The 72089-nt window shown below is 42.1% G+C and overlaps 1 protein-coding gene across 1 annotated transcript; it reads left to right on the top strand.

Annotated features, from left to right (window-relative positions):
- Positions 1-35758: 35758 nt before the first annotated feature.
- Positions 35759-36766, top strand: LOC136758774 (trace amine-associated receptor 13c-like). The gene has a single exon (XM_066713416.1). It carries the CDS (start codon positions 35759-35761, stop codon positions 36764-36766), a length of 1008 nt encoding a protein of 335 aa, XP_066569513.1.
- The last annotated feature ends 35323 nt before the right edge of the window (positions 36767-72089 follow it).

Here is a 72089-nt window from a genome sequence, read left to right as displayed (position 1 = left end):
AACTTCACTTGGTTGCTAAAGAGGATACAACACTACAAGGAATATTGAAAAAACATGCTGATGTGTTCAATGGAAAACTTGGCAGCATGAAGGACATAACAGTTAAACTGATGGTAAAACCAGACAGCAAGCCGAAATGCTTAAAAGCCAGGGCTGTCCCATATGAAATAAAACCAAAAGTTGAAGCGGAGCTGGACCGACTAGTCAAGAGTGGGGTATTGGAACCAGTGAGTGTTAGCGAATGGGCAACCCCCATCGTTCCATTTATAAAAAAAGATGGATCCCTCAGACTCTGTGGCGACTTCAAGGTCACCATGAACCCTGTCCTCACTGCTGAACAATACCCATTACCACTCATTGATGACCTCTTTTCTAGTTTAGTGGGGGGACAGAAATTTAGTAAGATTGACTTATGTCAGGCCTATCTTCAAATGCATGTGGACCAAGAGTCACAAGGACTGCTCAACATAGTGACTCACAAAGGGATGTACAGGTACCAGAGACTCACATTTGGGATCACCTCAGCGCCATCACTGTTCCAAAGAGCAATGGACTAGATTTTGAGTGGGTTGTCAGGCGTACAGTGTTACCTTGATAATTTGCTCATTACTGGCAAAGATGAGCTGGAGCATCTGAGAAACCTTGACGCCACTCTACAGAGATTGGAAACATATGGACTGAGGGTCCGGAAGGACAAATGTGAGTTTTTCCAGCCTTCCGTGGAGTATCTGGGCCACGTGATCGACAGCGCGGGACTCCACAAGGTGACCCGTCACGCCTCCAGGTCACATCCTGTTTTTGGTAAACTGGGAGCGTCAGTTCTGAAGAGACGTAATAAAAAGCCTACACGTTTATCTACCCCGGTTTCATATTTGTGCTTATTTGTTGTATACGCAATAGTGCACTATACAACAGAATGAAATTAACGTTAGCTGAAAATTTGACAAAGTTCAGTCTTATTCTGTTCAATAAATCTTCAATAAATCTTTTGTATGAGATTTCAGCCTGTACCATTTTGCTTTCTATCTCGTTAGTTGTACTAGTTAGTACTAATTTAGTCATACCCTCAGAGGACTGACCCAGTTTTTTCCGATTTTACCACTTTTACATTTTAGCTGATAAACAATAGGTATTAGCTTATAAACCACACACAATTTATATCTATGTGTTCAGGACAACCTCAGCTACACTCCTATGTTTGTATAATGTACTTATAATGTAGTATTGAGTATTCAATGAAATATATACATAACACTGAAAATAATGCCCTTTTTTCCAAACTGACCCATGTGAAAAATCATTTATATTTTCCACTGATATGGGCTGATCTGTATCTGCCTCTCTTAGTGCTTTTCCACTGACAAAGAGCCAGTGCTGGAGCCAGACCCGGTGCTCGGCCTGGGAACCAGCTGATCTTCTTGCGAACCGGCCCGCTTTTCCACCGGTTTTGGAACCGAACGCTGACGTCATTGGATGTGGGCGTTCCCAAGCACGGAGTAGAAGTGGAGAAACAAACAGCAATAATAATCAGCACCGAGATGACTGCATCTTTAAACCCTATTTAACCATCACAATCACCGGTTAATGACCAGTTCATTAACAAATAATAATCGACAGACCACTGTTCGCTGCTGATTTCGCTCATTTTTAATCAAAACTCTCCTGACTGCTCGCGTCTCTGCTGGCATTTTAAACATGGCGGCTGCACTCCAGCAAATAACTTTTGGTGGAGACGACTTTACCCCGCCCCCTGGCCCATGACGTCACTGGTTCTTAGGTTCCAGACCAGCAAGTTTTTGGTGCCAGAAAAAGTGGCTCCGTGCGGCCGGGAGCCAGTTCTTTTGCGGTGGAAAAGCAAAAAATGGTTCCAAATTAGGCACTGGCTCCAAACTATCACCGGCTCCTTGTCGGTGGAAAAGCGCTATCTGTCTGCCTGCCTGTCTCCCCCTCCCTCTCCCCTCTCTGCCTGCTCGTCTGTAAACAGACCCCTGTCACCTGATCTGTTCCCTACCTGCATCAGGCTGCTTCTCTCTCTCGATTGGCTTAGGAGTCAGGTTGCCAAGGCACATGACATACCCAGCAACAGCTTCTCCATTGGGCAATGCCAGCTCATGTGCTCTTTTGCGTATGCGATTTTTCTAAAACCAGGAAGTGCGGAAGGTAAACAAGTTGCGTTTGGGCATTTTCAGCAGAATCTCAGATTTTAAGTTAAAAAAAACCCAATGTATTTGTTTTTAATTGTTTAAAAGTTATTAAATATTTTGTCAGAGGTGCCTGATTTTTAGGTGGTACCACCTAATCCGTCCTCTGAGGGTTTTTAATACTTAATTAATAGAAGCAACTTATTATCCAAACATGACCTCGATTTTTTTGAAGTCACGCTGAGGCAAATTCAACTAAACTATCACTTCTGTTATGATGTTTTATCGTTAACACTTTATAATACATTTGTATTCAGTGACATTAGTCAACCCTTTTACAACATTACAGCACTTATTGATCCTTATGTTACAACATGCACTAATATATATTTTTTTAAATGTGTATACACTAACATTGGTTATTTCATAACGAACATACAATGAACATTTGTACTACCATTAACCAATGTTGTTTAATGCTCTAAAACTGTTTATTGCTTTTTCAAAATATCTAATGCATTTAGTGATGCTAACAAAAATAACCTTATTGTCAAGTGTTAAGAATCTGTTATCATTATTGCCTGTTTGTTTCACTTCATTCAGCCATTTCATAGATTTAGTATTTCTGCTCTGTTAGGTCCATGTTGGAAAACAGAAATTTCTCTATTTGGGTAAACTAAATAGCTATAATGAAGTCAATATATTTTTACAATATCTGAAAAGTTCTGCATCCAAAGTATAACACTTAGAAACCTGAGCTATGCTAACTAACATATTTACATGTGTTCTAATCTAAGCTGCTAACATTGGGGACATTGTACCATCTTTCACGAGATGATATCCGAGATCTCTTTCATGGTCCTGAGCACTTCCTGCAGCGCAAAGCCATTTGGCTTATGACTCATAAGGAAGAAAAGGTAATTACTTAAAATACTTGTGTTTTGGATGTTTTTAACCTCTTAGTGGAAATTACATTTTCAGTACTTTAACCACACCATACGTATATAAGTTGGTGGGGTTAAAGATGAACACTTATGCATACAAGTGAGACGCTCTGGAAATAAAATGACTTTATCTGATTTGATTAATGTATACATTTGTATTTTAGGGGCACACCATTCCTGTTGAAGCCCAAGGTTCATCAGCAGATGATGAACATAATGAAAGTTCAAAACGAGATGACCCCAGTACTTCAATGTTTTTGAAGTTACCCAGCCCAGAATACGTTCTCTTCACTGATAGTGAACTACAACACGTGAGACGTGCATACTTTGAACAGCAGCATCTCCTTATCAAAAGAGCTCTTCTGCCGGCTCATCCGAAATACCATGACAAATATGATATCAATTGCAAGAGCCTCTTCAGATGACTACAAATACCCCACTAAACATGAAGTTATGGCCATGGCAAAGCGGTTAGTGGAATACTACCCTATGATAAAACATAAGTTAACTGGATCTAGTCATGAGTGGGTGAGTGACTTCATTTACTTGAATAGTTATCATCAAAACATGTTTTCCTGCTAACATTGTTTCAAAACTATTAATTGATGCTTTTGTTCTGTTGTACAGGACACTGTTGCTAAAAAGCTCATGAAGAGATTTTCAAATATCCGAAGTCCCGTGAAGGCCAAACACCCTCCTTCCAAGAGAGCACGTCTGGACGAAGAACCTTCTGCTGCAGTGGCAAGTGACTATTATGCCGATTCCAGTGCATCAACACTTCATCTATCACCACCTTCAAAATCAAGCACTCCACGGCAAGAAAATGACAGCATTGATGAAGCATGTATGTACATTAAAATTTAGTATAAAATGTATAGATTTTTTGCAATAAATAATACCATGATATTTGGTAATATATAGGGGTGTAACGATACCCTCATGTCACGATTCGATGTATATCAAGATACTGAACTCGCGATACAATATTATGGTAAAACGTTAACAAAAAATGTACTGTTGATTAAATTGCTAAATTTGGTATTACATTGTGGTTGGAAATTAAAAGGCTTGGACTTGGTACTGGAAACCCAATGCACAGGACAATGACACCAGAATAAAAATATCCATGATTCTAAAGCTGAAAATACAGAATTATTTTAGACGAATATGCTTGCACTCTGACTAGATATATTTAAAATAATGTAGGCCACTTTTTACTGGCAACATAAGACATTTGGCATTATCAGGACCAACAAATATCCCCCCATTGCATTATACATTATATTCAACATTATATATAGTAGTTTAATGTAGTACTGACACTAAAACTCTGTAAACTTTAATTTTTTTCTCACACATACATTTTCATTTTGGGTGAATTATCCACGGTACATATTGTCACTATCCATGATACATATTGTTGCATTTTTGCATTGCAATATATTGTGACACAATATATTGTTACACCCCTAGTAATATATGTAAGCCTAATTCTGCCTTATTTATTTTTATGTGGCGCACATTCTTGAATTGTTGATTTTGTGCATCTTGTTCAATGATATATTCTAATTATAGTGTATGTCTGAATTATATGGTCCAGACAACAGCCTTGACACAGGCACGACATTTCAGGACACTACAAGAAATGTACGAAGCAAAGAAGCCAAACAAAGCTGCTATAACTCATCTATTAGACCTGGAGTTCCAGTCCAGAAGAAATTTAATTGACTCAAATGCTTTGAAGGAGCAAGACAAACACACAAATCTTTTACAGGCTTACCCGTGCTTCAAAGAACTGGACCATGTGAGTACACTGAAGCATAATTTAGACTGATGTAAAACATAATGACAAATATCCCATATCATCTACCTAACTGCAGACATACAAGTTGATGATTTTTATAACCTTCAATAATTATTTCTCTCAGACAATGGATGAACTGCAGAGAACCATTGAGGCAAACAATTACCAATACATTTCTGAGGTGAAAGGCAGGTGGGAGACCTTTTACTCCAAGGTTTAGTTTTATGGTGTCATGAAGAAAGTCATGAAGCCTCCAAGGACATTAGATGGAGGTAAAGCTGTATTTCATTGATTGATTCTGTATAGATAATACCCACACACCTAATTTCGGTAACACTTTATAATAAATACTGTAATAAAGTACTTACAAATAATTTGCAAACTATTAGTTTATAGTTAATTTGTCGTTATTATATTGTAGTCTCTACATTAATATATTAATAGGCTATGTACAAATAGTGAGTTCATTGTCACTGTAATTTACACAATTATTATTGTATAATTCGTTCATTTGTAAAGAGTTAGATACTGTTTTTTTATGCTTTAATAATTTATTAACCGTAAGTAGTTCTCAGTTTAGATTAGGTCACAGAAAATGTAATTAATTAAGCACTTTAAACCAACTTTTATTAGGCCTTAATTGCATTAGTACTACGTGTTCCTTAAAAAATATATATATAGTTTTGTGTGATGGGTAGGTTTAGGGGTAGGGTTAGTGTAAGGGGATAGAATATACAGTTTGTACAGTATAATAACCATTACGTCTATGGAGAGTTCCTGTAAACAACGTGTACTTGTGTGTGTGTGTGTGGTGCGTGTGTGCGTGTGTGTACTTTAGACATTTTAAGGAACACTGGCTATGAATGCAATTAATGTCTAATAAAAGTTGGTTTAAAGCACTTAATTAATGACATTTTCCATTTTCCGTGACCTAATCTAAACTGAGAACTTTTTACTCCTAATAACCTATTAACAATTCCTTTACTACGAGCTAATTAAACAATAATAATTGTGTTAATTACAGTGACAATGAACTCACTATTTGTATATATGTAGATACTACAATATATTAACTATGAATTAACTATAAACTAATAGTTTGGTAATGATTTGCAAGTACTGTATTACTGTATACTTATTATAAAGTGTTACCCTAATTTCTTAGTGCATATCAATATAAATCTCCTCTCGTGTTTTTTTTTTTTTTTTTTTTTTCTCAACTAGTTGAACGTGCCATTGCTGTTTTTACCGCCCTGCCACTGCTGTTCCCATCTGGCTCTGCAGGACCCAAGAAACTGATCCCAATCAGTGAGGCTCATCATTATTATTATTATTATTATTATTATTATTATTATTATTATTATTATTATTTCTTGACAGACGCCCTTATCCAGGGCGACTTACAACATAAGTGTAAAACAAAGTGCAAAAATACAGTTAAGTAATAGGCATCAATCATTACAAATTCAACTTAGCTAAAACATAGCAATTCAAAATAATACATTTTACAAATGTGCTATCTAGCAGATCTTCCCATCTGGCTCTGCAGCACCCAAGAAACTGATCCCAATCAGTGAGGCTCTTTTCCACGTTCTTACGGTGAGTTTTACTTCAGTAATAATACCTTATTTGCAGGTGCCTAAGATGCCTACATTCTCAATAAAATACTTGGTTAAAAACATCCTAATTGGGCTACTCAAATATGTTTTGAAAAAACTGATAAAGTTACCTCATCCCAGCCTTTGGGTAGAAAAAATACCCATAATAACCCATAATTGTGAAGGGTGTAAATTATTATTATTATTAATAATAATAATAATAATAATAATAATAATAATAATAATTTTATTTCTTGGCAGACGCCCTTATCCAGGGCGACTTACAACATAAGTGTAAAACAAAGTGCAAAAATACAGATAAGTAAAAGGCATCAATCATTACAAATTCAACTTAGCTAAAACATAGCAATTCAAAATAATACATTTTACAAATGTGCTATCTAGCAGGGATAGAGGACTAATATTACAAGTGCTGTCGGAAGCGATGCGTCTTGAGTAAGCGCCGGAATGAGGTCAAGGACTCTGCTGTTTTGACTTCGGTGGGCAGGTCGTTCCACCACTTAGGGGCCAGGGATGAGAAGGAGCGGGCTCTGGAGGAAGGAGAGTGGAGAGGAGGCAGCGTTAGCCTTCTGGCACTGGAGGAGCGCAGTGGTCTGGAGGGGATGTATGGAGAGACAAGTGACTGAAGGTATCTTGGTGCAGTGTGGTCGAGACAGCGGTAGGTGAGGGTCAAAGTCTTGAACTGAATGCGTGTCGCTATCGGGAGCCAGTGGAGGGAGAAGATCAGTGGAGTAGCGTGTGTGAATCATGGCAGAGAGAATATCAGATGAGCCACAGAGTTCTGGATGAGCTGGAGTGGGCGGGTAGTGGATGCAGGCACGCCGGCCAGGAGGGAGTTGCAGTAATCCAGGCAGGAGAGGACCAGTGACTGGACGAGTAGCTGAGTTGAGTAGTCGGTGAGAAAGGGACGGATCCGGCGTATGTTGCTCAGGAAGAATCTGCAGGTGCGCGTCAGCGTGGTGATGTGCTGGGTGTAGGAGAGCGCAGGATCGAGGGTGACTCCTAGATTTTTAGCGGAAGAAGGAGAGAGTGTGGTGGATTCCAAGGGGATCGAGATGGGGAGGTCAGCAGAAGGTGAGGAAGAGTGGGGGAAAAATACCTCCTCGTACATACATACACACCTCGTAGGTGGCAGACTGGGATGGATGGGAACTAAAAACGCAGCACCATCCCACCTGCCCCTCAGGAGGAAGAAATTATTGTAACTGACAAACACGATTCTTTGGCTTCTTTTTGCTTCACTCTATTGTCAACAGGTGGGATATGTTTTATATTGATAATAATATGCAGACTGAGCAAAGTAGATTGATCAAGCTAGCAACAGGCAGTTGTTTAGGGCATATCCTCTGGACATTCTCCTTTCCACTTTGACTTCTGTTTTTGTATGTTAAGAGAAATGGCCCACGAATGTATCGCCCATGGGTTTGTCCGAATGTATCGCCCATGGGTTTGTCCGTTTGTGGATTTCCTGTTTCTCCTCTCAAAGCTAAAGATGTTACCTCATTGTTAAGAAAACCACAAGATCGTACCGTTTGTATGCTGTAACAGGACCAGACATCTGCCTCCATGGTGGCCTCCTACCTCGGGAAGGGCAGCATACAAACTTTGCAGAGCTTGCACCTTTTGAAGCTTTTGATTGGATGAACAGACATTCTACGTCATCTTCCTATAAAGCTGCACTCATGTTTGTAAACATTAAGAGTCTCTGTTGGAGAGCTTCCATGTTGGGCCTTCCAGGCCTGGCATGTAAAATAAATACATGTTATCCTCTGTGCATCAAGACTGGGTTCTTAAAACTGGCCCAGGTGATTTGTTTGTTTTTAATTCTGCTAGTCCCTTTAGTACCTCCTCCTCATTGTACCTCCTCCTTTAGTACCTCCTCCTCCTGTTGGCACTTTACATTTTTTGCAATACCCACGCTCACTCAGACTCACAACATGAGCTGGTTGGCTGATTCTTTCTTTAAAAACCTTACTTGTGTGGAGAGCTGGGGACCGGAGATGGGTGGAGAAAAGAGTTGGAGTCAGGGCCGGCCTGTGGCTTACCCTGGTATTTTATGTGTAGGTTGGTGCTGGAAAAGTTATAGTTTAGGTCTACAAAACAGAGAGTAATTGTTTATTATTTATATGATTGTGTGTGTGCAGCAAAAAGTAGACACGTTTGTTTATGTTTGGTATAAGTTATGGATGCTACACATTGAGAATAGCAATGCTAATCTGTTGGCCAGCTGAGTAAATATCTACTTTGTCACCATGCTGTCGTAATGCAAACTGTGCTGATTTATAATATATTATTTATTAACGTTATCTATTGTTTACATGTTTATTGAATTGAAGACTATAGTAAGATAGCATAGATCCATAGGTTTGCATTTATGCTGCATGTAAAGTCATTTGAGTATATTAGCTCTGCTGTCAGAACTGTGTATATTTGTATTATTATTCTTTGCATGAGTATTGGTTATATTGATTATTATACGACAAATTTATGTTATTGTTATTTCTTTTTAGAACCACACAAACATATTCATCAAACTTAATATTTACTGAAGACACCATTTTGGATACAGTGATAGTGATGCAATAAAGGGACACTGTTTGGAATGAATGAGAATTATGCTTTCTTATCGATGCCCCACAACAATCACACCTTTTGAATGATCAGCTATTTAACTCTTTCATCAACCTCCATTTCCTATGACATAATTTTGAAAAATACACTTTTTCTTTCAGGTGTGCTGCACGAACCATCCACTTATTTATGATTTGTTTTATGTCACTTGTTTGCTGCAAGAAAGGCAAGGCGAGTAAGGCAGTAGAACAATGCTACATTATGCATATTGCACTAGGGTTTCTGTAATTGAAGAATCCCCAAATTATTCATGTACCAGAGAGATGAGTGATGTGAGTGAACAAGAAGTCTTTATTCAGCAAGCAGCTTGGGAAGGAAGCAATCATTCAGACACGCTGGTCCTATGTTTCACTTCCTTAAAATCATAAGGTTTACATAGAGCTTTATACATACTGCTAGACCATGAACTGAGTAAGTTGAACCAATAAGGGAGAGACACCTTCCTCTCTCATGTCATCCTGTGTGAAATCTTGATCAAGCAAACACATCAGTTGTCTATTTCGTGCCCAATAATGGAAACATACGTTGTCATTTTGTGATCTCAATTCGGAACGTAGCTAACATATCTTTAGTTAGGCAAGGGGGGTTCTGTGCCCACTTCCCCATCCTCTTGTGGTTTTACATGAACAGACTGTACAAGTTTATTTTAATCTTGTGATTTTACTTGAACAGACTGTACAAGTTTATTTTCGTCTTGTGGTTTTACTTGAACAACCCATACTAAGTTTGTTCTGTAGGTGCAGGGAAATGCATCTGGTAGAACTCGGTAGGGGCTGGTCTCAATTTGTGATCTTTGGTACCCTAATAATTTAGATAGTGAATTTAGGGCCTCTTCAGTAATATAGTTTTTTCGTGCAATACTCTTATTTATATTGTATTTATAATTTGTTTTATGTCACTTGTTTCTTTAATACTGTTTTTATTTTGTGTTTTTTTGTTTGTTTCTAAAATAAAGAACATAAAGACATAAAGCTATGCAGTTTCTGTGTGAGTTTATGAACACAATGATCGGTGGTGGAATTGGCTGCGATGCAAGGGGCACCAGCTAAAATCTGGCCTAGGGCACCAAATTGGTCAGGGCTGGCCCTGGTTGGAGTGACCATAGCCTGGTATTGCACAAAGGATTTCTGCAAGCTGGTTGCAGACTGATGCCTTGATTATCGCCGTGGACATTATTAGAAAGACTACAAGGGGAAGTAACTTGTTTTTTATTGACAGTGCTGTTTTGGTTTTGGACTGAGCAATATGGAATGTTTTGTAACAAGAACATTTTCTCTTCCTTTTTATCTTTATTTATGAATACTGTAAACTGAAGGAGTGTATAGTGACTTCTAATCATATTTTGTTATTTTATGGATTTTGATTGGATTGTTTTCTTATGTAAATATTTTTTGAAGTGTGTGCTTTCTTCATTTGTTTGGATAACATCAGAGATCACTTTGTGCCATAAAGGCTCTCCGCTGACACTCAATGTGAAACGTCAGCTGCCAATTATGTACGAAACCTTTGATAGTAGTAAAGAAGGGGAGAGGGGGAGGCAGAAGGAGAGTTTGAATTGAACAGAGTGGGAAAGACTATGGGCATTTATTGAGGGAGTGTTTTTTTTTTAAGTTCGTTATTTATTAAAACATCAAGACTTTCTGAATGCGATATTCAAATACTTATTTCCAAGATCCTGTGTGGGGCTGAGTTACAGGATGCGGGGCTGTTTCATGGATTAAGCAATGGCTAGAGGCACCAGAGCGAGTCTACATTGAAAAGACAAAGAGACAGAGGAAGACTGCAATCGGGTTTGGGAGTTTATTTGTTTATTTTTGTTCCTTTTTGAATAACTTGGGACTGTTTTGTGCTTTGGCAATGGAGTTTCTTTTTGTTCTTCGATAACTAGTGGCTGGAAGCTTGCTTATATAGCTATTAGGACTTGCAGGGAGGAGATCGGGTTTATCCGTGGATTGTTTCTTTTTTTTAAATTTGAGACTATTTTCAACCTGAAAGATCTGCTGCGAGACTAATACGCTTTATAAGCATTTATTTTTCTACACTAATAAGAGCAACTGCTGCCTTTTCTACAGAAACTAAATGCACATTGGATGAAAACAAAGGGCTTCATGATTCGGCTGCTAATGAACTTTGTATTTTTAAGCAATAAGTCTTGTGTTTGGGAGTTTATGTCATTTAAGTAGATTGAAATGAAATTAATGTCCTGTTGTTCCTTCACTTGCTCCTGCTGCTACTAACCTTTTCTTCTCTTGCTCTTTGTGTGATTTTGTTTTGTTCCCCAGTTTTGTTTATTCTTTATGTATCACTGCCCTATTGCTGTGCCGGGTGAAGGACATATGCACTTTACATAATGCATTTGCACTTTTACCTGTTGGTACAACAGTCAATTTCTGAAAGGTGTTATATACTGAAAAGTTATTTATATGTATTTATGTAGCTGTGTATATTATATTCTCTTACCGTCTGTGTGATGATTAGTGATCCAGTGTAATGTTTATGGGTTTTAGATGGATGGAAATTTGTGATGATCAATGTAAACTGATGTGGGGAAGTGTGTATGCGAGTGGTAATTGTGAAATTGTGTTATATGTTTGAAGGAAATAACAACAACAAAAAACTTGTGGGGAATTAATTAAAATTGTAAATGTTTGTATTTCTACTATTGTTTTCCTCTCTATAATCCTATTTATTTCTCAGGTGTTGGGGTTCAGTGAGTAAAAACCTAGGTTTGCTGCTGAGTCCCTGTAATTATTTGTACTTTACGAGATAAATTAAAATTTATATTGGTAAGGTTTAATCCTTGCCTGGCACCCCAGCATTTACGTACAAATACTGTTACAACTTTAGATAAATTAATGGATTCTTAAGTATTTTTCTAAGGAACAAGAGTTAGCAGTCTCTATCCATCCATTTTCAAAACTGCATATCCTCATGATGGTTGTGGGGAAGCCAGAGCCAATCCTGGCAAGCATAGGGCACAAGGCAGGAATACACCCAGGATGCGACACCAGGCCATTGCTGGGCAACACACTCACCTACCTACAGGGCAGTTTAGCATGACCAATTAACCTAGCCTGCATGTCTTTGGACAGTGGGAGGAAACCAGAGTGCCCAGAGGAAATCCACGCAGACACGGGGAGAACATGCAAACTCCACATAGACAGGCACCCCGAGCCAGATCTCAAACCCAGGACACCTGGCGCTATGAGGCAGTAGTGCTAACCACTGCACCACCATACCACCCAAGTTAGCAGTCTTAATATTATGTATTTCTTACTTTTATTCTAAGAAAAAAACACTGACTTTATTTTATTTCTTTACACTACTTTATTGGTCAAAATCAACTTACTCTGCACAGTACATTCATGTAAACACCAAACCTTTCAATTTGGAACATATTCTATAAACCCATTGTCAATCCTGATTAAGAAAAGACAGATATACAACAGATATACGGCATTCAAATGGTTACATTTAAAAAAGGTTTTAAATTAATACAATCTGTTTCAGTATGTCACTTTGCAGCACTATATATAGTATATATGTATACATATGTTTTTTATTCTGTGTACAGTTTCTTTCTAGATGAATTAGGGTGATATATTTTTAAAGTAACAATCAGCTTCAGTGCTTTTTGAAACCACGGATAGAAAAAAGCATAAATCAGTGGATTAAATGTGGAATTAATGTAAGCCAAACATAAAACAGCATCAAACACTACTTGTGGAATTATTACATTGAAAAAGAATTCAAGCATGTTAACTATGTAGTAAGGGAGCCAGCAACCTATAAAGACACCCATTACTATTCCTAGTGTTTTAGCAGCTTTTTGCTCTCTGTTGCGCTGTGCTCTTCTTCTACTGTCTTCAAGTGTAAATGTTCTGTCTTCCATTATTTTTATTAGTCTTGCTTGGTTTCTGGCAACAGTGTAAATGCATGCATATATCCCAATCATGACAAAACAGGGAACAAAAAATGTTAATACATCCAGGTATTTCCAAATGTTATTAGAAGGAACTACACAGGCACCCTCACATGATAACACTGCAAGCAATTCCAGAAGACTTTGGTCATTGGATGTGGTGAAAAACACTCCAAAGGTACATAATGCTCCCAATACCCACGTAAGACTTATAAAAATCCAGGCTACTCTGATGTTGATTTTGTTTGCATAATGAAGAGGCTCACACACTGCATAGTAGCGATCAATAGCAATAAAAAACAAGTGAAAAACTGAAGTATTGCCAAACAAAATTGTAATACATGAATGAATGTGGCAATAGAATGATCCCATATACCAACAATTTTCAACCATAAAGATCACACTGAATGGAAGAACAAATATCCCGAGAAGAAAATCAACAAATGCTAGAGAAAGAACCAACAGATTATTTGGTGAATGAAGCTGCTTGAAATGAGAGATGGAAATAATCACAACCAGATTGCCACCAACTGTGATTAGCACTGTTAGAACACAAACAAAATACATAACTGCTCTTTCACCAACCAACCTGGACAGTTTAATGCAGGATTTGGTAACATTTTCATAGCAGTACTCTACTGATTCCATCTGAATGAAGGATGAATTCATCTTTCTGAGGCTGGAAGAGGGGTATTGAAACCACAAGATGCAAGTACAGTCAGAAGTAAATAAAAAATCTCCTGTTGAGAGATAGATGTTTAAATTTAATGCATTTACATTGATAACATCTCCTACATTTCTAATTATTTTTAATCTATTTAAATATTAAAATATAAATGCTTGTGATATTGAAAATATCACAAAGATGATTGCATTATAACTTAAGTATTGCCTGAGGTTATTCACTCTCAGGATATTGTAATTCAGTAAAAGACAAAGCAAGTCACTGCAATCTACACAATTAACATAATTAAATACAATCTCACATTTTTATGCTCCTATTAATAAAATACATTACCTTATCACATAACAACTTAATCATTGACGAAGACCCTGTGTGTACTTCTGGATTTCCTGAATGTGTCGAGTCCTGGTTGTAAAGCAGACTTATATACAGTGTGAGAGCTCCCTGGAGTTCAGTGACACTTGGATATCTTGGGAGATAATTAACCCTTGTGTAATCTTAACATTCAGTATACTTCCCTTGTCCTAAGGGTCAAAAACGACCAGCCTTCACTAAACCCCTAAAATAAAGCAGCTTAATTGAATTTTAAACCCCAAATCTATTTTGCATGAAGAAACAACCTGTCATTCATCACAAACTTTGTGAATATCTGTGTTTTCCCTCTTCACATTGCAAAAAGTGTGCATTATACAGTATAGCACTTGTATAGCCTAGGAAAGTAGCAGAAATGTGCAGTAAATAGTTTTGAATGCAATTTATTGAAGGGAAACAATAACAGTCTTTAACTTTTTTGGCAACATAGTGATATATTCTTATATACTACACAATGAGGACTTCAACTACAAAATACTAGTCTTCTCCCATTTTTGATCCATTGCCCCTACCCACAAGGTGTATAAACAACAGCAATAAAAACGAACAAAATAAGATAATAGATACAAGACAAAAAACATGAAGAACATAAATCAATCAACTCTAATTATCACATGTAGGACAGTATGCAAGTGTGTGTGCATGGACTTTGCAGATATTTCTCAGCACATAGTATTTGTTTTACAGTCCTTCTTTGGGGGGCAGAATTGCTATCTCCTCCTCTTGCCTGCCCCAGCTGCAGCCTCAGATGGCTCAGGCCACCCATATCTTGACGCCATACTTTGCTGGTTTGCTGGGCATATAGTGCCGGAAAGGACAGCAACCTTTTGACAAAAGAGATTATTATCAGTAATTAATATCAGTGTCACAGAAAACAATCACATTAACCAATGATATTACAGCAATACATAATAAAATTAACAGTGAAACTCACTTACATTACAGATATGAAAATAAAAATTGACCTCTGAATGGAACCAGTTGCTCATCCACTGTTACTTCAGGCACAGGGTTGTAGAGGTATGGCCGACACTCCACCCACTTCTCCAAGACCTCTCTTATGGCCGCCAGTCTCTCACATGTCTTTCACATGAAAGACTTTCAGTGTGTGTGTGTGTGTGTGTGTCTTTGTGGTTTTTGTGGTGTGTAAATGATTTTATAATTGTAGGGTCAAAAATGACCCTAAGACAATCTTTGTACCCTGGTGGTGTACAGCTTTCATGGAAATATGAACAAAGGCAATGTTTCACTTTTTCTAATGTTGGGGTCACTCTAGGAAAAGTAATGCAATTTCAAGTTGAAAAAATATCATTATGGGGATTTTCTCTGCTGTTAAACATAGTGGCAGGTCATTTTTGACACTTAAGACAACACAAGGGTTAAATGTGGTTATGAAGGCCAATTATACTCATCATTTCAGACCACAGTGAAGAAATGGGTTGTGATGGAGTGGTGTGTAATGTAACAAATGCACCACATTAGCAGAGGAGTTAATGTAACTTATTGGTTTAAAAATTACAAAAGAGAACAAATGTAAAATGCTTTATATAATTTTTATAATTCATAACTACAGGGTTGTTTTTGATCAATAATTTAGTTTTTAACTCTTAGTAGTGTGTAACAACATCATTAGAATGTGATGCTTCATTGCCATGTCCCTGTATATTGCTTACTTTTTTATTGATTGCATCTTCATATTAAATTAAGTCTTCTCTTATTTGGTAAAAGGTGTCTTTAGCGTACCACGGGGCACGGGAACAGGGGACCCAGTTGCGGTGTGTGGTAGTGGTGGTCAGACAGGCGTGGGTTGTATACCGGCAGAACAGGGCAATCAAGGGCAAGACAAAGACGTGGTCGTGGTCACAGGCCAGGGTCGGGCGATCAGGCAAACAGGCAATCGGGAGGATCAAGGTCATGGTCAGCAAGTCAAGTGGGAGGTCAAGGATACAAGGCAATAACTAGGCACAGGTAGACTGCTTGGAGATGTATTAAATACTGACAAAACTTTGCAGTGACTGGGAGTGAGTGAAGGGTTTAAATGTGAAGCAGAGAAACAAGATGAGAGGTGCAGGGCTCTTGGGAGCAGGAGGCGATCATAGAAGTGCACAAGGGTTCCAGGAATGTTAATTGAATGATAGGATGAAAGGAGCTGGAAGAAGTGACTGATAAGGAAAGGTGATGGTGACATCTACTGGGGAGTGTAAGTGCTAGATGGTAGCCGTGACAGTGTCTTTTGTAAATTAATTTTATACAGAAGAAAACCAAACACATTCACAACCTAGGTTATTTGTTAGCATTGGTTGGTTTTCTCTAAGGAAGTACATTCCACACCTGTTTGCTTGATATTTCATCTATGAAATAATAAGTGTAGGTCAGTCTGCATAGGATGTGTAGAGGAAACATTTAGAAATCCTTTTTTTTGGCCTCTGACCTTTGTGTGCTGTGACCCTGAAGTTCTCTCTTCAGTAACTATTAATTGCCTGCATTCTTGTAAGGAACATGTTTATTTAACTTTTCTATCACTCCCTTCTTGGTTATCAGCAACTTACATTCCTTTCTTGCAATATATTAAATGCAAATTACCTTCCAATGCAGCAGGCAATTTAGAGGTTAATAATTATTATTAATGAGTAATGATAATAATAATATTGATGAGATGGGAAGGCTTATTATAGAATGCCAATGAAATCACTGCTATAGTTATTAGAAATGACTAATCAGACACATTTTATAAAACATTAAGCCCCTTCAGAATGGAAATATAAACTTTGTATTTCCTTGAGATGTTTGAAAAACAGTATTATACTTGCTTAATATGTTTGGGTTTTGTGATTTGCTGTTTTTCCCGTGCACGTAATAAATTATTATCTGATTAAAACTGCAGACTCCAAATCTTTCTTCCAGCACAGATGTCTGAATTTTGTGACAGTACACAATCAGTATTAGTTTGCTGAGTAACAGAGCTATATTATGTTTCTCTTTTTTGTTGTTGTAATCCCTGCAGGACACTTTCTTGTAATGCCAGTTCACTTATGCCAGTACCAGATAAACTATTCATGTATTTGGAGCAGTATTTGGAGCGAATGGGAAGAGCCTTCTGACCTGAAAAATCAGTGAAAAAATGTACCAGAGCTGCCCAATAGTCGCCCTGCTGGCAGGAGGAAGACCCGCCCCCGGCGGGTGATAGTTTATTATTGTTTCATCTACAATTACATTTATTATCACATTAAACATCTATTTACTACTGCAAACAAAGCCATATCCTTTGCCTCTTATGCCCTGGACATTTTATAGCTTAACTACCTTTCGACTTTGACAGACTCTCTAAAACAGCTGCATTGACAAATGTTCCTGTTTCGGTTTGTGTAGTTTGTTTTCTAATTATCTGGACTAGAACAGTTTAAACCAGCATTTTCCATGCTAAGGGGTTTTGTCTGAAATCAAAGCTTTACTGTATACAATTTACAATCAGGCTCCCCTCCCCATTTCCCCTTGCATCTACCATTTGTCCATGCAGGGGGGTGCTCCCGGCATGCATCTGTCACCAATATGCTAATGCCAGGGTTTGGTTGAATTGCTTGACCAACACATCACTCCAGGGGAGCAAGGGCATGGTCCAAGTCTTCTACACCCCCCGATGCTGGCACTTGCTGAAGACTTGGCTGTGAGAAGGCAGTGACCCAAACCACTGCCCCTTCTGAGGCGGTGCAGGGGGCTGGCGATGCTGACAAAGTCCTGCACAAACCGCCAGTAATAAAAAGGGAGAACCAGGAAGCTTCTGGGCTCGGCCACACTCCTGGGGGTCGGCCGGTCCCGCAGTCACCTTGGCCGGGTCTGTAGCCACATAGTCAAGGCTGACAACATATCCCAGAAACAGATTACCCCATAATGACAATGTGAAAGAAGTTTGTTTGAAATCTTTGCAAATTTATTAAAAATAAAAAAACAAAAAAGCACATGTACATAAGTATTCACAGCCTTTCCCATGACACTCAAAATTGATCTCAGGTGCATCCTGTTTCCACTGATCATCCTTGAGATGTTTCTACAACTTGATTGGAGTCCACCTGTGGTAAATTCAGTTGATTGGACATGATTTGGAAAGGCACACACCTGTCTATATACACTCACCTAAAGGATTATTAGGAACACCATACTAATACTGTGTTTGACCCCCTTTCGCCTTCAGAACTGCCTTAATTCTACATGGCATTGATTCAACAAGGTGCTGAAAGCATTCTTTAGAAATGTTGGCCCATATTGATAGGATAGCATCTTGAAGTTGATGGAGATTTGTGGGATGCACATCCAGGGCACGAAGCTCCCGTTCCACCACATCCCAAAGATGCTCTATTGGGTTGAGATCTGGTGACTGTGGGGGCCAGTTTAGTACAGTGAACTCATTGTCATGTTCAAGAAACCAATTTGAAATGATTCGACCTTTGTGACATGGTGCATTATCCTGCTGGAAGTAGCCATCAGAGGATGGGTACATGGTGGTCATAAAGGGATGGACATGGTCAGAAACAATGCTCAGGTAGGCCGTGGCATTTAAACGATGCCCAATTGGCAATAAGGGGCCTAAAGTGTGCCAAGAAAACATCCCCCACCCCATTACACCACCACCACCAGCCTGCACAGTGGTAACAAGGCATGATGCATCCATGTTCTCATTCTGTTTACACCAAATTCTGACTCTACCATCTGAATGTCTCAACAGAAATCGAGACTCATCAGACCAGGCAACATTTTTCCAGTTTTCAACTGTCCAATTTTGGTGAGCTTGTGCAAATTCTAGCCTCTTTTTCCTATTTGTAGTGGAGATGAGTGGTACCCGGTGGGGTCTTCTGCTGTTGTAGCCCATCCGCCTCAAGGTTGTACGTGTTGTGGCTTCACAAATGCTTTGCTGCATACCTCGGTTGTAAAGAGTGGTTATTTCAGTCAAAGTTGGATGTTTTTCCCTTTTCACACCATTCTTTGTAAACCCTAGAAATGGTTGTGCGTGAAAATCCCAGTAACTGAGCAGATTGTGAAATACTCAGACCGGCCCGTCTGGCACCAACAACCATGCCACGCTCAAAATTGCTTAAATCACCTTTCTTTCCCATTCAGACATTCAGTTTGGAGTTCAGGAGATTGTCTTGACCAGCACCACACCCCTAAATGCATTGAAGCAACTGCCATGTGATTGGTTGGTTAGATAATTGCATTACTGAGAAATTGAACAGGTGTTCCTAATAATCCTTTAGGTGAGTGTAATTTGCTTTACTGTAACATTGTGTAGAAAATCAGATTACATTCATGATATGTCAACTCAATTGTAAAGCTGCTACATATGTCTGTGTCCAGATGCATCTACCATTATTGGACCCTGTGAAACTGTTGATTTGAATATCTTTGAGGAGTGGCTTGAAGCTTTTTTGTATTTTATTGTTACATTTAAGATTTGAAAGACACTCAATTCTGTTTCTATTTTTAAAGTAGTTAACGTTAAAAAAATACTATTTTGTTTCAGACCAACTTCTTTTACACTGTGGTTTAAATATATTGTCTCACCTAAATCTATTTGTGGTCAACACAATAATATAGATTGATATGTGTGTGTGTGTGTGTGTGTGTGTGTGTGTGTGTGTGTGTGTGTTTGTGTGTTTTAGAACTCATTATTAACTTTATTTTTTACTCAGAATCCTATAATCCTATCCTATATATTCAAAGTATAAGAAGCAACACAAGCTATTAGCAACATTTATGATGGGCAACTATATTCAAGAACCAGAAATGTTTTTCAGCCAGGCTGTAGTGATGCCCTGTTGGAACATGATGTACTTAAGGGCACTGGTGAAGACAAGAAAGTAGTCCACAGAGATTGGACAATATTGTAGGTGAAACATCGCAAGAGGTTCCTTTTGATCATGACTTTCATTTGAATAGTGATAATGAGGTCAGTGAGGGTGATGTAAGAGAATTTGGAATGCTTGTTTTTTCAGTCAATCTAAATAAATAGTCGAACTGAAAACTCATAGGTCAATTGGTTTCTCTTTTAAGATTCTTTTTAGAGGGAAGATGCGTCACAGAAGTCACAGATGTGCAATAATCATTTATTTTGACAAAAATAGCAAACTAATATCATTCAATTATATTACTGAAAATAAGTAATATTAAGCTTCTGCTGGATTACAGTAAGAAACAGATAATACCCATTTTCTTCTTTCTCCTCACAGTACAGCTTATAGGCCAGTCTGGTCAGGCAGGAAGCGGTGTGTCTCTCTCTGTCTCTCCTCTCCAGCTCTGTCTTGTGTCTCGTTGCAGGATGAAGAAGTTAAGAGAACTGAAATTCTCTTTGTTTTCCCTTTTATAAGGTTTCCTTCCAACCAATAGCATTTTGCCACCACCATGACCTGGGTGCCTTATGCTAAAGTAATTTAGAAGTGGGAGTCATTTTGAATTTGGCTAGGAGCCAATCAGAGGACAGGTCCCTTTTGGTCTCTGGTCATAAAGATAGGGTTACCAGGGCTACCAAGGGCTACCAGGGAACTTAGATAAAAGGGAGGAGGTCTGTTTCCTCTACCAAACCAGATGGTATAGAATTTCCCATAGAAAAATATATTCTAACAAATAATATCTTACAGTGATTTGACTTTTGATGGCATCAATAGTAGTGGTCTTTGGTGAAATCAGTAATGAAGATTGCAGTAGTGGTGTGGATGATGATGCCCCAATTTATCCTGTTCATTTAATGTCCGTAAGAGTTAGCATGCTGCTGATATTAATGTACACGATTTCTCATGCAGTAAGTGGATGTCAGTTAAGTGACCTTCTGACCTTGATTAGTTTCCACTGTTTACAGGTACACCCAGGCCTCAAAAGCTTATTCCACTTAAAGTTCCCTTTATTCAAACACCACTACTGCTCATTCTGTCTTACATCACATACTCAAATGTGTCCCAACCGTTCTTGTAGGGAAGACCTAAAGATCCCAAAGCCAAAATCTTATTTCCTAGGAATTTCCATAGAAAAGCAATTAGAACGTTGTACTGATTTAATCTCCCACAGATTTACATGTAAAAAAATTAAAATTCACAATATTGAAGATATATATACTCACCTAAAGGATTATTAAGAACACCTGTTCAATTTCTCATTAATGCAATTATCTAACCAACCAATCACATGGCAGTTGCTTCAATGCATTTAGGGGTGTGGTCCTGGTCAAGACAATCTCCTGAACTCCAAACTGAATGTCTGAATGGGAAAGAAAGGTGATTTAAGCAATTTTGAGCGTGGCATGGTTGTTGGTGCCAGACGGGCCGGTCTGAGTATTTCACAATCTGCTCAGTTACTGGGATTATCACGCACAACCATTTCTAGGGTTTACAAAGAATGGTGTGAAAAGGGAAAAACATCCAGTATGCGGCAGTCCTGTGGGCGAAAATGCCTTGTTGATGCTAGAGGTCAGAGGAGAATGGGCCGACTGATTCAAGCTGATAGAAGAGCAACTTTGACTGAAATAACCACTCGTTACAACCGAGGTATGCAGCAGAGCATTTGTGAAGCCACAACACGTACAACCTTGAGGCGGATGGGCTACAACAGCAGAAGACCCCACCGGGTACCACTCATCTCCACTACAAATAGGAAAAAGAGGCTACAATTTGCACAAGCTCACCAAAATTGGACAGTTGAAGACTGGAAAAATGTTGCCTGGTCTGATGAGTCTCGATTTCTGTTGAGACATTCAGATGGTAGAGTCAGAATTTGGCGTAAACAGAATGAGAACATGGATCCATCATGCCTTGTTACCACTGTGCAGGCTGGTGGTGGTGGTGTAATGGTGTGGGGGATGTTTTCTTGGCACACTTTAGGCCCCTTAGTGCCAATTGGGCATCGTTTAAATGCCACGGCCTACCTGAGCATTGTTTCTGACCATGTCCATCCCTTTATGACCACCATGTACCCATCCTCTGATGGCTACTTCCAGCAGGATAATGCACCATGTCACAAAGGTCGAATCATTTCTAATTGGTTTCTTGAACATGACAATGAGTTCACTGTACTAAACTGGCCCCCACAGTCACCAGATCTCAACCCAATAGAGCATCTTTGGGATGTGGTGGAACGGGAGCTTCGTGCCCTGGATGTGCATCCCACAAATCTCCATCAACTGCAAGATGCTATCCTATCAATATGGGCCAACATTTCTAAAGAATGCTTTCAGCACCTTGTTGAATCAATGCCACGTAGAATTAAGGCAGTTCTGAAGGCGAAAGGGGGTCAAACACAGTATTAGTATGATGTTCCTAATAATCCTTTAGGTGAGTGTATACCTTTGTGGATCACACTTTCCATAGCTGAATGCTCCCTCACAATTGATTGTAGACACTCCTTTCTTTCAACAGCATCGATTTATACTATATACAGTAATCAAATTGAAAAGTTCCCCAAAATATGAAGAAAATGGAAGAAAGTGCCCCCCTTTTTATCCATAAAAAGTTTTTTTATTTGCAATAATGCACTTTTTTTTAATTTGATTTCCATAGGTGTTTGCGTTAAGCCAAGACATGTCATTTCCACAAAATATTGCATTTCGTAATAAACCTTTAAACTTTACCTAATTGGGTAAACTGTATATAAATTTTAGTACATTAAAAACTTTAAATGGTCAAACACATAACACTATACAAATGTATTGCAATAGCATTTGTTTTATTTTAAGTCAAAATTTTAGCAAATGTACAAATCTTAAATAGCATTGTTAACATGCTGTCAAAATAAAATGGTGGTTAATATCCTGCATCTTTTGTGTACCTGGATGATTAATTTATGTGCTTTAGCATATGAAACACATCTACTTCTCCCAAGGCATAAGGCCCACAGTGGTGAAAGTTTGCATACATGACAATGGTGGTTATCTATCAAAGTTGTTAAAGATAAGTGGCTTCATAGAAAGTCAGAACTTAGGGAAATTTTAATATGATTTTGTTTCTGATGTCATGTAAAAGTTTTCCAAGTAGCCCATTTTGATGCTGTTTTCCTAGCCACTGTGTCCATTCAATGACATCCAAGTGCTCATTTAACAGACCTTCTGTCCTGTTTCCTCTAAGTCTCCAAACACTTTCCTTGTATGAAAGCCATGCCCTTTCAATATGTTGAGTGTGAACACCTCTGAAGGGATTCACAATGCATCTACGGTTGACTGTGAAGTGGTTATAGCCCAAATTTTGTAAGACTCCCTGGTAAGTGTGCCACTCATCACTAATAATGTTTGTTTGTGGTCTGACATAATGTACAATTGGGGGTATCAGGAATAGAACTTGAACTAAGGGACTTTGAATATGGGGAATATTCTGGACTGCTTCTGCAACTGGTTCTGCCATCAACACTCTGCAGATAACCTGAGAGCTCTATTACACCATGTGCTTGACAAAAAAGTACCCAACGCGAGCCTTTTCTCTACAGATTTATCCATCGATGAGGACCAACTTTCAAACCTGAAAAAGTGAATGGTTGCTGTAACAAAGACTGAGGGGTACGAACACTGGGATGAAGCACTCAAGGGGGCCAAGAATGATATTAGGCCATTTCATCAACATCTGTATGACCTTTTACTGAGCATGTTTAATACATGTTTAATATTGTTGTTTTATTTACTTATGTAACCGATGTTTGTGCCTACAAGATAAAGAAGCAGGTCTTTGTTGATATAGATCAATTAACCAATCATCTGATTTCTTTTTGTCTGGACCGTAGAAAAAATTGTTGTGTATGACATAATGTATGTTTGTGGTACGTGTTTCAAAGCTGCGGAGTCCTTTTGCCAAAGGTTATGAACAAACATTTTCTGACTAATATTTTACAGATACCGAGCAGTTGGCTAGAGACCCCCCTGCGTACCGGTTAAAAGACTGTGACGGTGAGGATATAGAAGGAACGTTTTACAAGGCCGAGTTACAAAAAATGATTGAGGGTAAAGACAGAATATACAGAGTTGAAAAGATATTAGCTGAAAAAACCCAGAACCGGAAAAAATATGTGTTGGTGAAATGGCGAGGATGGCCTGAAAAGTTCAATAGTTGTGTCCCGGAGCAACAGGTTTGCGATATTCAATCTTTATAACAACATGACCGTGGGTGTGGTGAGGCCATTACTTTTGATACTCAAGATGGAATCAGGCGGCTTCTACGTGACTCTACCCAGTAACGCCTCTCTCGATATATATCCTAAAAATGTAATATCCATTTACAGAGTGCAATTTGGAAAATCTATAGATCTAAGGGGCTCGTGGGAAGTGGAGTTGGCGGAAATACAGTATCCTTACACTTGGTCTATTTTACAAGATAAGGATGCCACCTTCTCCAAGGAGGTTATTATGACAACGTGGATAAAATATTAGATGAGATGAATAAACAGTTCTCAGAAGGCAACCCCGACCTCAATCTACATTACAACCCTATTAAAAACAGAGTGTACAAGGTGTCAAAACCGGGTGTTAGCATTCAAACCAGCGGCCACCTGGGCCGTATTTTAGGGTTCTATTCTGACACAGAGAGCATGTTCTTAGAAGTGGTGGCCCCCTTCCCGGCTGACATCAGGGGCGCCTTTTACACTCTTTATGTGTATACAGATATCATCGCCCACCAGAGGGTCGGGATAGTTATGTCCCCCTTTTGAGAAATGTACTTATTAAAGGTAAAAGCAATGACATGGTCACTGCTTATGACAAGCCACACTACGTACCGGTCTCAAAGACCAACATCACGATCGAAGTAAAATCGGATCAGAATATCAACGTGGGTTTTGTAGGAGCCCCCACAATGTATGGGGCCAGTCTAGGCTGGCTCTTTCATGGTCTCTTTAGAATGACCGTACCCCTGCTCAAGAGAGGCTTTGCTATAGCCAGACCCTACTTGAAATCAGCGGCTAAAAACATTGTTAGTGACGTGTTTACCAATGTTATGAACCGAGCAGCTAGCCATCAGCAGGGTTCGGGTCTCATGGTGATGGCGAGGAGCGGGTGTAAAAGAAGAAACAGCAGGCGTCTGCCAGGGCGACGAAGATCCCTGGCTAACAAAAAACGAAGAATCGCTCATTCTCCAACATATCGTGGAAACACTTGGAGAAGGAAGCAGCACAAGAAAAAACCTGCAAAAAGAAAGTCTCAAAGAAAGACTAATAGAGCCTCAAGATACATCTTTTAAACATGTCTTTTGTCCACAGTCTATCGGAAGAATGTGTCAAATCAGAACTGGATCTGTTTACAGTTCCATACACCCAAACGAGTATAGATGAAAGCATATATGTAGAGATTCCACCTCTTTCAGCAATTTCAGACACGCCCCCTCTGGAGTTTTTCAAAGCAGGCAATGGCGAGGTTTATATTGATTTGAATAACACCGTTATTTTAATGAACTGTAAAGTGGCTGATGAGGATGGTGATGCAATCGAGAAGGCGGCCAATGTTGGGGTCATCAATTACCCGGTGGCCACCATGTTTTCGCAGGTGGATGACCCTGGGAGATCGACTCATACTTACCCCTATAGAGCCATGATGGAGTGTATCCTTAATTATAGTGAAGAGACCCTAAGCAAGCAGTTCAGCCCCGGCCTTTTCTTCAAAGACACCCCGGAAGCTATGGATGACAAGGATCCAGAGGGACTCAATGAGGGTTTAAAAAAACAGCGGCCTTTTCAACAGACGGGCAGACCTTTGAGCTATTGGGGCATATTCATGCGGACAAACTTTTTCAAGGAAAACTCATGCTCAACGGGGTAGACATTAAAATTAAAATGATCCATAGTAAAAATGCTTTCTGTCTGATGACCCCCGATACTGAAAAATATAAATTGACCATATTATCGGCCTCGCTGTTTGTGAAAAAAGTGTCCGTCTCCCCGGCGGTTAAACTAGGACATGCGCAGGCGTTAATAACAGCAAACGCCAAGTACCCGATCGAAAGAGTCTATATGAAAGTCCACAGTGTCTCCGCAGGGACGTGGGTGATGAACCAGGAAAATCTGTTTCCAGGGCAGCTCCCAAAACAGGTTATTATTGGGCTAGTGGATAATGATGCACTTACCGGTGTTTACAACAAGAATCCCTTTAACTTTAAACATTATAACGCTGAATTTATAGCGTTGTACGTCGATGGGGTGCAGGTTCCATCCAGACCTTTTCAACCTGACTTTGAAAACGTCAATGCTGTTTGGGAATATTACAGTCTAGTATTGGCTACGGGTCACCATCTCAAGGATCAACCTCTGATGATCGATCGCCGGGAATACTGCAGCAGTTACACGCTGTATGACTTCAACCTGACCCCTGACGAAGAGTGTGGACAACATTTTTCGGTGGTGAAGACAGGCAATATGCGTCAGGAGATGCGTTTTAAGCAGCCTCTACCCCGCACAGTACCAAGTAGGGTTTTTTGGTCGCGTCCTCAAATGCCTCCAAAAAGAACTTTGTCTGGTTAGAGTACATTTGATGAGCCAAGATGGTGACCTGTAGTGTATCTCTGGGTTTTTTTTTAATAATTATATAATTGGCGTTTAAATTAATAGTGTGGCTTTTTTACCTTGAAATAAATAACTAAATAAATAATACTTAAATTCCTATGATGAGTGTACTTTGTGAAGGCTTTTTCCACTTTGCTATTGTCACCAGCCTGCTCCATCAGGTCATCAAGGATCACTAGATTAGTTTATGTGGGAGCAAGTCATCGTCACACAACGAGGCGGGGAAGCCCTGCACAAATTTCAGATTTTTTTTTTCGAAGCCAAATCATCGTAGAGGGGTTGCCAGCAAGAGTAACACCACACTATGTTGTTGAGAGCTTTGGACACGGTTGCTTCCACATCTTCTATGATGCTCTTTATAAGATAGCTCTTACTCGAATTGGAGGGACCCACTATAATACGGGAGAAAGGGTGTTATCAAAACAGCTGCTAATATCCATAAGGCAGAGTATTATAATCAGTCTTCAACACTCTTTTATTTTACACCACCCTGAACCATTTGTTTAGTGATCTATTTTCCAACGTGTACCCCTTTTTATTGTGATAGATCTGATTTCCGGCACTAATAATCTCACGAGGAGGTGCGTCTTTCTCGGTTACAAAACTGTGTACCAGGGTCGTCAGAGACTTAATGTTAATGAGCTTGTTGTTACAATGGTTCAGAGTGAAACCCTTAACTTTCATACATGTCTTACCCGCCGCCGTTCTGTATGCATAAGTCTTAGGACCCCCTGAAACAAACTCCACTATGTGGTCCTGAGGATCTAGTTCGCTCGTTAACTCCCCAAGGTAGTCTGAGAAAGATTACGGAGTCAGTATCATGATAGAGCGTGCATTCCTGCAGCTGATCCATTAAGTTGTACAGTTCAAGCCGGGCGTAAGCCGTGGTAAAAACCGCTATGAAAACATTAACGTTACCCTGTTTGGTGGGGAAATCTTTAGGGGCCCTCCACTGGACCTGTGCCACGCGGTCATTTAAGAATTGAAAGTGTGATACAGCATGTTCTTTGGAAAACATCAATTCTATAAACTGTTCAGGGGTTTTAATCAAGGTTGTGTTTAGACAGTTATTTCTTTCCCCAAACTTGCCCCACAGACTGTTTAAAATCAGTTTGGACATTTGTCTCTTAGCGGGGTTTACCGTTATGTTACCCGGATCTAGACAGATCCCTTCCTTTTCAAAATATTGCTGAACATAACGCTCTTTGTCCGCGTCGTCAACACACCAAGAGGGGTAGCCCGATACCTCCTGTTTCCATTTCAGGTGGGTCATAATGTAATCAGCAAAAAGAGTATCAGATTTTTCAGAAAAATGCCAAACCTCATACACCTTACCGATTCTGTAACCTTTCTCCACTGCCTTGTTAAGCTCAATGCTACACCAGACACCCATCAGCACTCTCTCTTCATTGCAGTGCAGACAAGAGGTAGTCTGATTTTCAGTTTCCACACACGTTCTATAAGGCAACATGGGTAAGAACAGCTCCTTTTTAACTGGCTGAATAAAGCACTGGTGCTCGGACCACGGGGTTTAATCAGCATTACAGATCCTGCATCTCGGCTCCAGACATTTGTGTGGTTTAACCTCATGAAAACAGTACTGGAGGCAACAATGCGGGCAATATTTAGTTTGATCGCAGTAACTCAGTTTTAAACCCCCTCAATGTCTGCCCTCAGTACCTTATGCTCAGAAAAACAGAACGCAGAGAGACAAATCCTTAGGCAATCTTTACAGCGGATGGTGGGTGCCAAACCCTTACGACATTACGGATTGAAACAGACGTTACAGTAACCATCACATCGGTGCTTAAGCTTAACATTGAACGCCTTATAACACCAAGGACAAACATACGAACAACCCAAAAAAGCCGTCACTCTTTATTCTCTTTATTCCAAAGTAATGACTATCACTTAGGAAGAGAAACAGGGTCTGTGTTTGGGTTTCAGGATGTGTCTGAAATTTCACAAATACTTCCTTTATCTCACAACAGTACCACACCACAATTTTTAAAGACAACAACTCCTCAAACTTGGTAATGTCTGAAAAGGCCAGCATCTGTTGAGAGTTTAAGCTGGCGCTCTGATGAAGCATTAAAGCCTCTTGCAGAGCTTGGGGTTCAGGCATGTCGGGATCGAGTATTTTTATTAAACTGTACGCGAAACAGAGCTTATTGTCCCCACTGGAACTCACCACTAATTGCCTGAGCTTGGTCCTAATTATGTCGTTCTTCAAACATTTCGACAGTCTTCTAAGTGCCCCGCCCTCGGGGTTACGAACCACATTCATTACCAGAGACAGACTTTCATCGGCTAAGATGGACGCTTTACTTTGCAACAACGCTTCGATTTTAGCCAGAAATTCATCAACATCTAAATTATCCCCACTCAGCATTACAGATAGGTTGCTAAACAAATCATCCCCTCTCAGTTCTAACTGTACAACATCTCGAGGTCTGACCCTTTCAGCAACCCGTTCAAGCATGTTTTGCAAGGCCCCGTGTATGGTGACAAATATTTCTGCATAATTGTCGCAATTTAAGTTCTGCAAAATTCAAACGCTGAATCATTTCAAAATTGTTATAGGGAGGTCTATCTATAATCACGGGCTCACTGTAACCCTTGGACACATCAACATTTTGAACAAAACCATCACCCCCCGAATTCTCACAGAGCATGTCCACCGCAGCATTATCAGTATCAGAACCCTCCACATCCCGAACACCACCACCACCACCGACATCCACAAAACCACCCTTTTGAGGAGTCTCATTTAAAGTCTGTAAAAGCCCTTCAAAGATATCCAATCGGTTAATGTCAAGATCCTCCTCTACAGAGACGGAATCTTCCGCCAATATCCTGTGTTCTAATTGACTCAAATAATTTATAACATGGAACAGAATTTGGTCGGGATAGCTCCTCCAAAGCCTCCACCATTTCAAGCAAATCAGGATGAACTGGGGGGAGAACCTCTAAAGGCGCTACAGGTGGGGGGTGGTTATTTAGATCATTGACCATACAACTCTAAACTTGTATTAGAACCTTTTTGGCTCTCAAAAAACATTTAAAATTAAATAAATCATCTAGACCTATAGTCACCTACCACTAAGAATATTTCAGGCCTTTATAAGAGCTAAAAAACAACCTGGACCAAGAAAATAACTATAAAGATCTAAAATAACCATTGCTCTAATAGTTTATACAGTGATTTTTTTTTTAAATAGCTATGCATTGTTTCATATTAAACAAGTCAGAAACTACTCAGAACACCGCAATAGATCTATTTGGGCTTATTTTACAAGGCTTATAAATTATATAGGTTAAAAGTATTCTGAATGTTTCGATATCACACGTCATACCTACTGCGGTCGGACCTGCAGTCTGTGTGAGCCATTTAGCATTGAGTGATGTGAGCCATTTAGCATTGAGTGATCAGCTGCTTTTATTTTTAAATGATGCCTTATCATTAGGTATTGAGACAGCTAAAATACATTAAAAACATATCATCATCTTAAGTCTAACTCTTACGAGCTGTAAGACTGTTAAAAACAGACACTAGAATGTGTTTAAGTAAAAATGAATGAACACATTATGTGAGAGAGCTAACAGAGACAGAGACAGTGTGGATAAGATAAGCACCCTATGCAAAACTGGTATTGTTAGGACTTGGGACCATTACAGACAACAGACCTTGTTGATCTTATAAAGGAAATCTGATTTCCTTAACCATTACATGTATATTTAAAAAAAAAAAAAGAAACAGAGACGGTTTGTCTGCAGAGTCACTAATTAAGAGATTGGGTGCCCCGCAGAAGCCTCCCACCACTACAGGAGGATCTGACCTATTCACACTCTACAGTTGACCAACAAGAACAACAAGGGGGGTTATGGGTGGCCTTGTTTCTCAGGGCGTAATGGGCATACACTTTCTGACAGATATGACATAGGAATAATTAAGGAAATTAATCCACCTAAAAACACACACCCCAATTATGACGTAGGAATATTAATAAGGTGATGTCATACGCCATAAAAATAGGCTGCGCCCACAGGACCCTACTATCTACTTACACACACCACACTCCCACTACAGAGCAATTTAGAGAAGCCAATCAACCTAAGCAGCATGGCCTTGGGAAGTGGAGAAAACCTACGTGGCCATGAGGAGAATATGCAAATTACAAACCTGGGTCCCAGGACTTGTAAGACAGCAGCACTAAGGGCTGCACCATCGTGTGGCCCACTACCAAAAAATATGTCATAGTTGACAAAGACAAAAAATATTTGTCAAGATTTTCATCTCCCAGTACCAATGCTGTCAGGTATTACATTTAGAGGGGAATAGGAACCAGATCAGACTGGATCTGAATCCATCTGAGAATGTCAAAACTACAGGTGTTTCTATTTCACACAAAAAATGTAACTGTACCAAGACTGTAAATGTGTGGTGTTTGAACAAAAGCATTGCTGGGTTTTATCTGTGAACCACTGAGTTGGGATGAGACTCCATTTGTGCACATCAATTATTTACTTGTATCTGCATCTCCTGGACTGATTGACCAAAACCCCATGAACTACATCTTTTGAACAATGGTTAATTGTTGAGGAGTGTAAAATTGGTGAGGTGAAAATTTAACCTAGAAATACCAAGAGGCAGGAGGACTTCATTTGAGCTGGTTTATTCCATACAGATCACTCTGGAGCCAGTAAAATGTAGACTGACTCTAGAGCAGAGGTCCCCAATTTTCATTATGCTTACACAATAGCAAAGGCCAACCTGGTAGTGAGGCCACAGATCTACTTGTATCATACACAGCGCGGGGCAAGTAGAGCAACTGTTGCGCCCTCCACGCTACATCGTGGCAGTTGTCCCCTACTCCTGCAGGAGTGGGGCCACAGACCCACTGCATGACTCATAGCAAATATACACAGCAGGCTACCCAGAACACTGGAGTAGCCACAGCTGAACACAAACAGTATGTGGGCAGCAGGAAAACATTAATGCCGCCTCCATTCAGCACAGTAGCAATCTCACTGAACAGTACAGAGTGGTGGGCTCCACTGTGCTTTCACAAACAAACTATATACACCGCGGGCTCCTGCACCCTCTGCGCAATACAGGAGCATTTTCTGCTTGATCTACTAGCACAGCTAGGAGCCAGACAACACCAAGCTCGACCAGGTCGTGACAAGACAGCCAGCTTGAGTGCCCTCCGCTGGGGACAGCGGCAGCAGTCCACTGCTCTCCTAGCCTAGGACGGGATCACAGACCTGCTGTCCAATGAACTATACACACAGCGAGGCAGTGAGAATCAGCTCGATCGCCATGCCCTAGGAATAGCAGCAGCGCACTCTTGCTCTACAAGTACAGGTAGGGTGGGGCCATAGACCAGCCGCCTGCACAAAGTATATACACACCTGCGACACGATGCAATAACATGCAACAATGAATGGACTATACACAGGGTGGCCTCAAAAGGCAAAGTACCTGAAGGCCGCATGACAGTCACTGGGAATGTATTCAACAAGGCAGTCACCAAATTCAAGAGTAGCTTTTTTGACTGGAAGGCATAGTCCAGTCGGAAGGGAAACGGTTCTGTTAAGCTCCATCCAAGGTAGGCACCAGGATGCGCTGACAGGGGCAGATGGGGAAAATAATGTCAGGAGCCCATGCCCTTAAGCAACTGGGGCTGAATTGAAGTCAACACCAGATTCCCAGTAGAGGGAGCCGTGCCTGTCATGTCAAACCTGTAGAACTGGACAAATGTCTGCTAAGGGGGCGCCTCTACTGTCATTTGCTGACTTGGAGAATCTTAGGATGCAGCGGCGATAGCAGCGGGGCAACAGGGGCAACTGCACATCCTCACCGAAAATGAAAAATTGCTGCCAGACAGACGTGCAGACAGCAGAGAACGGTGTTAGTTAATAACTAACTAAAAATACACAGACAGACAAATGTGGCAAATCGGTTGGTGAACAGCACTGTTTGTGTAGCCAGCAGTCCGAAAGCGATAGTTTGTGTTGCAAACAAACACACAGAGAGCTCTCACGACTTGATGTTCCAAAGGTGAAGAGGCAAAAGAGGAAGTTTCTGTGCAGATGTCACCTTTTATACAAACAGGAATTAGGAAGGGACCTGTCTGAGTGATGGGCACATGAGCCAACGGCAGCTTTGAAAGAGAGATGTGTTGATTGAGTTCCAAAGGTAGTGCACTGAAACCCCTACCCCTTGGGCAGTGCTTCTGACTTGAAAGATAACCCTTGTAGTCTTACTCCCAAACATTTTATATAGCATGTGATTTCATCTGATTTTACCCGATGAAATCCAATGCTTTCGGATTCCACAGTGTTTCGTGGATTTTAGATTTGGTAAATTGCTTATTACATTCTCAGATTTAATGTACAAAGGCAAATCAGAAGTGGGGATATAACGTGTCCCCACCGGGCATGAAATATAATGACCAGAGTGGGGGATAAAAAAAGCAGAAGGGGGTGGCAAATCGAACTAACTGGCTAGTGATGCAATCTACTTCTATTGGTAAAATTATATTGTAGCAATCCTGGTGGGTGGCTGCTGGGAGTATGTGTGTGCGTGTGTGTCTGTGTGTTGTTGTTTTGGGTTAGGGAGGGATATTGTTAGGTGGAAGGGTCATGTGGCTTCCCCCGTCTCCTGGATGGTATCGCTGGGGAGCGGCGATTGGCGGGTGGAAGTCATATTAGGCGATTGTGATGCGCCGCTCGGAGAGTTGGAAGAGAGGCGTAGACAAAAGCAGACCTGAGTGACGTTCTGAGGAGAGATAGATTGGAGGGAAAGTAGAGGTACCTCCCTGTATCTTCAATAAAGTCTAGGTTTTGTTTGAAATCTTTTGTTTTACGTTTCTTTATTTCATTATCGACCTCCAGACCCGAGGTCGCTCGCTATGTTTGGAATGATTAATTAACTAAACAAATGTGACCTATAATGTTAAACTGTATAGCATACACATGAATGTTGTACAAATTAAAAGATTTTCCCTCACAATGGTGTCCAACATGTCTCCATATGTCCATATGATCCCTCAAAGGTCACCCTGATATGGAGTATACTAGGCCTATATCCTAAATAATACAATTTATTAAGTGTGCACATATAAATACATGTAAGAGACAAATTCATACACTACCAATCATAAGTTTTAGAACACCTACATTTTTCTAGTTTTTATTGAAATTTTAAATGTCTCAATGTATTATTTCTACAATAGAAATCAAATATTGTTTGTAAAGTTCTTCCCAAAACTGTTGCAGAAGTTCCCACAAATGTGTTGCACTTGTAGATTGCTTTTTCTTTCACCCTTCTGTCCAGTTCATCCCATGTTTTGGGTCATTATCTTGCTATAGAATGAACCCCTGACCAACTAGGTGTATACCAGAGGGTATTGCATGGCGCTGCAAAATGCTGTTGTAGTGGTTTTGGTTCAGGGTGCCGCTCACTCTGTGCAAGTCGTCGACTCTGGATCCAGCAAAAGAGCCCCAGACTATCACCTCCTCCATGTTTGACAGTTGGTGTCACACAATGAGGAACCATCCTTTCACCTACTCGACAGCGTACAAAAACCCTGTGTGATGAACCGAAGATTTCAAATTTTGATCAATCGGTCCATAAGACCTTCTTCCAGTCAGCCGTCCACTGGTGGTCCTTCATGGCCCAGGCACGCCTCTTTTTCTTATTTTGCCATCATAGCAATGGCTTTCTTACTGCCACTCGACCTGTCAAATCTGCAGCTCAAAGTCTTCTCTTCACAGTTGACACTGAGACTTGCTCACTTCAACCAGTGTTAAACTGTGCTTGAAGCTGTTGTCCTGTGAGCCTCCTATCATGCAAGCTGTTGACTCTCAGAAACTTGTCTTCTGATTCTCTTGTGGCTTTGGGTCTGCCAGACCTCTTCCTGTCAGAGCTTCCTCCAGTTTCCAAGTGCCTTTTGATTGTGTAGGAAACTAATTAAAAACTGGGCTTAAATTTAAATAAAAACTGGAAAAATGGGGGTGTTATTAAACTTTTGACCGGTACTGTATGCATCAGCCTCTTTGTAATATGTATTAGCTCATAATAATGTAAAATACATACATTACTGTTACAAATATTTCAAATGTTCTGATTCAGTTCTGGTTCAGATTGCATCGTGTCTGTCTCCCAGTAAAGGATAAGTGAGTTCTGATAATGAATGAAATGGTGATTCACAGCCCCCTTCTGTTCCTGTTTGGTAGCATAACAAGAAAAATAATCCTTAGTACTGTACTAAAGCTGGTGATCAGCTAGTGTACAACTTTTTTCCAACTCTATTTCCATTGCAATGGATACTAACTTAGTACACAGCTGTGGATGATCCTGAGATAGTACTGTACTAGCTAGTATGCAACTTAGTAAACAGTTCTGTAATAACTATGCAATTGGGCCATATAGAAAACACATACGTAAATATTGCCTTTAGTTTCTGTTTTTTTTTTTACCGATTACATGTATTTTATTGTATTTTTTTTTTAATGTTGAACACCACCTTATATGAAATTGATACTTTAATTGATTAATACATTATATATGATACCTTTTTTATATTATAAAATAATTATAATTAAAGGGATGTTCACAAAATCTCAGTCATACTTCAAAAAAATATTTGTGACGGATACTATTTTATATGCGTTAACCAATTTAAATTCATGGACAAACTAAAACTGTTCTTTCATTTTGTTGCATATTTCTCAATTATCTTACAAATCTGTCAAACAGTGAATGGGACATACAATTCTTAGCCTGTAATTTCATCTTTAATGATTTCTGTCAGCTTTAATACAGTCCAGTTCAGTCTGGTGTGGGGGATGTTCTCTAGACTGCTCACACAATCCCCAGTACATGACTCATTAAGACGAATGAAAAACAGCACATGATAACATCTCAGCTCATAAGTATTAGACCAGCATCAGTGAACTTTTACAGAAAGTCAAGCGCTAATGAGAAATTCCCTTAGTTTGTGTTTTATTTTTCCAGGGTTTAAACACAGTATTACTTATTTTCTCTGTACTTCAGGAATCAGTTACTTTTGTTTTGCAGTGTGAATTACTCTGACTCCAAACACAGAAAGCTTTCAGATCGATGGAATTTTCTGAATTTGAAGCAGTGCAGTACTGTTTCCCATCTTCTAACTCCTCCTGCCCTAAGGAAGTGCGACCTACAGCAGTCTATGTGGTGATGTATATTTCTGCAGCAGCAGTGGTGATGCTGACAGTGTGTGGAAACCTGCTGGTGATCATTTCTATCTCTCACTTCAAGCAGCTCCACACACCAACCAACCTGCTCCTGCTCTCCCTGGCTGTGGCAGACCTTCTAGTAGGAGTAATTGTCATGCCATTTCAGTTAATTATTCTAATAGAAAGCTGCTGGTATTTTGGACACCTTTTTTGTACAATTTATAATTTAGTTAAGTCTGTCCCAACTTGTGTTTCAGTTAATAATGTTGCACTAATAGCTATTGACCGCTACATTGCTGTGTCTGACCCACTACTTTATTCAACCAAAATAACAGTTAAAAGAGCCTGCTCAATCATACTGTTTAATTGGGTGTTTTCACTGCTGTACATGTTGGCACTACTTTACTTCAGTGGAAATTTCACAAGTGCTGATGGACTTAACTCTTGCCTTGGAGACTGTATGTTTTTAATCAATGAGGTATGGGTAATAATTGATTTGCTTGCTGAATTTATTATTCCTTGTTCTGTAATGATTGTACTATATATCAACATTTTTGTTGTTGTTAAAAGACATGTTAAAATACTCAGTTGCCTTACAGATCAGAACAATAGTAAGATTTCTAGCACATCTGAAAGAAAAGCTGCCAAAACATTAGGAGTTTTAGTGTTTGTCTTTCTCCTGTGTTTGGTGCCATATTATATTTGCTCTCTTGTTGCTGCAAATGTCAGCACTTCTTCTTCTTCTGTATTGATTAATTTTCTGACTTTTTTCTTATATTTAAATTCTACTGTGAATCCCATGATTTATGCCTTGTTGTATCCCTGGTTTCAGAAGTCTTTAAAACTCATGATAACATTTGAGATATGTAGCCCAGGCTCCTCCTTGAGGATTGTACATATAGAGTGCAATTAAAAAAATATATGAATTATATTGCCTTACAGACTCGTCTTGAAACAAATTCAGACTTAAGACTTAAGACTTATTCCATGTATAGCTTTTTTTTTTTTTAGGATATGTGTTTTAGTTTAATTTATTTTATAAATTCTGTTCCATCTGAAATATGCCATGTGGGAGATGTTTGTGTTATTTTCTCAATTTGTTTAGAGTGTACTATATGTTCCAGAATATACTGAATATATAACGTATTGAAGAGTTGCAGAAAATATCACGAGACTCAGTGTGTGGTAGAAGGCTGATTCTTTATTCCGGCAGCTGCAGGGGAGCCTGACCTGAGAAGTTTCTTCAGACAGTCTCAACAATTCTAAGTTACATTTGGTATTTTATGGGTTGTGTTCAAGACAGAGAAGACTGTTCTTTCCTTCTTGATTGGTGCAAACAAGCTTACTAAGCAAATTGTAACTAATTAACAAGAGACATTTAAATTATACTACATAGACTATGAATGAATAACCTCTTGGTCAAGGATGCTAACACAGCAAGTTTTATTAAACAACAAGATGTAGTGAAACAACAGAATGCAGAGCCTTAGAGATAAGATAGCTATATTTGAAATGAGAGAAAGAATCTATTCTGTTGAGAGAGGCTGTGTCAACCCTTGCCTAATCCAAAGAGTAGAAGAGAAACAGAGTCAGCTTTCAAAACTCTAGGAATGGGAAATGAATCTAGAAATATTACATTTAGTTAATCAGTATACACACAAAAACTGGGCCCCATTCCTTGTACCTGGTTTAACTAATTCAGGCTAGCCAGACGATGGCCAGATTCAATTAATCATAAAATTTAAGTCAGGCTATCTCCATTCCTGAAGGCCGAATAAAGGCTAAACTTGTAACTGGATCCCAATTTAAGAAATCCAGGTGTGTGCGTGTGCATGTGCTGCCTCCCAAGGGAGGATTGCGGAGCACAGAGATACTGATCCACACCAGAGATGACATCAAAACAGACAGCAACTTTTGTCAGCCTGACTGAGCAATGGAAAGTTTTGAGGAATATAAAGACTATTTCGCAGCAGAATGCAACAGTGCTGCTGCCAAGTCCAGAGAGGAAGCATAGCAAAAATGTATCGTTTTAAATTTTATATTTTTTTCACTACACAGGCTGTATTTACCCCAATATAATAATTTCACACACATCCAATGTAAATCAGCAGGTTCAGATACACACAAACCTGGTTTTAGGCCACCTCTCCGCATTGGGTCTTCAGGTCAATCGAGAGAAGAGCTGCCTGATGCCAACTCAGCAGGCACAGTTCCTCGGACTGCGTCTCAATTCCGTTGCCATGCTCGCCACACTGGTGCCAGAGAGAGTTGCCTCCATACGCATGTGTCTCTCCCTCTTACAACTGAGAGCTCATGTCTGGGTGTCCCTTTGCCAGAGGCTGCTAGGCCTCCTAGCGGCTGAGGCCGCTGCAGTGGTGGCTCAGGTCTCTCAGAATGCATCCTCGCCATCGAGCATGCCAAGTCACAGTTACTTCGGCATGCTGGAAGGCGCTCCATTGGTGGCGGAGCCCTCACAATGTAACCCTCGGTGTTCCCCTGGGGCCAGTCTACCACTGAGCAGTTATGATGACAGGCGCCTCCAAGCAGGGTTGGGGAGCAGTCTGCGATGGATGTGGAGTCCAAGGCAGGTGGACAGAACCGGCATGGGCCCTCCTTATTAACATCCTGGAGTTACCAGCAAGACTCCTTGGACTGTCTCATTTCCTGCCGGTCCTGCGGGACAGACATGTGCTGGTTCGGACGGACAACACAGTGGTGGTCGCCTATATCAACAGCTGTCTGCTTCTGTGGGCGCAGTCACGGTTCCGCTCGATCAGAGCAGTTCACCTCCCCCCGGTCTCGGAATGGCTCCTCCACCCATTTGTGATACAAATGCCTCGGCAGAGTCCACACCCTGCCCACTATGGTTCTCCGTCCAAGACTGCTCAGTAACCCTAGGGATTGACGTGCTACCCTACACATGGCCGTGCTGTCTCCTTTATGCATTCCCACCATTCCTCCTTCTCCTGGTGGTCCTGGAGCAGGTTAGGATGGAACGAGCAACATTTCTGCTGATAGCCCCTCGGTTGCCTCGTGGATTCTGGTTCACAGACCTGATCGCCCTCTTCCACAGAGACCCTTGGCAGCTCCCAGTGAGAGTGGACTTGTTGTCCCAGGTACAGGGCACACGTTGGCACCCCAATCCAGGCATCCTGCAGTTCTGGGCCTGGCCTCTGAGCGGGAGCTACTGATTCCCTGGGGTCTGTCAGATTCGGTAGTAGTCACTATTCAGTCGGCAAAAGCTCCCTCTACGAGGTCGCAATATTCCAACCGCTGGCGGACATTTAACACCTAGTGTCAAGACGGCGGTCAAGACCCAATTCATTGCCCCATCGGTGTCATATTGCAATTTCTACAGGAGCTGTTGGACCAGGGCAAGTCCCCATCCACGGTCAATGTAAATCTGGCAGCCATCTCCACATGTCATGTCTGGATTGATGGCGAGCCCCCTGCGTCTCATGTCCTGGCTGTGTAGTTTTTAAAGGGAGCTCGACGGCTGTGGCCTCCTCACACCCCTTCACTGCCCACATGACGTCTTGATGTAGTGCTGAACGCACTTTCCCAAGCCCCATTTTAGCCACTGAACTCAGCTGAGCTGAAGCTGGTGTCACTTAAGACTGCGTTTTTGCTGTCAATCACCTCGCAAAACGCGTGAACAAGTTACACGCCCTGTCTGTACACCCATTGAGTTGATGCCCTTTCATCCTCCTCCCTTCGCTTCAGAGCAAGAGAGTTGGTTTCACCTGCTCTGCCCTGTGTGGGCCCTCAGGTGCTATTTGGACTAAGGACATTCGGTACTCAGACCAACTGTTTGTGTCTTATGGAGCGCGGACACAGGGCCAGGTGTTTCCCTTCCACCGGACTGTGCCTTCCAGTTGAGCACCCACGCGAGCTGCAACTGGATTTACTGACAGCCCTGTCGATGTGTTCCCAGGGTCTGTCATGCGGCCTACAGGCATGTTGACTTACGAGGCCGCCCTGTATATAATTAGTCCACTATGCATTGTGTTGCGTTGGTGCATGCGTCTGGCCTGTACCCAGATTTGTATATATAAATAATATGTGTTAGAAAGCAGGACTGTGGCTCCGTCTGACCTGTGCAGCATGGAGCTCACTGCCGCTGTTCCCATCGTATGGCACTCGAGTTTCACTGCCTTGCTGTGTATGGGGTGGTTGAGTTATCTGGGTGAGATCCATGTCTCTGTGAGAGCGAGGAAATCCAGAGACTGGTGGGAGGCGAAGACAGAGATGAAGTCGGTTCTAGTTCTCTACCGTCCACCTGGTCCACTCACCTCCTTTCTGGATGAATTTGACTTTCTTCTCTCCTCCCTTCCCTTCGCTGTCCTCACCTACCATCCTCTCTCTCCCCATCTCCCCCCACTCACAGTGCTGGCTGCCAGCTAGACCTCATCTTCTCTAGAGGCTGCTCCCCTTCAACACTCTCCGTGACACCCATGGACATCTCGGACCACCACTTAATTTCCTTCTCCCTTCCTCTCCCGTACCTCCCCACTCCACCCACTCCACCCACTCCCTCTGTCACCTTCCGCCGTAATCTCCGCTCTGTCTCCCCCTCCACCCTTGCTTCCACTGCCCTCACCCTCTTTCCTTCCATTGACTGTTTTTCCCATATATCTGTCAATTGTGCTACCTCCTCTTTGTTCTCCTCCCTCACCTCCTCCCTTGACTCTCTCTGTCCTCTCACGTCTCGTCCTGCCCGTCCCTCCCCTCCTCAGCCTTGGCTCTCTGCTGTTCTCCGCTCAACCCGAACTAGTCTGCATGGAAAAGGACCAAACTCCCGGCTGCCCTCGAAGTCTACCTCTCTCTACTGTCTACATTCTCCTCCTCTCTCACCTCAGCCAAGAAGTCTTACTTCCAATCTCTCTTCAAATCCACTGTCAACAACCCCCGCAAACTCCACCTTCTCCTCCCTCCTTGCCCCCCCTCCCCCTCCTCCTCCCCCATCTCTCACTGCTGATGATTTCGCCTCCTTCTTCTCCTCCAAGATTGCAGACATCCGCAGGCTCTTCAATACTCCACCCTCATCTCCCATCACACCAAAACCTCCCACCGATCAAGCTTCCTTTTCTCCATTCTCGCTTCTCTCAGATGCTGAAGTTTCTGCTCTTCTCCTATGTCACAAACCTACAATGTGTGCCCTGGACCCTCTCCCTTCTCGCCTCTTCCAAGCGACCACTCCTGATCTTCTCCCCTTCATCTCCTCCCTCCTCAACTCCTCACTCCTCTCTGGCTGTTTCCCCTCTGCATTTAAACAAGCTGCTGTCATCCTACTGCTCAAGAAACCAACCCTTAATGCCACCTGTCCTCAGAACTACCGCCCTGTCTCCCTACTCCCCTTCCTCTCAAAGACTCTCGAGCGGGCGGTCCACCGTCAGCTCTCTGACTTTCTGTCCAAACACTCACTTCTTGATCCTCTGCAATCCGGCTTCCGCATAGCTCACTCCACCGAGACGGCTCTCCTGGCAGTCACTGACTCCCTCAGCTGTGCTCGAGCGGCCTCCCTCTCCTCAGTCCTCATCCACCTTGACCTCTCTGCAGCATTTGACACCGTTGATCACTCCATCCTCCTCTCCTGCCTCGCTGACCTTGGAATCTCTGGGATTGCTCTCACCTGGTTCTCCTCCTACCTCAGCGACCGGTCCTACCAAGTGACATGGCGAGGCTCCTCATCCACCCCCCAACCTCTCCTCACAGGCGTTCCCCAAGGCTCCGTCCTGGGCCCACTCCTGTTCTCTCTCTACACTTGCTCCCTGGGCCCCCTCATCGCATACCATGGTTTCTCCTACCACTTCTACACTGATGATGCCCAGATCTTCCTGTCTTTTCCCTCTTCTGACCGTCTCATCCCCTCTTGCATCTCTTCCTGCTTGTCTGCCATTTCCGCCTGGATGCACTCACACCACCTCAAGCTCAACCTCTCCAAATCAGATCTCCTGTTTTTCCCCCACTCTTCCTCACCTTCTGCTGACCTCCCCATCTCGATCCCCTTGGAATCCACCACACTCTCTCCTTCTTGTTCCGCTAAAAATCTAGGAGTCACCCTCGATCCTGCGCTCTCCTACACCCAGCACATCACCACACAGACACGCACCTGCAGATTCTTCCTGAGCAACATACACCGGATCCGTCCCTTCCTCACCGACTACTTGACTCAGATGCTCATCCAGTCACTGGTCCTCTCCTGCCTGGACAATTGCAACTCCCTCCTGGCCGGCCTGCCTGCATCTACTACCCGCCTGCTCCAGCTTATCCAGAACTCTGCGGCTTGTCTGATATTCTCTCTGCCACGCTTAGCACACGCTACTCCACTGCTCCGCTCCCTCCACTGGCTCCCGATACCAGCACGCATTCAGATCAAGACATTGACCCTCACCTACTGCTGTCTCGAACAAACTGCACCAAGCTACCTTCAGACACTCATCTCTCCATACATCCCCTCCAGACCACTGCGCTCTTCCAGTGCCAGACGACTAACTCTACCTCCTCTCCACTCTCCGACCTCCAGAGCCGCTCCTTCTCATCCCTGGCCCCTACATGGTGTAACGACCTGCCCACCAAAGTCAAAACAGCAGAGTCCTTAACCTCATTCCGGCGCTTACTCAAGACACATCTTTTTTGACAGTACTTGTAATATTAGTCCTTTTATCCCTGCTAGATAGCACTTCACAGTTTTCTTATGCTTCTTGCGTTCTTGATTGTTTTCCTCCTTGCTCCCTTTCTTGTAGCCCTTGACTGTGACCCTACATCTTGACAGCACTTAGTTTTCACTGTCCAGGATGTAGGACCTCACTTGTGTAAATTGTAAATTGGAATTTGTAAAATGTATTTTGAATTGCTATGTTTTAGTGAAATTGAATTTGTAATGATTGATACCTTGTACTTAACTGTATTATTGCACTTATGTTGTAAGTTTCCCTGGATAAGGGCATCTGCCAATAAATAAAAATAATAATAATAATAAACAGGCTCCTGCACCCCATGGCATATATAGTTCCTTGTACGAAATCTAATTGTCAGCACAATAGAGTGCTTCCACTATGCTTGTACTATTCAGTTGAGTTAGATATTCCTGTGCTTCGCGCTGACAGCATGATGCTGTTGCACGGTATGTACATATTGTATATTGTTGTCCAGCTCGGCTACTCTGTTGACTAGCTGGCTATTTAGTCTGTTGTTTTTTATTTCGGTCTGTGGCCCCACTCCTGTTGGATCAGGGGTCCACTACCATGATAATGCGCGGAGGCTGCACAATTTGCTTGATTGCCCGCGCCAGATATTGTGCAAGTAGATTCGGCCTTGCTCCTAGCTGCACTAGTATAAGAGTTGTATATGCATTTAAGCCTTGTATATGCTGATTCTAGACAGTTCCTGGAATGAGCGTGACTATGGTTCTCGCTCCTGGGCGGCTCAGGTGCGGCCCTACGGGGCCCCTAAGGTTACTGTCTGGAGTTGTGTTGCCGAGACCGGAAGTCCCGCCCTTCCTCTATAACATAGACCGGAAGTCGGCCATCTTGGATGTTGGCCATTTATAAGGTCACACGGTCATTTGGTAAGATAGTAGCCATTTTGTTAGGATGACATCCATCATCGTGAGGTTTCATGGGTACCTCACCCTGCTGGTGTGGAGGTGTAATGTTTAATAGCATAAACTGTGTTTTTAAGGTTAAAATGTTTTATGATACTGTGTTGGTAAATTAAAAAATAAGAAAATAATAAGAAATTAAAGTTTTAAATACATATATACACTCACCTAAAGGATTATTAGGAACACCATACTAATACTGTGTTTGACCCCCTTTCGCCTTCAGAACTGCCTTAATTCTACGTGGCATTGATTCAACAAGGTGCTGAAAGCATTCTTTAGAAATGATGGCCCATATTGATAGGATAGCATCTTGCAGTTGATGGAGATTTGTGGGATGCACATCCAGGGCACGAAGCTCCCGTTCCACCACATCCCAAAGATGCTCTATTGGGTTGAGATCTGGTGACTGTGGGGGCCAGTTTAGTACAGTGAACTCATTGTCATGTTCAAGAAACCAATTTGAAATGATTCGACCTTTGTGACATGGTGCATTATCCTGCTGGAAGTAGCCATCAGAGGATGGGCACATGGTGGTCATAAAGGGATGGACATGGTCAGAAACAATGCTCAGGTAGGCCGTGGCATTTAAACGATGCCCAATTGGCACTAAGGGGCCTAAAGTGTGCCAAGAAAACATCCCCCACACCATTACACCACCACCACCAGCCTGCACAGTGGTAACAAGGCATGATGGATCCATGTTCTCATTCTGTTTACGCCAAATTCTGACTCTACCATCTGAATGTCTCAACAGAAATCGAGACTCATCAGACCAGGCAACATTTTTCCAGTCTTCAACTGTCCAATTTTGGTGAGCTTGTGCAAATTGTAGCCTCTTTTTCCTATTTGTAGTGGAGATGAGTGGTACCCGGTGGGGTCTTCTGCTGTTGTAGCCCATCCGCCTCAAGGTTGTACGTGTTGTGGCTTCACAAATGCTCTGCTGCATACCTCGGTTGTAACGAGTGGTTATTTCAGTCAAAGTTGCTCTTCTATCAGCTTGAATCAGTCGGCCCATTCTCCTCTGACCTCTAGCATCAACAAGGCATTTTCGCCCACAGGACTGCCGCATACTGGATGTTTTTCCTATATATATATATATATACACTCACCTAAAGGATTATTAGGAACACCTGTTCAATTTCTCATTAATGCAATTATCTAACCAACCAATCACATGGCAGTTGCTTCAATGCATTTAGGGGTGTGGTCCTTGTCAAGACAATCTTCAGAACTCCAAACTGAATTTCTGAATGGGAAAGAAAGGTGATTTAAGCAATTTTGAGCGTGGCATGGTTGTTGGTGCCAGACGTGCCGGTCTGAGTATTTCACAATCTGCTCAGTTACTGGGATTTTCATGCACAACCATTTCTAGGGTTTACAAAGAATGGTGTGAAAAGGGAAAAACATCCAGTATGCGGCAGTCCTGTGGGCGAAAATGCCTTGTTGATGCTAGAGGTCAGAGGAGAATGGGCCGACTGATTCAAGCTGATAGAAGAGCAACTTTGACTGAAATAACCACTCGTTACAACCGAGGTATGCAGCAAAGCATTAGTGAAGCCACAACACGTACAACCTTGAGGCGGATGGGCTACAACAGCAGAAGACCCCACCGGGTACCACTCATCTCCATTACAAATAGGAAAAAGAGGCTACAATTTGCACAAGCTCACCAAAATTGGACAGTTGAAGACTGGAAAAATGTTGCCAGGTCTGATGAGTCTCGATTTCTGTTGAGACATTCAGATGGTAGAGTCAGAATTTGGCATAAACAGAATGAGAACATGGATCCATCATGCCTTGTTACCACTGTGCAGGCTGGTGGTGGTGGTGTAATGGTGTGGGGGATGTTTTCTTGGCACACTTTAGGCCCCTTAGTGCCAATTGGGCATCGTTTAAATGCCACAGCCTACCTGAGCATTGTTTCTGACCATGTCCATCCCTTTATGACCACCATGTACCCATCCTCTGATGGCTACTTCCAGCAGGATAATGCACTATGTCACAAAGGTCGAATCATTTCAAATTGGTTTCTTGAACATGACAATGAGTTCACTGTACTAAACTGGCCCCCACAGTCACCAGATCTCAACCCAATAGAGCATCTTTGGGATGTGGTGGAACGGGAGCTTCGTGCCCTGGATGTGCATCCCACAAATCCCCGTCAACTGCAAGATGCTATCCTATCAATATGGGCCAACATTTCTAAAGAATGCTTTCAGCACCTTGTTGAATCAATGCCACGTAGAATTAAGGCAGTTCTGAAGGCGAAAGGGGGTCAAACACAGTATTAGTATGGTGTTCCTAATAATCCTTTAGGTGAGTGTATATATATTAGGTTATAATGTTTAATGATACTGTTTTAGTAAATTTAAAAATGAGACAAATTAGTTTTAAATACATATATATTAGGTTATAATGTTTTATGGTAGTGTTTTAGTAAATTAAAAAATAAGAAAATTCTAGTTTTTTATATTTTAGGTTATATTGTTTTATGGTACTGTTTTAATAAATAAAAAATTAAAAAAGAAAGGTAAAGACATTAAAAAATGAGACTCAGCAAAATATGCATTAATGTCAGTCTTTTATTGTGACTAATCTAAACATGACAACATGGTATCAGGTCAGAAGTAGACAGTGAGATTAGATACTGACACGGGTGACCAATGATCTCCCATGCCCAACTCCTACAGCAGACAGGACGAAACAGCTGAACTGTACTGCACTAGCAACTCCCTCAACTTGTTTATTGGCAAGGGATGCAACACAGATCATTCCTATTTTGTCTAGCACAGTGAAGAAAATGAAATTGGTCATAATAGGGATAGTATTTCCAAAAGAACTCTGGAGAACTTTTTGAACAGCTGTAAAAGCAGGTACACCAGGCTGTGGATCTTTATACAGCATTCTCTTGAGCATACTGGGGAGGGCCTCCACTGTTTTCTCAACATCCTCAACTAGTGATTTCACATTAGAATTACCAGTATCATACAAATCACCAAACTTGTGAGCTATTAGAGTGAGGATGACATCTTCAAGCAGAGACTCACCGCCTTCTAGCCTCGCCCATATCACCGGGCTTTACTTTGGACCCTCCATGGAGGAGATGCTGACACGCACTCCCCAGGAGAGGGAACAGTCCTTGGAGCAAGCCAGGGTCTACCCGGTTATACCCTCGGCCCAGCCTCGCAGGCAGCCTTCAGGAGCTCAATGTCTCTCAACCTTGGCTTCCAGGCAGCAGTCCAGGAAGCAATACCGCCCCCCCTGCTGATCTTTGAACCGGCAGCCAGGTGCCCCACACGGCAGCCGGCATGACATGCATCAGGAGGACAGCTGGCAGACCTCTGCCCCCTCCCCTTCCTGTATCTCAACCCTGTGATATTCCAGCGGTCTCTGGCCCACCCGTACACCTCCCAGCAACTCCAAACTATAACAGCGTTGTAGCATTATGTTGGGTGTATTTTGATAAGAGCATAAGAGCTGAAGCACTGATCTAAAGAAGACCTCTCCCCCCTAAAGTTATCAGATTTCCGTAACTCATCAGCGGGGTGACTGGTTTATATCAAAGTCACAGTCTTGGGAGGATGGCACAGAGAATGGGCCAAATAGCTAGGAATCCCTGTTGTGAGATGTCTGGGGAAGGGGGCCTGTAGGTAATAAAAACTCTTTGAAATGGAAGAGAGCCGAAATCCCGACATAGAGCTATGAACCCAGGCCAACTGGCATTTCCAAAAGATGGCATGGATTGACATCAGTCATAAATCAAGCCCCCCCTCCAATAGGACACTTGGGGCAGAAACCGAAATCCAATCTCACAAACTCAAGAACCAATCATTTATTGATCTGACAGGTGTATAAAGGGTAGCGCACGGCATCTCTCTCTCTCTCTCTCTCTCTCACCTGAACCAGTAACTCGCTGCCACAGCTCAACCTGTACCTCTGTTGCCCAAACCGGAACCAGAAATCAACTAAGTCTTTGCCGGCAACAGAAGAGTTAAACTGGGAGAAGGAGATTGAGCTGTACGAAGAATTATTTTAAAGGACTTTATTAAATAAAGAACTTTACAAACTGTGCATGCCCACCTGTACCCACCTGATCAGTGGAGTTTTACAGCTGGACAATTGACTAAGTCGACTGTATATGAAAGTGTCAGTCATTTAAATAGCTATTTGAGTCTTAAGAAACTCGACCCTTGGAACCAAACAGGGCCCTGCTTTCCTCAAAGACTTTGTTTTCAAATAAGTATAGTGAGAGACCCTGCTTGCCAAGAAGATTTTGTGCACAACCTTGGAGCCTTCAAACCAGTGGAAAATCTGTTTGGAAAAGACTCTGTTTCGCGAAACCCCAACTTCCAGGTGCATCGACTGAGTGGAAGTTCTTGGACAAAGCCGAACCGGACTGCCTTTGTTCCAAACCACACGGACCTCGTGCCGTGTGCTGTTATCTGAGCCCGAAGCCAGAGAGGCCTCTCTGCGACGAAGTTCAGGTAAGTATAACAGTTTGGAGTTTGTGATTCATGAAATTTGAGAAATCAATTAGAAATGTTAATCTGTGATTCATAACTCTAGAATGTGTAATATCATTTAGTTTTGCTTAAATATAAATGTGTGTTGCATTAAACTGACAATTTTAGAAATAAAACCTGTCAATGCCGAGAGATATCTTCTCATTCCTGTTTAGCTGTCTAGTCTGAAATTGACACACGTTAATAGACATTAGATTATTGGTGGCCCTGCCTATCCTTAATCATTGAATAATAATCAGTTAAGGGAAATTGTGGTAACAAGTAATGATAGGATCTTTCTTGGCACCTAAACTTAAATGAGACTGATATATATATATATAACGAGAAGTTACCTGACATAAATACTAACCTGCGTACTTATTTGATGTCTGACTAACAATACTAATGAAAGACTCACCTTCATCTTACTAACCGGTATTGTAGTCAATGTGTTTATAACCTTTTTTGTTTAACAATTTGTGTGTTATCATATGTGATCCCATGGTCTTTGATTTGATCACGGAAGTGATTTGTCTTTGATTTGTTGATCTAGAGTTTAATTTTAATTAGTTATTCCCTTTTGTATAAGTAGTGTAGTGCTACATTTAGTCTTTGTTTTTAATACATTTGACAATTTATATCTTTAGAATTGGTGTCTGTGTCCAATTATTACGGAAATTGAGTTCTACAAGATTCCAGGATTCGTGATAAGGTGATACTATAAATTCACTTCTTTAATTGAAATGTATAAGTGTACCTTACGCTACAGTGTAGTTTCAGGCCCATCTACCCCCCTTCAGAGGTGTGGTGTGGCCGTGAGTGAGAGACCCGTGGCAGTGTGGCAAGATCGCTGCTCTCCTGGAGAAGCAAGCAATTTGCGAATCGCCCCACTGGGGCAGCACGTGGATTCTCATCCCCACACTTACTAGTTCCCATGGATAGTGGCGTTTCTACGCCCCATCTTGGATTGGAGATGCCTGAACCGCCTGTGCGGGCCCTCAGGTGCTATATGGAATGCGCTGAGGACATTCGGTGCTCAGACCAACTGTTTGTGTCTTATGGAGCGCGAACACAGGGCCAGGTGCTTTCAAAGCAGCACCTCTCGCATTGGATTGTGGACACCATTACCATGGCCTATGAGTCCACAGGGGCCCCGGTGCCTGAACACCTGGTGGCACACTCGACTCGAGGCATTGCCACATCTTGGGCCCTTTTTCAAGGCGCCCCCTTGGCAGACATTTGTGCGGCTGCAGCTTGGGCCTCGACACTTACATTTGCCCAGTTCTACAGGCTGAATGTGACGGGACTGGTCCCTTCCATTGGGAACCCGGTGTTGGCTGCAGTCGAGCCCCAGTAGCCTACGGGCTCTGGCTCCTGCCTTTCCTCTCCCAGTCTGCCCATGTTAAGTGCATCCTGAGGGAGCTAGTGAACCATTTATTTCCTTCTACCGGACTATGCCTTCCAGTCGAGCACCCATGTGCAAAATACATGTTTTGACATATTTGTTATAACAAAAAGTGTATTACCCTGTTTCTGATGAGAGTTTGGTGAATGGGGCCACTGTGAGTCAATCAGTCTATCTACAAGTTCTAGAAGTGCTGTTACAGAAAACAACCAATTCTGAAAACAACAATTGACAAAAAATGAAACAAGTAAAGCACAAACATGGTAATTCTGCTTGTGTAATCAGGGCAGTAATGAAAAAGAAAATTAATGCTGCCAAAAGAATGCTGCGTAGGCTTCAATTTAGAAGGGATGTCTCACAATTAGCACAATCACAGACACTGTTGCACACTTTCCCAGCTGATGACCACTCATCAAACTTGGAAATTCAGGAGTTTATAGATTTGGATTTGTCTGATGGTTTAGCATTAGAAGCTGATAATAATGACCAACCAAACTTGGAAATTCAGGAATATATAGATTTGGATTTGTCTGATGGTTTAGCTTTTGAATCTAATAATAATGATAATCAGATTGGGGGTGGTGATGTTGCAATGTTAGAAGTGAATAATGAAAATGATGATCTACAAATGGGTGAGGGTGGTGATGGTGGGGACCTGTCTCGGGTGTTTTTGGTGATTATTCGTCGCTATGACCGAGAAATTAATAGGTTTCGGGGTATGGAGTTTTATGAAGAATTCAGGTTTGTGGATCTTGATCTGGTAGAATCTTACACGGAGGCTGTCCGTATTGTGCATGGAGCTGTGCCAGGGCTGCTAAATGAAATATCACACAATGTGGGTCCTAATGATTTTGTACAGCTTAGACTGAGCTCGGGGTCATTAAATAATCCTTTCTATTCAAGCAGGCAAAATTTGGGGGAGCTGAATGCAGCAGATTTCTTAGAGAGCATCGCTAATTTACTACCAAGTCACACCTGAATTCTAACAGATGGGAGTCACCGTAATTAGAAATATGCAAGGTGGTGGTGGAGGCGTCTAAATGGTATTTTGTTTTGCAAGATAATAGACAAAAAAAGGGCTTGCCTCATTGATTTAAAAAACCAAGGTAACAATTTATGTTTCGCTGCCAGTGTGTACCGATTGTGGAAAGGGAAAGAATGCACAGATGCTGAAATGTTAGATGGTGCCAAACGAATGCATAGCCAGCTAGGGTTTTCAATTCAGAAAAAAAAAAAGTTTTTCAGATATTCAGGCATTTGAAAGACTATTGGGGGTTGTTATCAAAGTATTGTACCATGAAAACGGTTGGGAATATTTTACTACTGGGTCTACACCTATAAATTCTAAAGTCCTATTCGTATTACTTCACGAACAACATTACTATGTGGACTTTAAAAAGCCTGCCTGTGGAGCAGTAGGGGGTGTTCTCCTTTGTTCTTCCTTCCTGGAGAGACGCAGGGGCGGGGGAGCGGGGCTAAAGCAGGATGGCAAGCGGCGGCAAGCGGCGGCAAGCGGCGGCAAGGCAGAGTGCCAGGGTCTACTGGTGGTGGATGGTGGGAGAAGTGAAAAGCTGCGGTGGTCGTGAGGATTTCCGACCAGGAGAAGCTAAGTGTACTTCTTTTGGGAATTTATACTCTCACTAAGAGTATATGTGTTGATTTAGTTAGAAGCTATCGCTGCTGTGGACCTGAACCGGTTTGCCCGACACCTCCCCCACCCTCTTCTACTTTTGTAGGGTCAGCGAACTTGGGATCCCTTGGAAGATAGATGACTGTCGGCCTGTGGAAATTAAACCTGTGGGGAGAGACAACGTGATCAAAGAAAGATAGAAAGGGAGGTAGAATAAAGGAGAAATTAGTTCTCATCCAGCACACCGAAGCGATGAGGACTGGAGTGGCGAAGACAACGCGGGATGCCGTATAGTTAGCCCTGGTTCGAGGTTAGTTATAGTCGTATAGTTAGCCCTCATGGTTTTATTTATTGTATTATTATTTTGGTGGGTGTTTGTTTATATATAGGTTATAGAAATACATAAATTGTTGTTTTCTGTAAAATGTTTAATCCTAGTGCATGTGTTTTATTATTATTATGTGTTTGCATGCCAAAGAACAATTGTCAGGGGTGTTTAATTGTTTTTGATTATTTATTTATTTTTAGATAATTGGGCTGAATAAAAATGTAACGTGTGATAAACAATGATGTTTGTATTTGTGAATTTATTAACTAGGTAAAACCGTAGTTATTGTGTATATAATATTTTATTATCTGGTTAACAGGCATTACATATATGAGAATTTCAAATTTCATTAAACTTAAACACACATACACACACACACAAAAGCACTAATCTAGCATGCCTATACCTCTGTAGTGTTATTCATACACTGTTCTAACATTGCTTATTTCTGTTCATGACTGATTTAGCAATGATGACAGATCCTAAAATCATGCATTAAGTTACACACCTGGCAATTCTCATTTACATGAAGCTTAAACAAATAAATAGGCCTCGTTCTCCGGTTATTATAACTTTTCACAAACTGTATTACCATATTGTCATTACAAATTAAATCTTCAGAATACAACTTTAAAATCTGATTATAAGCTAACCCTTTACAATGCTGTTGTAAAAAGTACACACATTGGTTTCCACATGTTGTGGATAAAGCATCTTGCAACTGGTTACTGTTATACACTGTTAACACTGCATTTGTGTTTAAAAAAACACATGATTGATTTAGGGAAAAAAGGAGCATTGGGGGGAAGCCATAAGAATCAAATAATTCAGCCTTCCCATCTCCTCCTAGATAGATAGCGAGCCAGTGCTCTCCGGGTAAGTCGTGGGGGTGGGTGTTGATAATAAAGCAGACCGGCCTCCTATTCGGGACTCATGATCATTTGGGGAGCTTATCAGATGGAAACACACCCAGAAAAAAGACTCTTGTGTAAATGTCCTTAGTCATAATGGCACAAAGTTGTTAGGTATCCATGGCTACTTTTGCGAAAGGCACTAAGCAGTAGGTTTTTTTTTTCCTTTTCAGCTGTAGTCGTAAAGGACTTGGCGTCCCACGTTAATTTCAACAATGTTGTCAAAAACAGCATACACTATCATGTTCACGGTGGTTGATAATGGCTGGGAAAAATGAATTTCTGCTCTCAGGTTCCCAGTTTTTATGAGTGAATAGTGCTCGGTGAATTCTTGATCCGGGCTGAGGTTGAATGCAAACAGCATGTAACCTTTAGCAAACTCTTTACGGTCCACTACCAGAGGGTTGTCTTTTAGGCGCTTTCCAGGTGTTTCCACCAGGTTAAAGTACTCTCAAACACAGTTATCATTCTCAAAATCCATTTGTAACGGTTTAGTGGGGATCTGCTCCCCATCTGCACACAGGGCCAGAAAATTAATATCACAATGTTTAAAGTTGAAGGGATTTCAACTTCACCACTGAATGTGGCATTATCCACAACACCAATTACTATTATTTTAGGCAATTGGGCCAGAAACTATTTTTCCTGGTTACACACCCGGCTTCCTCTGGACACTTTCATCTGAACCCTATCTACAGGGTATTTTGCATTAGCCACCTGCAGCGCATCGGCATGACCCAGGCTTACAGCAGGGGCAACCCGAACCCTCTTCACAGAGATGCTGAGAGAATCGAGAGTTTAAAATCCTCAGAGTTTCTCATGAGACAGAATGCTTCTCTGTAATGGGTGAGTTTCATTTTTATATCATTGATTTGTCTTGAAAAAACATGTCTGCATGAATACACCCCAAGAATTCCAGTTTTCGGCTTCCTGCTGTATAGGCTGCCCTATTTCTGAACCCTAGGTTAGCCCCGTTCAGCATGGTTACTTCATGCTGACCGGCTGTGTCCTTCACAAAAAGGCCTGCAGAGTATTGTGTGTTTAGGGTGCTTTCACTGTAGTCGAGAATGGATTCTATTATAGCCCTGTACGGATAACAGTTGTTGCTCTGGCTAATAAGGCAGTCACCGATTGTGATGTCGACCTGACTGAAAAGGGATGCCATGGGGTAATTTACCAGGCCCACCCGATCATCCTGGGCAAGATCGGTGCCATCGTGCTTAGTTATTTTACAAGTCAGAATGATCACAGTGTTGTTCAGATCTACTGTAGATAGTCTTCACTGTTTCCAGTGATGTAGAATTCCAGTGGGCGTTGTCAAAGAGTGTTGTGAGGTGCGGCACCTCCACATAGAAACTCTTTTCAATACTGGTCTATGTGGGGGCCAGCTGAAAAAGGACCAGTTCAGATTTGGTACACTCCACAGAGCTAAAGTGATGTTTAAAATATATCCCCGCGATGTTGTTTTCTGGAAATCCTGTTCTTGCGGGTGCTGTTTCTTTTATGATTGTGTTTCTTCCGTACAGCCCTTCTTTTAACAGGTGTCGGGGGCCCTGTGAGCCCCAGTGGTAATGTTCTTTTTCTATTAACGCATCTCCTAATATACATTAGTCCCGAACCCTCCTGTTTCGGAGCATTTATTCTACTGGCCACCGCACTTGTAACCTGTCCGACCACATCTTTAGCTATGTTTGTCACGGCTGATCTGACGTGTGGTTTGACAATTTGTAACCCAAATCTCAGAAAAGGCATAGCTTTTCTGAATAATGATCTAAATATACCAGCTACCCCTGCACCGTATTGTACCGGCATCCCGGCGAACCTGGGGAGGCCGTTACCCCCCTGATACTTGTAGTAGTTCCTATACATGTGCGGGTCTCCATAGTTTTTAACAATAACCATGATTTAAAAGTGGTTGTATCTAACAGGTCGGAAATGTAACTTCACTATTACTTTGCCGTATGCGAATGTGACATGTTCGTTCTGATCAGTCTTTATTTAAATGCTGATGGTGTCGAATTCATCCATGCTCAGGGGAACATAGTGGGGCTTATCATATAACAGCGTAACAAACTTGCCTTCTTCCCCTTGTGGAAGGAAAGTTAGAAATTATTTTTCGAATACCTGTTTTTCTCTCTTGTATACTTAAGAAAGATAAGGTCAAGCTAGAAGGTCAGGCCAGAAGGAAGCTTGATTTCGGTTTGTTATTTACGATGAGAATTTTGGAGACAATGTCAAACAGTATGATTTGAGTGCCTGTTCCCTAATTCATGTGTTGATCTATGAACTCTGTCCTATAATGATATATATTCTGCTTAGCTTTTAAGATAACATAGTAATGAATTTCTGATTATAACCAGATCTTTGATTTTTGTGTATAAAAACTTTGGGATCTTCTTGATTCACTGTTCCTCTCCACGCTGCGTGTATTAAAGTCATTGCAACTAACGTTCCAACCTGATTGAAGATGATTGTTCTTCCACACCCTTTTTAGGCACACAACACAGAAATGGGGCATAAGTGTCACCCACTACTTGGTGTTCGATTAAATCGGTATAAACATACATGTGATTAAACCCAGCAGTAATATCTGCAGGATGCAGATATTTCCACCCCCCCCCCCCTTTTCCCCCTCAGGGCATTGTCAGGGGTGACATCTACTGGACGTTCCTTGACAGTTCTGTGGAATGTGTGATTGTAATTGTGAAGCAGATCTGTTAAGACATCCACATACCTAAAAGTATTCACAAGTACTTCCACATTTTCAATTTTATAGTCCTATTAAATCTCTCTACCACGCTGGCTTTCACTTTCACTGTCATAAAATATACAATTTGGTGTTCCTTGAGAAGACTTTGATTTCCCTGATCTGTCTGCAGTTTCTTTGGAACATGCCCTTGGGTGAATATTCTTTTAAAGGCTGCACACACTTGCTGACCTGTTTTGTTTTTTAACAGTACTGCCCAGGCATATTTTGATAACACATCTATACAGGTTAGAATGTATTTCATATCATTATTGAACTTTGAGAACTGACCCATTTCCACCAGGTCCGCCTGCCATTGCCAGTCAATGTCTTGTACCAGTGTCAAGTTACTCTTAAACCGCGCCCTCGCTGCTTTGTGTACCATGTATGTATATTGATCCGATAACCATTGTGAAACATATTCTCTTTTTACATGGGTACCCTTTGCTCTGGCACTTCTCAGTAGTGTATCGATTCCTCCAAAACGTCCCGCTTCAATTGGTGTATAATATATATATTTTAATCTCTTATCTTAGCTCATTCTCTCACCATTCAATAATACTCATTGTCCTTAATAACTAATACTAAGTAGTAATATCTGAGTGGCCAAGTGGTTAAGGTCTTTGATTTAAGATCCAATGGGTGTATATCTGTGTGGGTTTTGAATCTCACTCTGGGTAAATACTGTTTTCGTATTTTATAATTTACCAAAACAGTACCATAAAACAATATAACCTAAAATATATAAAACTTTTATTTTCTTATTTTTTAATTTACTAAAACACTACCATAAAACATTATAACCTTAAAAATATATAAGTATTTAAAACTTTAATTTCTGGTGAACTTAACTGGTACTGGTGAAATGAACTCTTAATGAGAGCACAGAGGGGAATTTACAATGAGGAAAATAATCTTTTTTACTTTTGCCCCCTGTTTCATATCCTTCCCCCCCATGTTTCCCCCCATGCAATATTCCCCCCCATGGCTTCAATTTCTCCCATAAATGGGGGGTTTCCCCCCCAATCTGGCAACCCTGTAATTACAATGTAACCATATTTTCCAAAACTATATAAATGACAAGATTTTACTCTTGTTTACTCTACTAACCAATTGGATCCTAACTTTACTTATGACAGGACCCACACCTACCAGTCCTATAAAAGAACAGGCATTTAACTGAGCACAATCAATATCAAATTCACATTAAGCCCTATACGCAGTATGAATGAAGTGTGCAGGACCTCACAGGACCTCACAAAATCTGGTTTAATGTTCAAACATATCAGCAGTTCATATACAAGCTTTAAATTTTATATAACTTCCCAATACCATTCATAACACCTGTGGTGTTTTTTCTGACATCTGCAATATCAAAATCTGGTCAAACATTGATGAAAGGGCTACGAGTAAAATTGCTTAACGTGTCTCAGTTCATAAGCTACATAAAAGTGGCTTTGCAATTTTCTCTCACACAGTTATCTACCTATATTTGTGTGTTTATGTGATTTGATGTATTTCAAATCGTTTGAAATTTGAAATGTATTTAATTGGTAAAAGTACAAAAATAAACTATATAAAATGTAAACTGACTGGCTGCTCTTTCCCACAACGCAGCTCCCTGGTGCCCGACTGAGGTCGCGGGGCTACATACTGGTGATAGCGTTTACTATAGGGTGCTATAGGGTGATGTCCTCCAAATGTGTAGATATGTCAGTTTTTATGGAAAGACATACTGATTTTTACAAACCATATCTGTTGTGTCAATGCATGACTATGAAGTTCACACTTTGTCTGTGGATAAAGCCTCTGATCTTCCCGGGAAGCAACGACAGAGTCACTCAGAGGATGAACCCAGCCTTCCTACCCAAGGTCGTGATGGCGTTCCACATAAACCAACCAATTGTCCTGGAGTCTTTCCATCCCCCTCCACATACATCGGATGAGGACTGCAGACTACACACACTCTGCCCTGTCCAGGTTTTGAGGTGCTATATGCGGAGGACTGCACACAGCCACAAATCTGACCAGCTGTTTGTCTGCTACTTTTCCACCTCCAGAGGGAGGGAGGTTTCAAAATAACGACTAGCACATTGGGTGGTGGACATGATCCGGCTCACCTGTGAGACTGCTAAAGTTCCCATGCCTGAACACATATCAGTGCACTCAACAAGAGAACAGGCCACGTTGTGGGCTCTATTTCACGGTGCCACACTTGAAGACTTGTGTAATGCTGTGACCTGGTCCAGACCTACACGAGGTTCTACTGCCTCAATGTGGTGGACCGGCTGCACCCAAGCTTGGGCACCCAGGTACTTCAAACTGCTAGCCCTCAGGTGCCCTGAAGCTCTGCTATATTTCTCAGGATGGGATTGGGCTTAAATCAGGTGTCAGGACTCGCATCAGCTCTGGTATAGTCTTCCCATTCGGTAATGGCTGTCTTTCAATTTGAAATGGAAGGATAGATCATTATCATAACCCTGGTTGCCTGAAAAAGAAAGGCAGCCATTACCCTTTGGGGGTCGCTTGACCAGACAACCTTTCTGATGAAGAAATGGCAGGTAGCTGCAGTCAGGAGGAGACTTTTCACAGACGCCGGGGGGGTCTTCCTCCTGCCATCAGGGCCCCTATTGGGCAGCTTTTTTACATGTTTTCACTGATTTTTCAGGTCAGAAGGCTCTTCCCATTCAGTAATGGCTGTCTTTCCTTTTCAGGGAACCGGGATTATGATAGTTTTTTATCGTTTGATCTACAGTGACATTTATTATCACATTAAACATCCATTTACTACTGCAAACAAAGGCATATCCTTTGCCTCTTATGCCCTGGACATTTTATAGCTTAACTACCTTTCTAACTTTGACAGGCTCTCTAAAACAGCTGAATTGACACATTTTCCTTTTTCGGTTTGTGTAGTTTGTTTTCTGTAAATTATTATTACCTAGACTAGAACAGTTTAAACCAGCATTTTCCATGCTAAGGGGTTTTGTTTCAGAAATCATAGTTTTACTGTATACAATTTATAATCAGGCTCCCCTCCCCATTTCCCCTTGCATCTACCATTTGTCAATGCAGGGGGGTGCTCCCGTCATGCACCTGTCACCAATATACTAATGCCATACAACAGCCCCCCCCCTGCAACGCCATGACACCAGCAGAGGGTTTTAAACTGCCCCCACTTCGAGCCAGACATCCCAGTAACTAAAACAACCCCACAGGTTGCACACAAAGTCTCGCTGGGGGAGCTGCCTGACTTGACGGAGCTCTCGGGGTCCAGGGTGTGGTCAAGTTCCACCCAGGGCCAATAGGGAGCTAAGCGGGGTCAGTTTGCACCCAAACATTAGTTTGGCTGGGTTGCACCCCGTGGACTCCTGAACCGCCGTCTGGTAGGCCCACAGTGCCAGGGGCAGATTCGGCCCGGGTTTGGTTGAATTGCTTGACCAAACCAACACTCCAAGGGAGCAAGGGGATGGTCCAAGTCTTCCACACCCCCAGATGCTGGCACTCCCTGCTGAAGACTTGGCTGTGAGAAGGCAGTGACCCAATCCACTGCCCCTTCTGAGGTGGTGCAGGGGGCTGGCGATGCTGACAAAGTCCTGCACAAACCGCCAGTAATAAAAAGGTAGTCCCAGGAAGCTTCTGGGCTTGGCCACACTCCTGGGGGTCGGCCGGTCCTGCACAATAGTCACCTTGGCCGGGTCTGTAGCCTGACAACATATCCCAGAAACAGAGCCTCTCCGGATCAGTATGCACTTCTTGGTTGGTTGAACACACAGTAGAGGTGGGAAAGAGCCTGAGCAAAGTCGCAAGCACATACTAGTAGGTTGTCCAAGTACTGGAGACTAGCACATGCTCCATTAGGTACTAGATGGCAGGGGCGTGGCAGATTCTGAAGGGCCTAACTAGGGCTGTGCCAGTGACAGATTTTTAATATCGATATACCATAGAAGAATTTACAGTGGTGGCCAGTATTACCGTCGGTGGGCAGGCATGGTTTGGTGTGGTGGGGGTTGGGGGGGTCGTTGTTCAGAAACACCTTTAGAAATTGGAACCCAATCAAAACATCTTTCTATCAAAGCTGTCATTGGCCCCTGTGTCCATCACTCAAACAGGTCCCTTCCCACTTCCTCTTTGTATAAAAGGTGACGTCTGCACAGGTGTGTCCTCTTTTGCAGGGAGGTAGGACTCCTGTGCAACCTTGCAACCCTTGGGCAGTGCTTCCTTTTTCAGATAACTGGAGTTGCATCATTGTCTTTCAAGTCAGAAGCACTGCCCAAGGGGGAGGGGTTACTGTATAACAAAACCGTTGCAAGGGAGGAGGCAGGGGGCTGATGAAGAAGCCTGCCCTGAGGTGTACCACTATGGGACTTCGGCAACACAACTCTAGACAATAATCCCAGGGGCCTCATAGGGCCGCACCTGGGCTGCACAGGAGCGAGGACCGGAAACTGTTTGCAATCAGCATTTACAAAGTGGGGTTATAGAGGTCAATTCTTACGCCCTCCGCTCACAATAGCAAGGTTGGCTGCTCTACTAGTGCATCTAGAATTTAAAATAAGGGAAGTAATGTTAAGACTGTACAATGCGCTAGTTAGACCTCATCTGGAATACTGCCTACAGTTCTTGGCTCCACACAAGAAAGATATCGCTGCTCTAGAGGCAGTTCAGAGGAGAGCAACCAGACATATTCCAGGTCTGAAGGGAATGTCCTGCTCAGAGAGACTGAAGGAACTGAACCTTTTCACCCTGGAACAGAGGAGACTACATGGGGACTTGATTCAAGTCTTCAAAATCATGAAAGGCATCGACCACATCAAACCAGAGGAGCTTTTCCAGATCAGCAGGGACACACATACCCGGGGACAAAAATGGAAATTGGGCTTCAAGGCATTCAAAACAGAAAACAGGAGACGCTTCTTTACACAGAGAGTTGTCACAATCTGGAACAAACTCCCTAGCGATGTGGTTGAAGCTGAAAGTTTGGGGACATTTAAAAGTAGACTGGATAGGATCCTTGAATCATTCAGTTATTATGGACACCAAACGAGCACAATGGGTCAAATGTCCTCCTCTCGTTTGTAAACTTTCTTATGTTCTTATGGTGATATCTAGGTTGGCTGGGATGTGACACCAAGGCAGTTGGTTACAGAAAAAAATCACCCACCTCCCTTGCTCTCTCAGTATCCTATAAAGTATCCTACAATGAGGAGAACACAAATAGACACCACAAATTGTAATATTGGGCCTGTGACAAGGGATTTGAGCCAGTCCCATACCCCTCCTATGGTCCCTGAGGAACTTTGCAGCTTCCTTCTGGGTATGGGCGGCTAGGTCATAAACATGCTAGGAATTATCGGGAATATAGGTACAGCATTCCTTCCCTATCACAGCGCACGTGCCTCCTTGTGCGGCTAACAAATAATCTAAAGCCATACAATTTTGCAGCGCTATAGTGCGTATGGCAAGTAGTTATATTAGACAAAGATTCAGCAGTGTTATTTGCTACTTCTTCTAGCACAGATGCTATCAAGCGAGTTTCTTTGGTATTACAAGCAATGCCGAATATAGGGAATAGAATCATAGCATGTCTAGTACTCAACAGGTTGTGCCACCAACAGGGCACCACTGCCAGTCACTGCAGGTACATGCATACAGACCCAACATTTTTATACATTTATTGCCCTTCCATAAGCTGCGGCGATCTGGTGGTATGCATGTTGTTGTTCCCATCAGGCAACAGAAAAATAAAAATAAAACACCTGAAAATCAAAAAATGATGATGTTATATGTTTCAGGTCAGCGCTTGTTGTGTGGTCTGTAGAGAGAAGAGACAGGTTTAGTATTATCATACAATTTGACTTGAGATCAATGTCTGGATTCCCATATTTCTTGGAAACAGAAGAGGCCCCAAATACCCCCCCGTAAATGGGGTCACCAAAGAGCACATAACGAGACCAGCTTCTACCGGTTTGTACCAGATGCATCTCTCTGCAGACACACAATACAAATTTAGTACAGAACGTACGTTCTAGTAAAATCACAAGAAGATGGGGAAGTGGGCACACGACCCCCCTTTGGCTATCTAGACATGCGTTAGATACGTGTGGAATATAAATAACGAAATGGTGGCACATGTCTCCATATTTGGGCATGAAATAGAAAATATTGTGTTTAAGCTTAATCAGGAAGATAGTGAGGATATCATAAGATAGGGAGTTGTTTCCCCCTTATTGGTTCAAACTCACCCTGTCCAGGATATCGCAATATGTATATAACATCATGTAAGCTCTATGATTTTAGGGAAGTAAGGACAGAGACCTGCGTGTCTGTGTGTATTACTTTTCTCCAAGCGACTTGAATAAAGACTCTGTTTGATTCAATCTACTCTACAGTCTGATTTTCTGAAAGTAATTAAAAGGGGATTCTTCAGTTCGCGTCACGAACAGGATATCGCTGGAAAACCGGGTGTTCCCCACTGACTGTCTCCAAATGGGTGAGTAGGTTAATTTACCACCTATATAGATTTAAAGACATAGTTGAGGAGGCCCCGGGATTCCGCACAGACGTGATATCAAAACGAAACCAAAACATCAGACAGAACTGGTTGTGATCTCGAGATATTGTGTTTTGTGTTTTGTGCGCTCGGTTTTGGGCATTCCCCCGAGCGGGTCTGCGCAGCCTGAGTGTCTGGCATAGATATTTTGTGTTTTGTGCGCTCGGTTTTGGGCATTCCCCCGAGCGGGTCTGCGCAGCTTGGATTAGCTGGCGCAGATATTTGTGTTTGGAAGAACTGTTTTGTTTTAAACTGTATACATTTCCCCCGCACGTTCTGAGGAAACGTAGATTGTTACAGATAATTTCTTCTGCATTAGACTAACCCGAACTGGCAGATTCCGCCTAAGTGTGCAGCAAATAACTGTGTTATGTGCTAAGTTAGCCACAAAAGAACTGCCAGGCGGATCTCAAAGATTACTTAAGTGTATTTCGGTCAGATTGTTTAAACCCCCACATAATAGATCCAGTTAGACCGATATATGTACACTCACCTAAAGGATTATTAGGAACACCATACTAATACTGTGTTTTACCCCCTTTCGCCTTCAGAACTGCCTTAATTCTACGTGGCATTGATTCAACAAGGTGCTGAAAGCATTCTTTAGAAATGTTGGCCCATATTGATAGGATAGCATCTTGCAGTTGATGGAGATTTGTGGGATGCACATCCAGGGCATGAAGCTCCCGTTCCACCACATCCCAAAGATGCTCTATTGGGTTGAGATCTGGTGACTGTGGGGGCCAGTTTAGTACAGTGAACTCATTGTCATGTTCAAGAAACCAATTTGAAATGATTCGACCTTTGTGACATGGTGCATTATCCTGCTGGAAGTAGCCATCAGAGGATGGGTACATGGTGGTCATAAAGGGATGGATATGGTCAGAAACAATGCTCAGGTAGGCCTTGGCATTTAAACGATGCCCAATTGGCACTAAGGGGCATAAAGTGTGCCAAGAAAACATCCCCCACACCATTACACCACCACCACCAGCCTGCACAGTGGTAACAAGGCATGATGGATCCATGTTCTCATTCTGTTTACGCCAAATTCTGACTCTACCATCTGAATGTCTCAACAGAAATCGAGACTCATCAGACCAGGCAACATTTTTCCAGTCTTCAACTGTCCAATTTTGGTGAGCTTGTGCAAATTGTAGCCTCTTTTTCCTATTTGTAGTGGAGATGAGTGGTACCCGGTGGGGTCTTCTGCTGTTGTAGCCCATCCGCCTCAAGGTTGTACGTGTTGTGGCTTCACAAATGCTTTGCTGCATACCTCGGTTGTAACGAGTGGTTATTTCAGTCAAAGTTGCTCTTCTATCAGCTTGAATCAGTCGGCCCATTCTCCTCTGACCTCTAGCATCAACAAGGCATTTTCGCCCACAGGACTGCCGCTTACTGGATATTTTTCCCTTTTCACACCATTCTTTGTAAACCCTAGAAATGGTTGTGCGTGAAAATCCCAGTAACTGAGCAGATTGTGAAATACTCAGACCGGCCCGTCTGGCACCAACAACCATGCCACGCTCAAAATTGCTTAAATCACCTTTCTTTCCCATTCAGACATTCAGTTTGGAGTTCAGGAGATTGTCTTGACCAGGACCACACCCCTAAATGCATTGAAGCAACTGCCATGCGATTGGTTGGTTAGATAATTGCATTAATGAGAAATTGAACAAGTGTTCCTAATAATCTTTTAGGTGAGTGTATATATATATATATATATATATATATATATATATATATATATATATATAAAAATGTCAGATCAGAGTGTTATTGAATTTTTGAGGGACAAAAATAAAAAGACAGAGAAGTCAATGATAGATGATGGATGGACCAAAGAGTGGTCCCCCCAGGAACACCGAGAATGGTGGAACAAACAAAAGAAATACAAAATTTAAAAGGCAGTAAATATTATCTGCCAAGTCAGTAAAAATCAAGAGGTTAAAATACAGACCATGACAGCAGTACAACATAAATAGTTGTGTGAATTATGGGCAGAAGTGGAAAGTTCGGAAAGCTCGAAGTCAAAACTCTAAGAGACAGTGAAACCAAATGGAATAAATGGATTGAGAAAGTGAAACGGGGGCGTCCACTGTGCTGCTGCGCTTGGCGCACGCACCTCAGACAACCTGGAGGAATCAGATGATGAGGAAAGTGTCGACTGGGATGATTTAGAATGCAAAGCATGGGAATATGAGCGAAATAAGAATAGCGGAGGGTTTGGCGCGGAACCCCCGCTGTACAATACAGGTAATTCGGGATTATATCCAGACCTGTTGCCTTTCCAACCCGGTCATAAAGAGCCAGACGTTAAAACAGTGCCTGCCGCTCCAATGCAGGTTAAAACCCGCACTAAAAGAGACAAGGACGGAAATACTACAGAATATACCACCTGAGTACATACTCCCTTTTCACCAGGGGAGAAGGAAATTATTTGCGCTTCATTACCTAAATTGAAGATAAATCAAGGTAATATAGAATTTTGGGAAAAACTGAATGAAAAGATGTTGATTCATCTTCTTCATCCTAGAGATGTTCACGTCATAGTGAAAGCCAAATGGCCTTCCAATGTATAACTTCAATTAGAAAAACTCAGACATAGGACTGGGGAATGGGCTTGTGTGGAAACAAAAGACGTGCAAGAATGAGCAGATTTGATTGAGGCATTTGGCAAGGACGTAAAGCAAGCCCTAGGACAAAGTAAGGGGACTTGGGGAATAGTAGTAGGCATTAAACAAAATAAAGGTGAGTCAGTGAGTTGATTATGCTGAAAGAAAATTCACATCAGGAACACTCTGGGGACGATAGAGCCAACAGAGACCAAGCTGTGTTTCTGTCAATGTTGAAAGATGGCATGTCACAGACACATCAAAACATCCTAGCTATGGGAATATCTGTTGGAAACACGTATCAGGAGTTAGTGTGGTGGGCTGCTGAGGTAGAAACTAAAGCAAACAAAACAGCAGAAACTAACAAGAGAATCCCCATAGCTGCAGTCGACACCTCCCCGACTGGGCAGTGTTTTAGGTGTGGTCTATCAAGCCACGCATCCCTAAACTGTAAGAAGCCAAAGGCATCGAGTGGTACTGGACCGACATTTACAGTCTGTGGAAAGTCGGGTCACCATCAAAATAACTGTTGGATAGCGGGACGTGGCAATCCGCCACCCAATTTCCAGAGAAACAGAAATCTACCTCTGACGTCTGAGTAGCCACGTACTGAAGATCTGTTGAAAATTATACAGGATCTGACGCACCAGATAAATAATAAATAGGATATCGCGGCCTCCTCGGTCGGCAACAGTGGATCCAAGATTACACATAACGGCATTGTTAGGAGGCTGGCAATGCACAATGTTAGTGGACACAGGCGCCTCTGTTTCGATAACCGACCTTCCTCTTCTGACCACACGAAAGAAAATTCACATTTCTGGTGTGGGGGGGCTGCTTTAGTTGTGTTTTTAAGCACCTCCCAGCTTTTAGAGATAGGTGGTTTCTTAATCCCTGTTTCTTTTTGGGTGTGCAAAAACCCTGAAGGAACTTTATTAGGCATTGACATTCTCCGCGAAGCAGGGGCTTTAGTAAACGCAAGGAATAATCAGATACATTGGAAAACCCCTATGGGCTCGCACAACAGCTTAACACACACACCGCATACTGTGTCAGTCGCATCAGCCATTTCTGGGCCAGACACAAACAAGATTGCGGTTTGGCTCAGGTCCCACCTATTTCTGTCCCTGGTGAAGTGCACCCAGCACACAAGCAATATCCAATTAAACCACAAGCTTTAGCTGCTGTACGGAACATAGTGTTCCAACTACAGCAGGCCGGCATCATAAGACACGCACACTCGACTACAACTGGCCAGTTGCCAAACCAGACGGCTCTTGGCATCTCACAATAGACTATACACACTTGAATAAGGTTACACCACGTCTACATCCCATAGTTGCTAACCCCTCAACAATCTTTAATGCTGTTGAAGCATCTCATGCTATATTTTCAGTTTTGGATATATCCAATGGTTTTTGGAGCCTTCCTCTGCACCCTGATTCACAAGATAAGTTTGTTTGCTTTCACACTAGGTTAACAGCAATTCACCTGGACACGCCTACCCCAGGGGTTTCACAATAGCCCCACACTGTTCCATTAAGCTCTAGCTCCTTTTCTAGAACCCCTTGATCTTACTCCTTGATGACATTCTAATCGCTTCTTCAGATATGACCTCCGATATGGGGGCACTATCTCTCATTCTGTCCACATTGTCCACAGCAGGGTTTAAAGTCAATCCACACAAAGCTCAGATAGCTAAACCCGAAGTCCAATATCTGGGCCATCTCCTGTCTGTAGGACACAAGTCTTTGACCGTGGACTGTAAACAAGCCATTCTTCAGATGCCTGTCCCACACAATGTCCGTGCAGTACGCAAAGTAATGGGATTATTAAACTCTTGCCACTCTTTTATTCCCAATTTCACACAAGTTTCACAACCCATCCAGGACCTGCTGCACGGCAGTCCTGGGCCGCTGCTGGGGACCTCCTCAAAATGAAGCCTACAGTCTTCTCAAACAGGCCCTGGCATCCGCTCCCGCATTTGGATTGCCGGACCATACTTCCCCCTTTCACTTACACTTTCGTGCTGATGGCTCCTTTTACACGGCAGTTCTGACACAGGACCACGGTGGTCGCGATCGCCCTGTGGCCTACTTCTCCTCTAAACAGCCTGCCGCCACAGCAGGCAAGCACCCCTGTATGTCCGCTGTTGACTGTGTGGCATGGGCAGAGTGTCTGTGTTAAGGAACAACTTGACTGCCAGTCTAACCCTTTCAGGTACATGTGGATCGCTTCCCAAGTTTATCACAGCAACAGAAGGAACCCTTCAGTGCATTACGAGCCCGGGAAGTAAAGTCACCGACACAATGCCAGATCATTTGTCTTCAGTTTATTTTTGCAACAACACACACTATTATACATGTCAGAAGTCTGATTGCCAAGAGTTCCGGGGCAGGTACATACAGATATTACAAACATATTACAGATCTAGTTGCTAGGCAGACATGAAATGTGTTCGATCTCATAAGTCATAACATTCATAACACACTCAAGAGTTTCAGTTGACACAGCTGCACGGTTTGCCTAGTAGTAGATTCTGATTTGTCTGAAGAGCAGCATGTATATTGTTTATGTTATTAGCTCTGAGCTGTTCCTCAAAATATAATCTAAATATAGGGAGTTTTGCGGTTTGACATTTCCAAGATAGAGTCAAGAAGGCCATGAGTTCAATTGTCTAGACCTTCACAGAAATAGTTATGAGCGAGTATGTTATTTATGATATTATTTCTGCAACAATGACAAATTTCAGCCCTCCTTGCCACGGCAACTTTTCCAGTGAGATATTTTAACAATGTTAACTCTGCAATTTCTGTTAAAGGCTAATCCTACAATAAGAATACAATACAATGAGTTACATGGTTACAGTAGGTTAAATAATCAGTATGCCCACCAAACTTAATTATCCCCAACAGTTAGTATAAGAATATGTTATATAAAAATCCTTACAGTCTGCAAGCAAGCCTTTGGTTCTCTACTCCGATTTAATACTTCATAGTCAACATACCATTGTAACGGTCAGGTTATGGAGTCTGGCTCTCTCCCGGGTCATTGCTCTGCTCTAATGGCAGAACTGGTGGCCTTAACAGAAGCCTGTTCCCTTGCATCTTACCAAGCTGTGAATATTTTCACTGACAGCCGCTATGCCTGGGGTGTTGTGCATAATTATATGGCCATGTGGCAACACCGGGGTTTTGTCACTACAGCTGGGCTCCCTATTAAGAATTTTTCTTACATCCAAGCCCTCGCCCAGGCCATCTCCCTCCCCCGCTCCTTGGCGGTGGTCAAGATTAAGGCTCACTGCCATGACTCCTCGGATCTCCATGTTCGGGGGAACTCTTTAGCGGACCACGCTGCGAAGACAGCGGCTTCTTCATCTGCTGCCCTCGTCTCCTCTCTTTCTGACTCTTCCCGGATAACTAATGTCAATTTTCACAGCTTCAAAAGGACGCCATTGATCCTCCTGTCCATGCCTCGTTCCCACAGGCCTTCCAGGACACTTCAGGCATATGACGGCATCCGTCTAATTCTGGTACCATTGCCCCTGCCTGCATACATCACAATCTGCTCGACTAATATCATGGTTCTGCACATACTGGACGTAAGGCTATGCTCGCACACTTGCACCGTCATTGGTGGTGGCCCGGGATGGGCCGAGATGTGGCAGTCTATTGTCAACGTTGCATTCCATGTGCACAGACCAATCCAGGAAAGCCCATTCGCTCTGCACCCTCTCATCAACCCCGTCCATGTGGCCCATGGGAGCACGTACAGATCGATTTCACTGGCCCTCTCCCTAAATGCCATGGCAAAGCCTACTGTCTTGTTATCATTGACCACTTCACCAAGTGGGTGGAGGCCTTCCCTTGTCGCGATTGTTCTGCAACCACTGCGGCCCATTTGTTGGCCACTGAGGTCATTCCCCGCTGGGGTGTGCCGCGTCAGATGGATTCTGATCAGGGCACTCACTTTACGGGGAAGGTTATGAAATTGGCCTGCCTTCTCTTGGGTGTCAGACAATGCTTTCACATACCATACCACTCACAAAGCAATGGTCTTGTGGAAGGCACTAATCGCACACTTAAGGAGAGCTTCACGAAGGCCCTCCTTTCTGGATGGTGGCTCTACCCGCTGTCTTATATAAGCTGCGTGCTGCCCCGTCCCATCAAACCTCGCTTTCTCCCTATGAGCTTATGACTGGACGGGCTATGCAATTGCCTAGTGATCATTGGGGCCCAACAGACCCCTCAGCACCCTTCAAGGACTACCTTCGGTCCTATGTGCAGGCCCTTTGCACACATCTCTCTGACCTTCATAGCCACGCCTGCAATTTGCAATCTCTTCATGATCTTAGTCTCTGATCTTCTGCCCCGCCCTCGCTTCCCCCTGTTGGCTTCTGTGTCATGGTTCGCCATCTCCCGCCTCGTGCGGGCCTACGCCCTCGTTGGTCTGGCCCGCATGTTGTCCTTCTCCCCACAGACTCCTCGGTCTGTGTTGATGGAAAGGAGGGCGGTTCTCGGTGAAAACACTGGTCGCAAGTAAAGTTGTATGATAAGACTAATAACTAATCCCTTTTCCTTCCCAGGGAGGCAGCTGCAATCGTCCTACAATTTGTCTTTTACAGTGATAAAGTAACTTCTGCTTCTTCCCTCAGGATTCTTCATACTATTCCTCTGCAGCTTGTGGTTGGTGCAGAACACTTCCACAACAAAGGATCCCCACCATATGCATCACGCTGGAGAAGAACGGAACACCTTTCACCAACTTACTACAGCTTTTGGGAAAGCATTAAATGTATCAAAATGTTGGATATGTATGCATGTACCTGCAGCGGTTGACAGTGGTGCCCCGCTAGGGGCAGAAACCGTAGAGTGTGGGTTTTCATGATATTGGTGCACCTTTGGAGGCATCACTCCAAATCTCACACAATGGCGACAAAAGAACAATCGTAGCAACTCCCACTGTACTCATTACCCTAATCAAACCTGGTATAGTCGACCGGTGGGGGAATGGGGATTTGGCCGACTTAATGTAACAAGATATAGACTGTATTCTCTGAAATTGGCCTATTCTCTCCCCTCCGAGGAATGTATATGTCAAAACACTTCCCTCCAGCGAGTGCTAGGGTTTAGTAGTAGTGTCACTATTGGAGTTCTCGGCTCATGTAATATAATGGAAATAAAATCCCAACATATGCTCTATTATAACTTCACCTATAATACCCTAATGCCATCCACCAATGGAAAATACTGGATTTGTGGCCTCAGGGCTTATTGGATACTCCCTGTAAATTTCACTGGTTGCTGCTATTTGGGATATGTGTATCCTGCAATACGCCATGTGCCCACACTCCCGGGCATCCCTGTCAGCCATCTGCATGCAAGAGAAATATATGAGAGTACTAGATTTTTTATGACATTGTTTCCTAACTTTGGGGTAGCACGAAATACTAACGAAATCCGCACGATTGCATCTATGCTAGAAACTGTTGCCAATGATACCACTGACGCTTTGTCTAACATCACCACTGAAGTGGTGGACTCTGGACTCTCGGACAAGCCAGCTGAGAAGTCGCTCAAGTCGCCGCAGCTAAGTATCGCTTTTCTCTCGCGTTTCCTCGTTTAGTTAAGTAACATTGACTGTTTACGTGGTTTGTTGTTTAGCTACGAATTGTATATCTTGCACCTGTTTTGTAGGAAGAGCAGCGACTGTTTGTTAGTGAATTCAGCAAGTAATTTAGCGCACTTGACACGCCCCGTCTGCAATCAGAAGCGTTACACTGTGTAGGCTGTGATTATTTAGCATTTGTTTAAAGTATTATATTTGGTATTTAATTTCCAAGGATGTGTATTAAGCTCATGATTATGTTTTGGGGTAATTCAATCTCATAGCAATGTCCCAAAAATGTGAGTTTGTTTCCTGAAGGTTTTTTTTTCCTCTGCAATGAATCAATGAACTTTTTATATTTTAATGGAATGTACTCCAGAAGTGATGGTAATTTCTGAATAACATTTACTGAACTAACTATTTGTATGTCAACATTCTGTGTCCCATGGAATAGTTAAATAGTTAAAGATAAATCACCATTAACATCTTCATAAGGAAAGTATGAATATACCCAGAGAGGCCCTAATTCCTTAACACATTGAGGCAATTGTAGTAATAAATGTAAGTTCAGTGTACAATAGCGAGGACCATATAATATACAAAACAAACATACAAACTAAGTAAAAAGTGTTTCATTTCTATGAATATCTGCTTCAGAGACATTATCATTAGATAGCAAATATATTGTCTCCACAAATGCACAATAGTGATACAAATATGCTTCTAACATAACATCAGGCACCCGACGTCATTTCAACGTTGTTTCGTGGTTGAAATCTAGTTGCGACGTGGATCAACAAGAATACAACTACTATTCAATGTGGTTTTGGCAATTAAATATACGTTGCTTTCAGGTTAAATAGACATCGTGACAGTCAAATGAATCAAACAGATCCCCAGATAACAAACACAATATCCTCTCAAACAAATGTATTTCCCCAGTCCGTACTTTTTTCATGGGTGTATTTTGAGTGACATGGTAAAAAATAAGCAAAATTCCCCTTAATAAATAAAACATATATATGTATGTGTATATGTATATGTATCTGTGTATATATATAATGCTACTCTATGACAAACAGCTTAGCCGACGAATCAGATAGAGTCGGAAAGACTTATCAAGTAATCAGCCAATTAGTTGAAAGTGGGAAAGCCTCTAAACTTGAACACAGCCTGGGAAGAACCTCCCCAGCAGGCACTCGACGTCATTTCAACGTTGTTTCGTGGTTAAAATCTAGTTGCGACGTGGATCAACAAGAATACAACTGCTATTCAACGTGGTTTTGGCAACGATTCATCAACGTCGAAATACACATTGCTTTCAGGTTGAATAGAAGTCGTGACAGTCAAAACAATCAAACAGACCATCAGATAACAAACACAATGTCCTCTCAAACAAATGTATTTCCCCAGACTACTTTTTTCATGGGTGTATTTTGACTGACATGGTAACAAATGCGCAACATTCCCCTTAATAAATAAAACATATATACACTCACCTAAAGGATTATTAGGAACACCTGTTCAATTTCTCATTAATGCAATTATCTAACCAACCAATCACATGGCAGTTGCTTCAATGCATTTAGGGGTGTGGTCCTGGTCAAGACAATCTCCTGAACTCCAAACTGAATGTCTGAATGGGAAAGAAAGGTGATTTAAGCAATTTTGAGCGTGGCATGGTTGTTGGTGCCAGACGGGCCGGTCTGAGTATTTCACAATCTGCTCAGTTACTGGGATTTTCACGCACAACCATTTCTAGGGTTTACAAAGAATGGTGTGAAAAGGGAAAAACATCCAGTATGCGGCAGTCCTGTGGGCGAAAATGCCTTGTTGATGCTAGAGGTCAGAGGAGAATGGGCCGACTGATTCAAGCTGATAGAAGAGCAACTTTGACTGAAATAACCACTCGTTACAACCGAGGTATGCAGCAGAGCATTTGTGAAGCCACAACACGTACAACCTTGAGGCGGATGGGCTACAACAGCAGAAGACCCCACCGGGTACCACTCATCTCCATTACAAATAGGAAAAAGAGGCTACAATTTGCACAAGCTCACCAAAATTGGACAGTTGAAGACTGGAAAAATGTTGCCTGGTCTGATGAGTCTCGATTTCTGTTGAGACATTCAGATGGTAGAGTCAGAATTTGGCGTAAACAGAATGAGAACATGGATCCATCATGCCTTGTTACCACTGTGCAGTCTGGTTGTGGTGGTGTAATGGTGTGGGGGATGTTTTCTTGGCACACTTTATGCCCCTTAGTGCCAATTGGGCATCGTTTAAATGCCACGGCCTACCTGAGCATTGTTTCTGACCATGTCCATCCCTTT

This window comes from Amia ocellicauda, chromosome 1, assembly GCF_036373705.1.
Source record: "Amia ocellicauda isolate fAmiCal2 chromosome 1, fAmiCal2.hap1, whole genome shotgun sequence".
Classification (NCBI taxonomy): Eukaryota; Metazoa; Chordata; class Actinopteri; order Amiiformes; family Amiidae; genus Amia; species Amia ocellicauda.
Note: the sequence above shows the minus strand (reverse complement) of the source record. Positions and strands in the feature narration are given on the sequence as shown.

What these genes read in the sequence shown, in the direction of transcription:
- LOC136758774 (XM_066713416.1), top strand. Translation starts at nt 35,759, where the DNA reads ATGGAATTTTCTGAATTTGAAGCAGTGCAGTACTGTTTCCCATCTTCT.